This window comes from Athalia rosae, chromosome 6 (genome assembly GCF_917208135.1).
Source record: "Athalia rosae chromosome 6, iyAthRosa1.1, whole genome shotgun sequence".
Lineage (NCBI taxonomy): Eukaryota > Metazoa > Arthropoda > Insecta > Hymenoptera > Athaliidae > Athalia > Athalia rosae.
In genome coordinates, this window is record NC_064031.1 from 5,646,059 (window position 1) to 5,711,459 (window position 65,401).

General features: G+C 40.3%; 7 protein-coding genes across 10 annotated transcripts; 5 read left to right on the plus strand and 2 right to left on the minus strand.

Moving 5' to 3' along the window:
- Positions 1-4,191: 4,191 nt before the first annotated feature.
- On the plus strand, positions 4,192-4,809 carry LOC125501284. Its single transcript, XM_048656402.1, has 2 exons — positions 4,192-4,348; positions 4,434-4,809. Exons 1-2 carry the CDS (start codon positions 4,297-4,299, stop codon positions 4,754-4,756), a joined length of 375 nt encoding a protein of 124 aa, XP_048512359.1. The 5' UTR covers positions 4,192-4,296; the 3' UTR covers positions 4,757-4,809.
- Positions 4,810-8,437: 3,628 nt separating this feature from the next.
- On the plus strand, positions 8,438-39,555 carry LOC105692468 (rootletin). Of its 4 annotated transcripts, none has more exons than XM_048657609.1 (27): positions 8,438-9,056; positions 29,118-29,210; positions 29,300-29,533; positions 29,628-29,830; positions 29,919-30,303; positions 30,388-30,534; positions 30,601-30,903; positions 30,979-31,215; positions 31,288-31,424; positions 31,511-31,671; positions 31,739-31,869; positions 31,938-32,300; positions 32,387-32,746; positions 32,842-33,034; positions 34,314-34,673; positions 34,753-34,938; positions 35,016-35,260; positions 35,337-35,552; positions 35,641-35,842; positions 35,915-36,033; positions 36,145-36,321; positions 36,392-36,499; positions 36,573-36,752; positions 36,836-37,048; positions 37,116-37,421; positions 37,492-37,887; positions 37,962-39,555. In XM_048657609.1, exons 3-27 carry the CDS (start codon positions 29,327-29,329, stop codon positions 38,244-38,246), a joined length of 5,820 nt encoding a protein of 1,939 aa, XP_048513566.1. In that variant the 5' UTR covers positions 8,438-9,056; positions 29,118-29,210; positions 29,300-29,326; the 3' UTR covers positions 38,247-39,555. The 4 variants fall into 4 exon arrangements, with proteins under 4 accessions (XP_048513566.1, XP_025603054.2, XP_020711924.2 ...); XM_025747269.2 differs by lacking the exon at positions 8,438-9,056 and adding an exon at positions 20,671-20,848 and having other exon boundaries at positions 35,918-36,033; XM_020856265.3 differs by lacking the exon at positions 8,438-9,056 and adding an exon at positions 20,672-20,848.
- LOC105693066 lies at positions 9,916-13,923 on the plus strand. The gene has a single exon (XM_012412742.3). The coding sequence runs from the start codon at positions 10,818-10,820 to the stop codon at positions 12,558-12,560; it is 1,743 nt and encodes a 580-aa protein (XP_012268165.2). The 5' UTR covers positions 9,916-10,817; the 3' UTR covers positions 12,561-13,923.
- On the minus strand, positions 33,054-36,928 carry LOC125501479. The gene is made up of 3 exons (XM_048657610.1): positions 36,818-36,928; positions 36,634-36,725; positions 33,054-33,570 (listed from the first exon to the last, which is right to left on the minus strand). The coding sequence occupies exon 3, from the start codon at positions 33,549-33,551 to the stop codon at positions 33,087-33,089; it is 465 nt and encodes a 154-aa protein (XP_048513567.1). The 5' UTR covers positions 33,552-33,570; positions 36,634-36,725; positions 36,818-36,928; the 3' UTR covers positions 33,054-33,086.
- Positions 39,556-40,233: 678 nt separating the features above from the next.
- LOC105693048 (splicing factor 1-like) lies at positions 40,234-46,086 on the plus strand. The gene is made up of 9 exons (XM_012412704.3): positions 40,234-40,531; positions 40,784-40,936; positions 41,547-41,622; positions 43,392-43,544; positions 43,641-43,747; positions 43,843-44,009; positions 44,100-44,258; positions 44,341-44,609; positions 44,694-46,086. The coding sequence occupies exons 1-9, from the start codon at positions 40,348-40,350 to the stop codon at positions 45,247-45,249; spliced, it is 1,824 nt and encodes a 607-aa protein (XP_012268127.1). The 5' UTR covers positions 40,234-40,347; the 3' UTR covers positions 45,250-46,086.
- Positions 46,087-46,173: 87 nt separating this feature from the next.
- Positions 46,174-49,104, plus strand: LOC105692652 (sorting nexin-4-like). Its single transcript, XM_012411981.3, has 10 exons — positions 46,174-46,420; positions 46,905-47,011; positions 47,094-47,310; positions 47,460-47,565; positions 47,641-47,750; positions 47,822-47,959; positions 48,047-48,257; positions 48,348-48,480; positions 48,552-48,666; positions 48,738-49,104. The coding sequence occupies exons 1-10, from the start codon at positions 46,340-46,342 to the stop codon at positions 48,786-48,788; spliced, it is 1,269 nt and encodes a 422-aa protein (XP_012267404.1). The 5' UTR covers positions 46,174-46,339; the 3' UTR covers positions 48,789-49,104.
- Positions 49,105-51,976: 2,872 nt separating this feature from the next.
- On the minus strand, positions 51,977-55,693 carry LOC125501358. Its single transcript, XM_048656850.1, has 12 exons — positions 55,550-55,693; positions 55,261-55,462; positions 55,097-55,164; positions 54,816-55,020; positions 54,611-54,726; positions 54,329-54,524; positions 53,955-54,260; positions 53,623-53,864; positions 53,417-53,504; positions 52,731-53,242; positions 52,377-52,636; positions 51,977-52,259 (listed from the first exon to the last, which is right to left on the minus strand). Exons 1-12 carry the CDS (start codon positions 55,691-55,693, stop codon positions 52,208-52,210), a joined length of 2,391 nt encoding a protein of 796 aa, XP_048512807.1. The 3' UTR covers positions 51,977-52,207.
- Between the last annotated feature and the right edge of the window lie 9,708 nt (positions 55,694-65,401).

Below are 65,401 nucleotides of genomic sequence, written 5' to 3' on the forward strand. Positions count from 1 at the left end.
GCTCCGTTCGACCGATCACACCGGCGAACTTCGACACCGTGTATAACCGATACACGTCGTCGCGCACGGAAGGGAAAAAACAACCCTTAGCGGTACAGCGTCGTATCGCTAAAATCGCGATACCGGCGTTCGATCCGTATCGCGCGATAACTCGGCACCGTCGGCGACTGTAATTTTCGATTTCTAGGGCCAAGATAACGACGAGGATTTCACAGGTAAGTTTACTCGTTGAGCGCAGATGCAATGGATCGAGTTGCACCTGCGGCCCGCGCCTCGTCGTACTGTCGAGATACGTGAGGAACGAGTCACGAACAGCTCGGTTATTTCTCGCGTACTATGTCGAGTCTCGAGCTTACACCGTCCCGACGGCCGTCGGATATGTGATCGCACCCGCTAATGTTTACACTTGCAATTAACACTCGTTCCTCGGCAAACAAGAGGAATTCCTCAAAACCCACGAGTTCGCGGCTCAACTCCGTCGTCTATGTGTGTACAAGCTTCAATGTCCACGGAGCTTGTTACATTCTCGCTGCATCCCAACGCCTCGCTTCGCGGAGGCTACTTTGACGCTGTACATGGATATATATATATATATATATATATTCAACGACGAGTCAAATAAAACTATCGAACGTTTTCTAATATTTCAAGTAATTTATTTTTCATTTTTCAGTTGTTTTTTTTTTTTCTCTTCTTTCAAGGACTTTTAAAAAGGTAACCGCGCGTCCGACGACCGAAAGGCGACGACGAGTAGGTGTGTAGAATCCCCGTAGATGTTTCAAGGGAAATTTCACAGAGTTCAGTGTACTTTTGCGCGTATATTTTCTATTTTTTTCTTTTTTTTTTCTTTCTTTCTTTCATTTTCGTCGGGTTCGATAGAAAAAGATACATTTGTGGTCGTATGGATATATATGTATACGCGGTGTACACAGAACAAGATTTCTATTTGACCAAGTATTATATATACATATATATATCTAGGAAAATTCAATACGAGTTTATTCGAGATTGAAACGATCGTCACGAAATTGATTTCGAGTTCACCGAATTCTTTTATTATTCTTTGTAAACTTGTGCTGTATTTTTTGATATCGCGCATTCGTAAAACGGAAATTCCATTTCGAGATATACGGTCTACGAAATTTTTTAAATCCATATAATTCATCGGCGAATTATATTTTTTCGCGTGCGACCAGATTTAAATGTGGTATTGTAGGTGTAACATATCCACCATCATATATATATAGTGCCGGTGATCAAAATTCTGGACACATCAATCCATCACTTCTATTGCAAAACTATAATACATATGTATAGGTAAAATAGTGGTTTACCATTAATTCAAATTAGGTAATGTAATGGCATGCCACATAGTTGGTTAATCCGAGAAATATGATATCGCTATTAACAGATGTAATCCTATACGACACTTATTCAATTGGTAATTTTACTGTTCTTCAACATTTTGTACAGAACAGTTTGCGGAGACTAGCTGTAATGGTCGCCTCATAATACGTACCCGTTAGTCGCCATGGAACTCCTAATCTGATTTTTGACTACCTTCTAAGATTTTTTCTTTTTTTTTTTTCTTTCAAACATAAATTTGTAGCCATGCGATCACTACCGGGGTTCGAGGTATAAGCTGCACGGGTTTTTCGTAAAGAAAATTCTCACAATCGGTGAGTGTTGCAACATGATTTTTTTCTATTCGACTCGACTCCGTGGGACCCCCTTCTGAAAACATCAAAAATTATTTCCGAGGGTTGAAAAAAATGAGATTTCACATCCCTCAAAAATTTTTGTTCCCGGCAGAATGCACCCGATTGCCGATTCGACGTTACGTACCATGCTGCAGAAGCTCAAGCTTTTAGTTTGTTCACCACCGCCATCTGTACCAAAAAGTAGTAACATTGGTAGGTGAATAACAACCGTCGATAATCTTTTGGAGAAAATTTCAGGAAAGAAAATTTAGCTTCTCCTCAGTCTCTTTTTTCCCAGAGCGAAGATGACGAGGGATCTGGTCCAGCCCGGTATCTTTGAAGATTACTCGATATGATTTCAGGATTAAAAAAAAAAAAAATTTTCAGGCGCCTCAAGATGTACAAGTTTCATATCCGGAACAAACTTCGGCAGAAGGAAGTACAGGCATCTTAAATATCGGTGGAACAGAGGCAACGAAAGAAAAACAGAGGCGCAATTCGAGGGTTGACGAAAGGGATGGAAAATGGTAGGGGTGTGTTTTAATGCAAGCGCACGCAGGTATATCTGTGTGTATATGGTAGATCTGGTGAATAGCAACCCCTGTACACACATGAAACGCGCAGTTCACCCACATACTTATACATATGTATATAGGAATACTCCACATGGGTGTATGTGCAGGAGAAATTTTAGAGTCTTCCGAGCTCTGCAGTTCCGTGCCCCGCGTTATTACCGGTCATAAAGTTTTACGAACCGAAAATATCTGACATTACCCGCGGTGCGAGTTGCTCTCTATAAGCCATCTCCGTTCTCGGATCTCGGTATTCCTCTGCGGAATAAGTATACGAAAGATATCACAAGATATCATGTGCAACGAGGATGGCTGGATGCTGTTTTCAGCAAAGTTTGCTGCAAAGTTACAAAATAAAAAAGAAACGAACTCGTAAAAATCGTACCAGCTTTGAAGTTGGAAAACTTCTCGGATGGTTTGTTTGAATCGTTTGATTTTTCGATGCCCCAACTGCGCTCGTACGGTGCTGCACTCCCTTGCAAAGCGCCAGAAGCTTTTTCCCCGTCGGCGCCAACATCGATTTTACGAAACCAACGTCAATTCGCTCTCGAATATCCTCGCAACTGACGAATGGTTTTACATCGAAACGGCATCAGCTATGAAACAAATTGGCACGTTCGAATCTGATTTTACAATTCAATTTGTATTTTTATTCATTCGTATCTCGTTGAACGTCACTTTGTAGATTATTTGCTGATCGGGTGCGATTTTTCTCCTCAGCAGATACGCGGTTTGCAAAAAAGGGGATCGATTTATCTCGCGGCGAGACTCGAGTGAACATCGATTTTTCGATAGAGGATCCTGCAATTGACCAATGGAAGCGATTTAAAATCTTCTCGGAATAATACTATCGTTACCAATCTGAATATATCGATATCCTCGATTATCCGTTGATTGATTGTTTTTTTTTGTTTTTTTTTTTGTAATTTCAGACCGTTTAACGTAGTTCATTATTTTTAAAACGCGTCAACATCCGGTTTACTTGATTGTGAATTATATCACATACTTTCTGATTCTTAACACGTGTTCAGGCACTTACGCACAAAAAATGGTTCAACTTATCGCAGATACTTTTCAATTCTTTTTACCCTAGAGATCTACGATTCGAATTTGAGTATTTTGATTATTTATAAACTAGATCTGAACGAATTTATTTTCACCTGAAACTATAATTTTGTAATTCGTCCATCTTCCCAGGTTTGACTTTCTCATTTTAACTAAAAACAAGGCGTAGGTACCTCTTCTTTCGGAGAGTCGAAAAATGGAGTAATAAAATTCCGAAACTCCTATCAAACATATCCGAAGATTGGAGGTATAACTTTTCCGACAAGTCAAACACCGAATCATCTGACCCATCATCTCGGAATTTCACGGGATGTAAAATAAACTGATATATCTTGACGAAGAAACTTCAAAGTTTCTCGACGATTGGGCCAATCGAATCGTCGAACTGTTCGCTATACAGAAAGTCTCCACGATCCTTTTAGCGAGTACGACACGAATCGTTGCAAAAATTTACACCGGGTGAGGCAAGAATCGGACAGCGAAGACCGACGTGAAAAAGAAAAAAGAAATGACCGGGTTAAAGTCGAAACTTGAGAATTCTAATCAAACTACGCACGTGGACTGTATATTCAAATGAACATCTCCTGAAATACTTCATTCTCTAATTTAGTGTATCAGCGTTGAGACCCTAGATAGTCGCAATCTCTTTCCACGAGGTTTGAGGACTGTTTTTTGGCAGCGATTAATATTAAAACAAGTTTCACATACCTTCCTCCAATCTAATCAGAACTATTTATTTTTCTATTCCATGTACCAGCACACGACTTTGCGCAAACTTATCAAATAAATATTACCATACAATTAGTTATGTATCAGTATTCTTAAAAATTTGCGTGAATAATTCGCTCGTTTCAATTCTCTCGGCCGTTGAGGCGAAAACGTATATAAAAGACATTTTTCGGATTACTCGGCAGCTACAGAAAACTCGAAATTCTCGCCGTAAAGATCAAATAGAAAAAATGGTCTCTCTTTTTCTAACCCGCCTAATAATCACCGCCTGTTGCATCGGAGGTGAGTATTCAAGCATATTTCGTTTGTTCGAAGAAAAGCATCCCAAAAAAACCAAAAAAAAATAATAATCCCAATCTCATCGCAGCCATCACATCGGCTCCCGTCAACGTTCTACCCGGCGGCGATTCGAAACCCGGTGAAAAATCCTCAGCGAATGAAAATACAGACGAAAATTCGCGCGGCGGTATCCCGTTCCTATCTTCCGACTCGGACACGAAAGCCTTGTTCGTAACCGCAATGATAGTTCCGGTTTCCATATCGGATGTCGCCGGAATGGCGTCGATGATGGGCGGTCTGGGGGGTCTACCCGGAGGCGCGGGTTCACCTGCGGGGGCTCTGACAAGCTTGGCGGGACCCGTGGCCAATATGATTCCCAGCGCTAAAAGTGCGGCACCTACACGCAATTGATACATAATTCCGAAAATTTATCGCCGTACTTCAGTAAATAAATATACGTACACCCTGTTACTTCTCGCGTCTGACGAACGCCGAATTTTTCCATCACCCTTTCGTTGAATATTATTCCGTTATTTTCAAACGCAGGGTGCGGATGATCCGAAGGCACAAGTCGAACTTAGAATTATAGGTACCTATATTCTGACCAACGACGGATGACTCCGATCTGGACGCGAGCTACTTTGCCGCAGTTAGGCAGTAAAAAATTTCGGTCCAGGCGAGCCCACCGAAGTGACAGTATATATATAAGAATGGATTATTTATGGGAACAGTCTACGCGGTTGTATAAGCTGCGAGGAGTACAATTCCCCGAAATTTCGACGACGTGAAACCGAACGCACAACAACCCGACTCCACGGATATTCCTACACGACCTCCACCCCCGGTGCTTCCGCCGAAGTTATATGGTTATATTGCTCTTTTTAACTCTTTGTGGCCGAAGCATTTCGTGCGTTTCCATTGTACTTTGAATTCTACGGTCCAGCCGCAGCATCCGTAACCCGCGGCTGCCGTTTGGAATTCTGCGGGGTCCGGACCACGTCCTATTGCGCCCGTTTCATTGCGGTGTGAAGAAAATTTTGGACGCTTCGACTCGTCAGTCTGGTGCCGGTCGGTGACTCAACCCGATACAATCGACTTCCGATTCGTTGCGCTGTTTGTTTTGTTTTGATTTTGTTTTATTTTATTTTTTTTCTTTTGCGAATAGTTCGTTCCTAGCGGTCTTCGAGGAAATGCGGGTACCGCGTTGCCGCGAGTTCCGCCGTTGTAACGCATCGCGCGAACTTTATAACGTCGGCTGTTACAAAATAAAAAATGATACAATAACGCGCGCAATGTCGTAAAACCTGCGGAACAATTCGGGGCAACAACGACGGTGTTTTGGAATTTTCGTCCGACCAGTCGGTGGCGGTAAATCGAAACGAAGTGAACCCGCATCTCGTGCGGAAGTATATGTTTATAGAATATAAGGTGATGTCCGCGCTGCAGGCATATCGTAATGTGGTAACGTTAAATTAATATACCGAGGCCATAAAAATCTTAACGAAGATAATTAGGAAACGACTACACGGGATACCCACGGGATGCGGTCGGGACTTAAAAAACAGAGGGAAAAAGCAAAAAAAAAAAAAAAAAAACGTTGCTTTCTGGATGTCACAATATCAGGTGTGTACCATTACTTACTTACTTACGGTAACGCGCGATGTCCGTCACGCCGCGAGTTCCGACGTCGATTCGAAAAGTGCGATTTAACGTGTATTGTACTTTGTCTTCGAGTGGATGGATTCAGAGATAGAAAAAAAAAAAAGGTGAATAATTGTCGTATTATGTAAAAGAGAAAAAATAAAAAGAAAAGAATCGTTCGCGTTGCACGTCTGCGATCGGATGAAGATAGCGCTGTGAAATTTGTGATTTGCGGATATTTGCTAACGGCCATCGGACATCGGACCTCAGAGCATATAGGATACGGGGGATTGGATTTCGGGGCATAACCCCAGAAACCACCCCACGCCCATAGTCAACATGGCAGCGAGCCTGTTTCCATGCCAACGGAGAACTTGGCGAGAGAGCGAATCTCACCCCTCGCCGATATTTATCAAGGAAAATTTTATTCCGCTACAGGGGTCGCGGGACGGGCCATATAATGGCGTCCGGTTCTCCGGGTTCTGATTCGCGTCACTCGACGAGGTCTTTGGTATTCTTGATATTAACCACTTGCAGCTGACGCACTCGAGGTACCGATTTTTAATAACCACCGGTATATACGTGATGAGAATATTTTCAAACCATTTTCAAATGCTTTATTGCGGATGCGAATGGGGATGAAGTTTCGACTAACGACGTGGGAAATTCTAAGGATGGTCATTTATTCCGGGTTCAAACTTTAATCAATAAGAAATTCGAGGGTATAACCGTGTTTTGTACCTGTAGCTGTTTTTTCTGAGGTAAAAATTGTTTTTTTTCGGCTCACGCATATTGCAACTGATGTGTTAGGAGTTTGTTGGCAACTCCATTTTTTTAACTCTATAATTATTTTCGATTATAACTTTTTCGAAAAAATGAATTTTCAAATCTGACCCTATCGTATAGCACAAAATGCACCGATCCTCGTACTTTCGAGGTACTATAATTGCTCGAGTACTTACGACCCAAGCAGATTTTAGTATAGGAGGTCGTAAACGACTAAATTCAAAACACGGGGTGTTAACTGGACTCGGGCACGGCGCGGGGTAGGGGGTTGTAAATATCATAACGTTTCATCGTTATAAGATAACCCGGTAGCGAAGATGGGAAAAAAGGGTTTTCGCGTACCGAGAGTAGGCCGTTATAATATGCCGAAGAAGGTTATCTTATTACGTCAGCTAAACCTGACGATCTATTTTACGAGATTAATTTAGGGGGAGTTAATATTTGATGGAAGTCGTAGGTGGGTCGTATATCCTCCTTCGGAATGTTCGCCATTACCCGTTCAAAGTTGGCTTGACGACCGCCTCCGAAAGATCCAGGGCGAGGATCGCGCGACCCGTGGCAGACCGGGGACCCTCTTCCCCTCCCATTGGTCCAAACTCCCCCTTTTACGATCGTCGGGGTAAGCACCCTCGCCACGGTAGCACCCCGTGCGAAACGCGAGTTTATTGGGCCACCGGCCGTTACCTCTTCGTTCCCATCTACGTCCTCTAATAAGATCCTTTTATAAGTCCCCTCTGCCAATATCATTCGGTCAGGGGATGGATATGCGAGATAGGTAGGTATACACGCACCCAACCCAACCCCCCTTTGGGTATACCACCGCCGCGCTACGTATTCGACTCACGCGGTTTTTTACGTCCCACGTATCGTCGGCAATATACGTTCAAATGTGTGTACGTCTGATACAGGCGCGTAGATGTGAGGGATGGTCGGGGCCGAGGGTGACGTTAAGCTCCGAGCTGGAGCGCCCTTTTCTCGGCCGTGGCGGCCCAACAATACATTTTATATCGCTGGGGTTTTACTGGAAAAGAAATGGACGCGGGGTGTTCCTACGGCGCGAATCCTGCGGCGGTGTCGTCTTCTTCCTTCTTCGTCCGCGTCGATCCTGCGACGAAGAAAACGCGCGCTGCAGATCGTTTTTTTCCCCGCAATAGGGTCCCGCGGGTTTCCGGTGTAATATATGACCTCGCGCACACCTACCTGTGTATGTGTACTGCTCGCTACTCACCCTTTTTTCGCCACCATCATCCGCGCGAAAGGATCTCCGCACCTCTTCCCCGCACTTTCAGATACGGCGAACGTCCTGCTTTTTTTTTTTTTTATAACCCCGCAGAGTTTACAACGGCCATCTGCGATCCGAAAACCTTTCGAGGAGAAATGCGTGCACCGAGGTACTGCAGATGTGTTGTTTCCCTATTTTCGACTTCAGCTGGACCTCTTTTTGGAAAAAAATAAACTTCCGAACATGCGTCGAGAGAGAAAGAATAAAAGAAGAGAAAAAAAAAAAAACAAAAGAATCACGCAGGATCCGGATCCTTGGAAGAAAGCACTCGAAAATCACGTTATCGGAAAAAGTTTTTCACGTCAATCGGAATTGGCACCGGTATTACCGTACTAAACGGAATCGTTTCCCGAGGAAATCAAGTGCCCAATAAAGATTTTAATTTATACGGTATATTTTCGCCGGAAGTCGATCGCCGCGATATGTCGCATACGCGCGGTACCATGTACATACATACATACGTATACATAAGAAATCTGAATGCCTCTCGTATAATTCGAAACGTGGACGCAATCAAATGTATTACACGTGGTGTAATCGCGGTATACCGTACCGGTCCATAAAAATCCACCTCTTCGGTACTCGGCGGGTTCTGCTCGGGTGGTGATTTCAACAGAGGACTACTTTATCGTTGCGAGTCGTATATCGAACCGGTAAACGACCGCCGTGTTATGTACCTTAAAAAGAGAATTTTGATCAATGCGTAAGCCAGCTGTATAAAATACTACGTTGTTGACCGCCCTCTCAGCTCTCATTGCCGACTTGCAACAAAGAAGAGACTTGATGCGTCCCGTATTTCGGCGCTGCTGAGTATACGTATGTATATAAAAATATATTCTAACAGTAAATGATAAAATGGCTGATATCTACGCCAGCGTCGCGTCGTTTCTCGGCAGAAAGAGTAGTACGAATCGAAAGACCGTCTCTTGTTTATTTTCCATTTTCAAACACGGGCGGGACACGATTTCCGAGTGATTCGATACCCGGAGAATTATACATACGGTGAGTAAAACTGATTCACTACGTTTGTAATCTGAACAAATTTCACAAGCTATCGTCGTTGAAATGCAATTTCAAATATTCACATCTTTTATACAAAGAGGCAGGCATTAGGTCTATTCGACGTACTTAACGGGATCACACCAACTTTTAAAGTACAACTGACACGGTGAGCCTCTATTGAATGTTGGTATCGCCGTAAAAAAAGCTTTTTTTTTTTTCCAAAATAATTACATCGAGTACCGCTATCTGTTACGAAACAATTGCTCGATTCAAATGGCGAGTGAAAAGTGCTGTACGCACAATTAAATGGCGATAAACAAGAAATCGGTATACTCTCGGACTCGAACACGATTGCCGTTCTTATCGATGGCCGGACATGCAACGAAATATCTCAGCGCGGCTCCGCAGTCGGTTTATGAATTTTCGAATCGCTCGAACAGGCGGCAGTTTCCAGCTTTAACGCCCACGCTGATTTCAGCAATAATTAACGACGAAAAAAAAAAAAAGCAGAAAATTAATGTGACAAAAAAATCGTGTTCGCGCATCTCAAGTGCGGTGCACATTTTCTACGGAACGTCGGCTGCGACGCGTGATAAATGCCTTTTCAAACGGATCGTGTGGGAAAGAAACAAAAATTCCGGGAATGTTTCGTGGTATACGAAGAAAAAAAAAAAGAAGAAAAAAAAAACATGAATCAATGTCCGGGAGTAGGTTATACGCTAATAGCGATAGATAAATCTATTCGAAAAATGTTTGAAAAGTTAAAAATAGTTTCATTACAGAGGGTGATGTACTTTGCGATTGGGATGTAGATGTATATATATATATATATATGAGAGGAGATCTTCTTACGACGACGTTACGATATGTTTACAATTTTTGGGGTTTAGCGTAAGGCGTACCCCGTATCTCCTAGTCCGAATGTATACCGTATATATACTATACGGTCGAGAAAGAATTGAATGTTAAACTGTATCGACTGACGACGTACGGTCGTGTGGTCAGCCGTACATCGTTCTTTATGCGACCGTGGTGTCTGCGAGAAACGATTAGATAAGGTTCTTACGGTTCATAGTGCGGCGAAGATGCAGAGCTCATAAGAGCGGAGAATCGACGGCTTCGTCCTCAGTTCACCCGGTGTGTGCATTACAGAGGAGGCAATCATCGCTTATTTGTTACATGTATATACCATATTATTCTCGGTCGATTTTATCGCTCCATAATTCGCGCCGCATATAATTGATATATATATATACGTATATATAAATATATATGTGGGTCCGCGAGTGTTGCAGTGGTGGTTACAATCGGTAAATCTCGAAGTATCGTTCGCCGAGTTGCTCGGAAAAATTCCAATTCTCACTTCCTGTTTCCTCCTGTACTTATTTATTTATCGTTATTATTATTCGTCAATTTTATTTTCGTTCGACGAGAAACGAAAGGGGGAGATCTCTGAGACGGTATCCCTCTTTATTTACCCGCATGGACGAAGCGCGGGGCGGCCGATTATTCCCCTTGAACAATAACATTTGTATACGATTATCTGAAAAGTGCGACCTCTGATATTGCTTAAAAATAGACTGTTTGCCGTCTCCGTTACGAGATAAAACGAATAAACAAAATACAAGTAAAATTCAGGTATGACGGGTGAACTTCGTTCGAACTATTCGACGACACCTTGAAACTAACCACCCTGCGAATTAATACTCGGGACGGGAAATTCAAATCGCTAAAATTATCCAACCGAAATCCACGAACAAAATGCCTTCCTGCGGCAGCGACAATGTCTCAAGATTTTGGGCTTCGAGTCCGCCGATTTCTCGACGAAACAGCACCGCGTCTCCACCGTCGCCAGGATCACCGTTGTCTACCTCGCCCCCGGACACATCCTCTATGCTGGGTCTGAAACGTTCGACCTCCTCGGTTTCCAACGTATCGAGCGTGTCGGCGTCATCCGGTCTCTCGGGCATCTCCAATACTCAAACAACGATATTTACCGCGAAACGTCCTTCCCATGGAAACGAGGCGAAACCGGACAACGACGAGCGGAGATCATCCGCCCAAGAGACGAGTCGCCCCCAAAATCGTCCTCCCCTTCCGATCAGGATCGTCGGCTGGTACTTCGGATTGTTAACCGGAGGAATCTACGCCGTATGCAACCTGATCGGTTACATAATCTGGGCTCCGGCGCTGTGGGCATCGACGTCGCTCTGCTTGTTATGGGTGATCCTCCAGCTGCCCTTGATAACGATCAAGTGGTTCATAACCGTGCTGCACACACCGGTCTCCGAACGTGTCCGACAAAAACGTTGCGTACTGATCAGCGGCGGTAGTACCGTTCAGGCGGTTCATCTGGCCAGGAACTTCTACAAGGCCGGTGCTCGCGTGGTGGTCTGTGAAATCGACGGCCTCTTCGGATTGGCGAGATTTTCGACGGCCTGTTCGCGTTTCTACACCCTGCCGAGACCCGGTCCGGACAGCGCCGTCCAATACGTAAAAGCCCTGCGAGATATCGTGCAAAAGGAGAAACCCTCCTACTACATACCGGTGAGTGCGTCGACCACCGCCTACTACGACACCTTGGCGAAACCGCATCTCGAAGCGATGGGGTGCGAGTGTTTCGTACCGGGTGCTGCCGAGGTCACGACCTTGGACGACCCCTTGGAATTATTGAGGAGATGCCGAGCCGTAGGTCTACCGACGCCGTCTCACGTCGTCCTCAGATCGGTATCGGACGTTTCGAATCTCTACGAGAGAGGAACTCTGAGAAACGGAAGGAACGTCATGCTGGCCGCCGGTCCGGCCGGAATGAGGGACAGAGCCAAGGTCGTACTGCCGCCAACGGTAAGGGACTTTATCAGCGAAAACGCGAAGCACGAGATCAGCGACAAACGTCCCTGGGTGGTGATACGCGAGTCCGGCGGCACGCACTATCTGACTTGCACGACCGTCAAGGACTCGAAGGTGGTGGCCAACGTCACCTGCCGCGTCGACGAACACCGCGGATTGATACCCGAGGACAACGCGGAGGTATCGCGGTGGCTCGATCGTTTCTTCACCAGGTCGCCAGGCGGCCACAAGATATCCGGTCATCTCAGCTTCCGGCTCAACAAGTCCGAATCCGATAACGATCTGGTAGCGATCGGATGTCGCGTCGGTGTTTCCCTGCCCTACATTTGTCACAATGGCGTCCACGCCAGACTGGTTTGGCGACCGTGCAGACATTTCTCGAGGCAAAATTCCGAACAATTCGTGAACGGTGGGGACAGACAGAATATTCACCTGCAGAAGACCGTCGCGAACGCCCTGAAAAGGCCGTCCCCCGATATTTCCGCCCATTTACTGGGAACGGTACTCGACAAAAGGGAAGCCCTTTTCGTTTACTGGGACCCTCTGCCTTACTGCGCCTATTATCATTTCCAACTACCCTTCAGGCGCATCGCTGGTATTATAAGGGCGCAACCCACGGGGCAACACGCGCAACCTTTGGCATTGGTGCATTGAGGAGAGGGAGAGAGAATTGAGAAAGACTCGCTATATCGAGACGCGTTCAGAGCGGATCGATGTGAGTTGAAAAACTTTTATTAGTAAAAATTGTTGAATTCGGAGTACCGTTGCAATTTTTTCCCGTATAAAAAAAAAAAAAAAACCTGAGGCTGTACAGGTGTCGTTTCTTTGTATTAATTGATTTTATCATTTGTAAATATTAATTTACGCATACATACCTATAATATATATATACATACATAATACATATAGACGTTAATCAGTATATATATTGTAAGAAAATATACGATACGGATTATAGAGATGATACTGAGGTAATTATTGTATCAATTTCGCAAAAGGTTGTACAAAAGGTTGTATGCCAGTGATCTGTGTGTTTGTGTGTAAATCGTAATATGAGATAACATGTAATCGATTTTTATTAATTTTTTGTTTTGTTTTTTTTTTTTTTTCTTTTTGTTTTTTTGTTTTTTTTCATCGGCGTATAATATTAATAATGTATTTGAAAAAAAAAAATACGTGCATGTACATACACACGATCTCGGTATATTGGAGAAATAACAAACAACGAAAAGAAACAAGCAAAAGAGAAAAAATATCTCCCTCAAGTTTGGACTTTCGATTACATTATCGGAGTATATATATATACTGGAAATTATTGCAGGGTGTTATGCAACGTTTCGAAGATAATCTTTGGAAAAAAAGGAAAGTATTCTGCAATATACATGGATCTGTATATGGAAATGATGTGTACGTGCATACCTATATATTTTTTCTCTTTATTACGAGAAAAAATATATACATATCACGCGAAAATTTCTATATAATCAATCTAAATGCAAAGTTCCCCGATTGTATGAATGGCATAACGCAAATAATAATCTTATATTGCGACTAAAATAACTTTTATAAATTTTATAAACACGTACACATATATATATATATATATATATACGTTTATATATTACTATATTTTAAAATTAAAACAGCGACCGATGCATGCACAAATAATTGTAAGAATAATCCCCCCCCCTCCCCCCCCCCTCCAACCAATGCGCGTCGCAAACTATATACAAGACATAATAATTTTATAGTTTACAACAATCATCTTCGCTCAGCAAATGAATAATTCTTTATGTGTAATAAATATTCTATCATAGTTGAGATAAATAACCATTTCTTTATTTATAATAGACTTACACTTTTTATAATGTATTTATACAATGTCGTGTGCTCGTGTGTGTGTGTGTGTGTGTGTGTGTGTGTAAAATTATAAGTTGAGATTGAGATTGTTTTAAAATTAGCGTGTTTGACCAAAGGCAACTAGATGTTTTCATAATAAACGAAGAAATTCTAATAACATGAACCTCGTTCTTTTTTTTTCTTTACAACTAATTCTAATTTCCTTATATACATTCTGCCCAAAACTTAGCGAAACAAAAAGAAAAATTATGAAACCACAAAAAAAATTACGTTTTCACAAACTGATGCTCTCGTCGACTTTTACGTACATACGTATAATTAAGTATATAAACAATTACGTCCAATTAATATTTTGTTTTACTATGGACAAATGAATACTAATTCCAAAGTACAACGCGAGATATATACGATGACATTTTGTTATTCGTTATCAATTACCTTTAATCATTGTTATTCGATCATAAAGTGGCTGTAGAATAATTTCCAACCGATAATATCGATCTTTACTTAGGATATGCGATTTTTTAGAGAAAAAATTAGCAAACTCGTTGTATTAGCTGGAATAGATATTTTATAGTCAATTCGCCGCAACGTGCTTTCAATACCATTGACTAATCGAGTAATTAAAATCATATTCTTATCCAATCGGCCGCACTACGCACGCTGCGGAATCGCGAATTCCCTGCCAATGATCGATTAAGAGTTTATCGGCGTATTGATTAATGAGCATTCGCAATATAACGTACGCCCAAAATTTGGAAATCGAGCGATATCCGACGCCCAAGAAACGCGTACACTCGTCCGTCGACGATCAAAATGAGGAAAACAAAGATTCAACGGTGAGTTTATTTTCGGAAATTAATTTTCGAAAATTCATTCGTTTGTACAAATGCAACGATTGTATCGAAGCAGCGAGTACACGAGTGTTACGGTGATAGAGATTTCTGGTTTGTTTTTTTTTTCCCCCTTTTTTTTTTTCAGTGAAACGAGTTCTGAGCAGAACTTGACGCCGTTCGTTCGAGATCGCAAAAATCAGACGAATCGACTGTGCTTCGTTTGGCTGAAAAGGGTGTAGCGTGCGTATAAACTGAAAATTTCGTGAGTGCAAACGATCGCTGGGCAACAAGTCTCCGAGGAAACGTTCCTTCTGTTCAAACGAACCGCTTCCTCTTCATTATCTCGATATACGCCCTCGGACTCTCAGCAACGATTCCAGCTTTTCCACCGCACTTCTATTACGTTATACATACATTGAGAAACGTGTATAGTATACGTTACAACGATCGTATACGTATAGCACACAGAGAGAGAGACGCGAGCATATATTTATTGTCTCATGATCGTGCAGCACACATAGGAATAATAAAATAAATCGATCGTTGGGAGCATAAGTTTCCTCGAGGCATCGAGGCGGGATGTCAAATTCAGGGCGCTGCTGTTCAGTCGTCCGCGGCGGCGTCTCGACGATCGGACTTTGGCAGGCTGGGGTCGTCCCGTGATGCCCGCGCCGTTATACTATCGTCCCCCCCCCCCCCCCTCTCTTCCACCGCTCCTCTCGTCGAACGCCGACGTCTCGATATCATATACATATTGCTTTATAGCTATTCCGTATTCTTGATTGATTAAAAATATGCGCTTCACATAATCGCTGCACATGTCGCTCCGACATCCTCCTCCTCCCCCCAACCCTCCCCCCGCCTTCCCGTCGTCTTCCTCCCCCCACTGTAACTATGTTATAACTTCTTCGTAATCCCTTCTCTGTAAACGATCGATCTGCTCCGTTCGTTCGCAGATTATCAGACCGATTTTCTTTTTTCATTTTCTATCTAAGAAATGCATGTTTTGGTTTTGAGTGCAAGTCGGGACGCGGACGATGTTTGTTTGATTTTGATTTCTTCTTTATTTTTCTCTCCGTCACAGACTCGGTTGTATCTGTAAATTTGATATATTATACAGGAACTTGACGAGCTTTAGTCCACTGCATTCGCGGGTACAATTTGTCAAATATTTCGTTCGCGATGGCGACGGGGAGGTCTTCGCTGTGTACGCGGAACGTGCACGCAAACTTTGTTTGAATAGAAATCACGGATGAATAATTGTGTATACTCGATATTCGATAGCCTCGTTAAATATCAACCAATTATCATTTATTAATGTAAAATATATTTTACAATATCAGATATACGCGCATGTATATATATACCGATTGACAAATCGAAACGATATATTTTATATACCTATATCGTATCCCCGCTGTATAAACGTAATATACGGTGCGTAAAACTTGTGTAACGGAATCTTATCATGCAATATACTATTGAAAATGCAGTTTCTCTCGACGACAAGATTTACCAGTTATACGTGAAAATGGAAGAATAAAACAAAAAAAGAAAAAATGAACGTCGATTATTTTCTCCTTACTTCGAGTGAAACACGCGAGCTCAAAGATTCAGGAATTTTAATCGGTGGCCTGAAATTTAGTACGTGTATGAGAGAAAAAAAAAAAAAAGAAATTTATATATATCGATAATAATGATCAAATGAAACTTGGCGAATGTTTGTCCCAGTTTATAACTTGGGAGAGAAGAAAAAAATGTCAGTTTCTGTATTATACGAAGTATATACATATATATATTATATACATTATACAGAGCATGCATAGGTACGCGTAATCGCGATGGTGTAGGTGGTAGGGAAAAGATGGAGGTTTGATTTGGTGAGGATCTGGGAATGGGTGTGCATAGGCCTATACCATGATACCGGCAAAATCGCGAAAACCATTCCTTGGGCATCGTGTACCACGAGGATCCAGGCACGGCAATGTGGGAACCAATTCACCTGACTCCCTGGAGTCACATACCAATACTGTACATATATATGTATATATATACATATACCTAGGTGGATATACCGATCTCAACCAGCATTTTACGTAGACATTGTACACCACAATTAAAATAATCATGTCCGTTTCCGAGTTTTGCAAAATCCCCGCACGACGTGTTTCACATTTAATTCACACAAATTACGTAATTTTGCAATTATTCCACCGAGGGCTGGCTGGCATTGAAGGAGATATTTTTTAAATCGAATACTTCTTTTCGGATTTCGTTAATCGGAGTCGAAATGAAGAAAAAAATTGATGAGAAAAAAAAAAATAAAATAAAATAAAGTAATTCAAACGAACGTAAAATACGCGAATATTTACTGCTGATATCGAATTATCAATTATCAGCAGTGTTGCTGTATGCAAATCATCCAATAATTTTGTGTAAGTTGAGAGTGAAATTAATTTTTCATTCCGAATACTCGTATACATATGTATATATATATATTTAAGTGAATTTACTCATCAAATTTAGCATCACAGGTCCGAAACCTTGACCCCGCGGCGTCGAACGTGCAGCACGCAAAAATTTACTCGGTCATTCCCGGGTTATACGGCGATGAGGAAAAAAACCGAATTACGCATGCGAGTGCAAACCGTGGAAAGAGGAAATGACGAAAAATTTGGAAAAAATTATTACGCAACCGATGTTCACGATATTACAAACGGTAACGAGGACGAACCCGAGACGATGAAAAATCGGAAAACTTTCAACTACCGATCGCGAATCGCGACGCCAATTCGAATGAAATATTTGGAGTGATTTATTCAATTATCGCGTGTGATATCGGTTCACCGTATTGTGCGTACACCACTCAACGCATATTGTATAGTATACGTGAATATTCGATTAATTCGTGCGTTCGAATAAACGTTCAACGGACGTATATACCGATAAAATTATTTTTCATCACGTTTGTACTCCGATTGTATACGAGTTGATGATTGTGCGGACGATATTTTTTTTTTTCTCAATAATTATATTTCACAAGTTTTCAGCGGAGCCATAAGCTCTTTTTACCCCGTACATAGTCGTCGCGAAGTGCATCTGCCGTAGAGTCGTACTCTCTATTTCTCTCTCTCTCTCTCTTTCCTCTCTTTCTATCCCTCTGGATTTTCGTCGCGGTATAAATGCATGAATAAATTTCCTACCGCACTTAAGTGCGACGTTACCGCAGCTGCATTCATCCTCGCCGCACCGCCACCGCATATTATAATTTTTCTTCGATCTCGTTGAAATGCGGCGTTCGTCTTACGCACTCGTCTCCTTGTTTTTTTTTTTCGTCTATTCCGACATCCCGACGGTCGGAGCTAATCAATTGTACGGGAATTGTTCGACTTCTCAAAGAGGAAGATTGATATGGGAATACGTCGTACGCAGGACTCCGAATTCGATGGCATTTCAGGTAATTGCAACCGAATAATCAATCCATTTCATCTGTATAGAGATTTTTCGAATTATCGAAAGTTTCGCGATACTGCGGATTCAGAAAAATGTTGCAAACGTGAACGTGTGTGCGTTCAGAGCAGATGTGTGTGTGTTTCAATTTCAACATATATATATATGTATCTTATATCGACGGATGGATATGTCATAATCTCATGCTCGCAATTGCATATATATATATATATATATACGTTATTGATTTGATCAAGACTGCGGACGCTCAGTACGGACCGACGAGAGTGACCATCAGCTGCATCGACGTAAATTCGATCCATTCGATCGGTCGCGAAAGCGGAGTCGCCATGATCACTTCCGGTGGCGTTGGGGCGGACCACGTGAAATTTAATTTCGTCACCACCAGAGGAAACCCGATACACGTCAAGGTTCTCGTCTACGGTCACCGTATCTGATCATCATTGCCGCAATATTGAATAATAATCGCGACATTTCATCGCTCACCGACGGTTCTCCGCTTCTTTACATTTCCGATGCAAAAGTGCGAGATACCGAGTATAAGGTGGAGTTCGGGGTCATTTCAGAGTTCAAACCTGACGCTACGATGCTAATTAATCTTCAGATAATTATGAATCTAGCTGAGCTCGTTAAGCTCGTCATATATCTATGCTATAACCGAACATGTTCTATATACTTGTATATAATTTAATTGAGAATGTTATTCCGATTCACCACAGATATTGTAAATTGTATGCACTTTCGTTTCATACGTCAATTATTTTTATTCTTACCGTAGCATTTGAATGAAAAAAAAAAAAAAAAAACAAATGTTTACTTCGACAAATAAAATGTGTAAAATATTTTTCCTAATCAATATCCTTGTATATATTTGTAACGGATGAAATGATTCCACATATGTATACATAGGTAGGTATGTATGGTATGAAAATTTTCTCAGTGGGTATCCTTTTTCCTTACACACGAACCTTTTCATTATCTTTGTAACGGTGTACAACGTACGTTATTTTACGAACGACAACGTGTGTATGTAACGTCAACCCTTGTGAAACGTCGTTTTCGACGTTGACTAATGTTTGGGCGCTGAGGATCATATTGTTGTACGGAGAAATCGATCGATCGGACGTTTGTGACCGTTCTTTAAAAAAACTTTTCTATGACACTTTTATTACGGGAATTAATAAGAATTTCCGACAGCAGGAAAGGGGCTTTTTAGTCTGTCGTCGGTGCTTCGTTGAGACGGATGCGCTCCGCGATTACACTTACGATATTTACGATTGAACAGTGCGGCGTGATTACAAATATGTATAAACGAATCGAACAACGGTCGAAAAGAAAAAAATGAAAAATCGTCGCTCGTTTTACGGTTCGATTTCACCGTCTGATTCTGGAAGATCGTTTTCGACGGATGCGGAAAGGAATCTAGATCCTTCCCCAGCCTCGGTTTAACGATTAGCGATATTCGTAGTAAATTTATTGCGATACGGATAGAATTCGAAGACGGATAAATATGTACCGCTGGTTATACTGTATACTCGATGCTATTTTTGTTGAGTGGTTGGTTCTTCAACCCCAACGGAAGGCCGATGCTCAGCTTGCGTGCGGAGTTTGTATCTCACGATTCTCGATTCAACCCCGAGAACCCGTTCTCGACTATAAAATATTATCCAATAGACTCTCGTTTTTGTATATATCTATATAAATATACATACACACCGGAATTCTGATGTATACCTCTCCCCATAAATAAAATTCTTCCACCCTAGTTATCTATATTCACGCACCACATCCGAGGGCCTCGCCGAATTTTTTTTTTTTTTTTTTTTCTCTACCTGTACACGCAAAAGCTGCGCACACACGTACACCCGTACACCTCAATCGAGTCGCGTGGTTTTGGTCGCGGTAAGCAAAAATTTTGACGAATTTGAATCTGTGATCAGAAAAAATAAATCGAGCTAATCGTGCTGCGATTGTACAACGTTGATATCCGGGGAAATAGTGAAGAGGGAAAAGTAGAATATAGAAGAAAAAAAAAAGGACGATTTTTTTCGTTTTTGCTGGAAGAAATCGTTCGCGTGCAGACGGGAGACCGCGGTAATGGTGGATCTGCAGGCCCGATGTAGGGCTCCGTTGTGCTGGCCCTCCTCCTCCGATTTAACGCTACTCCTTCCGAAGTGAGTTTTGGGTAACTTATATTTCCGTACAGAGGTTCGAATCTTTTAAGTTTAACACTCGATCGCCTAATTCCGGCATTTTCGAGCGAACGCCAATATCCGCAGAGCGACGAGTACCTATCTCCGCCGCGGGGTAATTTTAAAATCGTTGGCGAGAAAACCTTGCGGTTCTACGAACCCGCCCGGCGTTCCCATACAGTCGCACGTAGCAAAGATATATCCGAAGTAAACCGGCGATTGTATAAATTTGTTGGAAACTTTCTCTTACGCCAGCCTTCCCCAAGTAACGGGGGATATCCCCCCGTATCAACCACCCCCGTATCAACCAGCCCCGAAGGCCCGACGGCGCACCGAAACGCAGATAGGCGCCGTGACACGCGATCACCGTTGCCAGGATGGAAGCGGTCGGAACATCACCGACGACGCTGACTTTAGTGAAAGCTCACCGTCCGTTCGGAGCGCACCGAAACTTGCAATCTACACCAGGGATCCATCTCACCGTCCGGTATCTCTGTCGCCGCCACCCCAGTTCAGGGATATCTCCTGCGAACTTCGAATATCCAACGACTCCGAAACGCCCCTCGCTGACACCATGCCAAGGGTGAGTGTGCGCCGGACTCGCTCATCGAGAAAAAAAAAAAAGTCCTCCGAAATATTGAAATATTTTTATGACTTCATTTCGGATTTTCGTTCGCTTTCTTTCGCTCTTTCATCGGCAGACGGAATCGTCTAGTTTTAGAATATCCGGAAACTTCCTCAAGATATACGCGGATAATTTTCACTACGTGTAATTGATGGTCGAAGTTTAGGTTTCGATGGACGTTACGATAAGTGGTCGGTTCGCTTCGGTATTTATACGAAGGAAAGCGTTATCTCGTTAACAAGTTTCCGCACAGCGAAGATTGATTGACTCGTCCTATCGGAGGCTAGAGTTACGGGCCGTGCAAAGTTAAATTTTCGGTACCTCTCCGCCGTGTACGTATATACCTATACCGAGACCACGTGCGATTCGCGTTCCCTTCGAGCGTAGGATATGCGTGCGCGGTTGATTGATTTCCACGAAGGGTTCTCCTCCGTATCTCGCTCACTAGTCGCCGTAATCATCTTCGCTCGGAGATAATTCGAACGGCTGATTAAAAGCGTCCACGTTGCGGCACGGTTTAACGTTAATCGGTCTACCGTGAAACCGAATACGGACTCGAGTACGGATCCGAGGTTCTAGGAAGACGCATAGCGTCTGCTGGAAAAGAAAGCGAGACTCCAAACATGGCCGCGATCTTTGAGCACCCCCCTATTCGTTTTCATACGATATATCCGAGATCTTGAAATTTTACTCCATTAGACAGAGAATATATATGCGCGTTATACACACGAGGTTTTCATATACTTTTCACCGAGTTCACCAAACGCGATGTGTATATATTCAAATCGATGCGTATACAGAGTTAGGGTTCCGTGGAGTTCGCACGACGATAATACCACCGTGCACACTTTTGTAAGTGTGAATAATGGTATACCGTGCGTTGTATACCTATTTATATATGAGGATCGATAAGTACGACATGTGGTCAGTGTAACAAGATAACAATACCTACACCCTGCAACGTAGGACTCGCGACGTACAAGTTTACGGTATATACGTGTTCGAGGCTGCGGTGCATATTAAAAATGTTCGGAATAACGCGTGTTCTCTGAACCCTTTGATATCGACGGAGTGGCCACATTCGAACTTCCCTCGCTGCATGAATTCATCATTTTTCAAAATAACATGAAATTTGTAAGAATAAGAATTAGAAGGATAAGTTTTTGAGGGGGCGCAACGGTACGACATAGGACGACATAGGTAGAATGACCACGGGTCACCCTCCCACGAAACCATCGGAGGGTGACGCATCGCATGTCCATAAAATGTGTTCATTAAAACTTAATACACGCGTCGGGGGTATAGTCGAACACGAACTGCGCGATATGCATACAGGGAACGACGACCAGTCGTTCGTATCAAGGGTGATCCGAAAGACACTCGCTTTATTAATAGAAAGAAAAAAGAAAAAAAAATCCTCTCTCTTTTAAATCTTTCAAAGTTTTTCCAAGGAATATAATTAGATTTGCACGAAGTTTTGCACAGTTAATTGTAGAGGTTTCAGATCGTGCGGATAGTAGCTGGAATAATCGGGCCATTGCAGTAAGAGATGTTTATATGGCTGTAAAAATCGTTACGTAATAAAACGGTACATATGTATAATTCTATGTAAAATTATCGAAGATTTAGGATTTCCTTTTTTTTTCTCACGGTTCGTTTATCTATTCGACAATTTTTATACCTATAATGGCACGTGTACGTTATTCTCGTTACTTAATATCTGGAATCGCTTTGGAGATATTCGTTGAAAATATTCCTACAGACAATTTGCCACGATTTTGTTTTGTGGTTTCTTTTAATTTAAACTAATGAAGGATTACGAGAAAATACAATTATATTGTTTATTGTTGATATCATTTTCTTAGTAATTAATTGTCAGATAAATTCGTTTGGTATGTAATAACATAACGTACCGAGTAATAAACGCTCGGAATTTCTGCAGCGAACATGTGCTCCGAGAGTGACCGAATAACCGGGATTCGAGGTGGCGGTCATATAATTCGCCGGAAATATGTATATATACACGCTTTTTTCTCTTTTTCGTCTGAATTTCAGAAATCACCGCCATCTTAGTAATTTAATTCAATGTTTTGATTTATTCAATCCCGAGAGCGATAAATGTATATACATATTATATACGTTGTAATAATAAATCCCAATGTCATTTCCTGACAAAGTCAAAATTTATTTCGAACTCGTGCACATCGGTTTCGATTTAATTATACCAAAAGTTATCTACAGGTCCGGTGTGATTCGACTTGTATACTAATTACGCTTTCGATATTTTTCATAATTATGTATTTTAATGAAATTTATCAATTATTTCCGAATTAGCTCGTTCGATTCCTTCACAATTATCCCATTACTCCGAATACCGGGCAATTTATTCCGTGATTTATTTATTTTTCACACATTTTAGCTATTCGTGTTGTGAGAATAACATTACGCATATTATGCGTACGTTGGACTTCAACCAATTGGTAATTAGCGTAAATTAATGAAGTTCAGAAGTTACAAAGCCTCGGCCTTGCTTCGTCGGACGGAATTTGGCAATCTTGTTAAAAAGGTTCAATAAATATATGTATAACGAGTAGTGTATAAGTTGCTAAAAATTTTTGTCACGCCTGTATAGTTGCCATTTTATCTCCTAATTTCATGGATGAAATTGTCGTCAGCCCAACTACCCAAAATCAAAGAGCACGTGATCACCATCCTATTTATTAAGCTCATTTTTTATCAGACTAATTAACACAACCGTTAGTCAAAACTTTCGGTCGAAAATAAAAGTATAATATTTTCATTCATTTTTTTTGTCGTTTAGAATAAGTCGTATAAATATTTTAGACATCAATTAACGAGTGAGCTATACACATCATCGCTCCGATGTGATGCAAGAATTGTGCAGGTTTCAACCATGCGAGCATTTCAAATAATTATATAATTCGTATTCGAAATTTATATCTGTGAATTCAAAAAAAAAAACATAAAAAAACAAAAAAAGTGTCGAATAAAAACTATCTATACCGGGGCACTTTTTGGACTTTTGAAATTGCCAGATAAGCTTTCAATAAAAGAGTAAACGGATATACGATGATGTACGGTTTTAGTGGACGTTGACCGCGGCGTTTTCCGCAGAGGCGAACCCCCGAGATGAACTTTGAGCCAGACGGCGGTACGTCGCAGCCTCCGCCTCTCGGCTTTCCTATCTCTTATCGCCACCTTATTTATCTCATACAGTCGGCCCCTGAAGCCCTTCGTACAAAATCGAAATCGCCACGATTCGTTGCACGAAACCTTATTTTTTTTCACTCCCTCACGTCCGTTTCACGGGATTGGAAAAACCGATCCGAAGAGTTGAGAGGGAAAATCTCTTGAAAAATTATGCGAAATTTTTTTTTTTTTTTAATTTCTCTTCGTTCGCATAATTCTGGCAACTCGTCCCCCCACGCGTTCTCTATAATTATACGCACATTTTCACCGCCCGTCAGGGGAGTCTGTAATGTCGTATCATTATCTACAGCGTTTTCGCTCTCGCGTTTTGATTTCCGGAAAATCACCGCGCCCCACAACGCTATACCACGTGCGTGCTCGTCAACCCGTGCGTGACACGCAACACGCCTTTTACCGTATTTGTAAAACTATATATCCATGACGCGACGAGGAGTTGCGCTCTTAACGCTGGAGAATTTTTATTCGCTATCGAAAGTGAAGAGAAACGATTGAAAAAAGAATTGAAAAACTCAACGCGCTAAAAATTGAACTCGTAAGCAGAGTCAACGACAGTAGGTGATATTCCGATGACGCCTGGTCTGAATTTTCGTCATCTAGTCGCGCACGTTGACGAAATGCATTCGGAAAACGCGGTGAGAAAATTCTCGCAATTCGAAGGTCTGGGGCGTTTTGGAAACGAAAGCAACACTCGAAAACTATGCGGCCGCGAAGCTCGCCCAAAAGTCCAGCCTTATAAAGCCGACAGAAATTCCTTCACGCCACTCTCCGTGATGCAACGTTTGCGATCGTCTACCGGACCGACCCGATGCCAATGTCCTTCAAATTTTAACGACGCGATGATTCGGAAAATTGAAGGCATTTTTTTTTTTTTTTTTTTTTTGTCACTTTTATCCAATCGAACCGATCGAAAAATCATCACACTGACGCAAAGCGAACAACTGCCGCGGCACGGGCGATGCACGGTACACATATAAAGTGACCCATAGAGCCCTAAGTCTGCAGAAAAGTTTTCATTATATTTATGTTAACGTCTCGTCGCAGTTCTTATTTTATACAATGGGACGGTTCGATCCAGTTCATTGGATGTTCGAGCTGGTATTACAGACTCGAAAGTCTGATGTATGCAACGCTAGTGGCAATTGTGGCTCAAGTTCCAATCGTTAACCGCTTATATTATTGGTGTAAACAAATAACGGTATTATAATTTGTCGATATTCTTGTTTCAAAATCGTGTACAAACGAACTAATTTATACTCAGTTCCAAAGGTCGGTCTTTGACTAAAGTCTAATTCCAAGAGACATAGAGAGACTATCTCGAACCAGCCTCTGTAGTTTGTAATTCTTGTTGAGGTTACACTTATAGATTAAATATTCACTACAAAATATGGCGCAGATTCATCTATTGGTATAGGTGCAGGAAATATGCGCTGGTGTTTATATTGTATAGATACATTTATTTATTCGTATCACCAAATTATAGCGAGCGCGTACAGCCAGACAGCGTTGTTTCATGTAGTTCGAGTTATTTTTGTGTTTTCAAATATTCTCAAATATCTTCCAGACTAGATGAAAACATTATAACGCAATAATTGTTATTTATACGGATATGCTATAACAAAGTGGTAATAGGTGCGTTAATATTACAGATTCAGTAATTGATTTAAATTAATCGTTGGCGGAATATCTCCACTTTTCTCTTCGTCGCTTCTTCGATGGAACAACCCTTTCGATTTTCAACGCTGATGTCCGCAGTCATTTTTTTCGTTTCGTCCGACGGAATGAATTGGGTTTTGACGTTTTTTCAGGTGGCCAAAACCCCTTATGATAATTAAGTGATTTAGGAAATGTGCTTGCGTTCGATTCATCTTACGAAGCAGGTGCGAGGTTCTCATGTAATTTGTAGTGTTTGAGACCGGCGTTCCGATTTCTTCATAATTGCATGCGAAGTAGTGATGGGTTGATTAATCGTTGATCACGATTCGCAGGTTAGTCGAGGTAGAGAAGGTTTATTCCTGAAATTCGATACGCGAGACTTAATTGATCACCAGATTTTGTATCGCCAGTTGAATTTCCGCGGTTTTATCGGAACGTTCTAATTGGATTTAACTATCCGAAAACCCCTTAAAACGTGTAAATCACTTTGATTAAATTCAAGAAAGTTTTAATTGGGTGTATTAGCTTTTATCTGAATTAACTATCGCGATTTAGTTCTCGTCCACGTATACAATATTATTATCCAGTCGTTCGCAAAACTACCGACAGGAATTATCACGATCTTACGATTTCTCGAAAACAATGTTTGATCAACGTCTTTGGCAGTTGAACGCAATACATTTACGGTATATCAATTTCGGATCTCAAATACAATACGCTGTACACCCACCGATGAATCCACGACTTTGTCATACAATCAGCTAAAATTATCGCGAATCGCGTTAAATCGAGAGGGAAAGTCTGCGATTCCGACCTCGCTATTCTAAATCACAACGATCAAATAACTCCAGTTTCGAATGCGATCGATAAGCAATCGCGCGAAGAAGTCAAATCTGATCGTCGCAGCGTAAGATAACAACGCGGATATTCCTCTCCCGAAGATAACTCGATTTTTTTTTTTTTTCAAACAAAATTCAACGCCTCGCTTCTGAAAAATAGAATCTCATAACCCCCTCCGAATTTCGCGGACTCGGCGTTTGGCATGTCGGTAATTCCCGTTGAAGAAGGGAGAAAATAAATAAAAAAAAACAAAAAATCAAACCATGGAAATAAGACGTTTTCTCGAGAATACGTGCACAGTATCGTTTTACTCCGAGGTATACAGGTGATGTATACGGGATGATATAGAGGAGAAGCCGTAGGCATAAAACCCGGAATAGTATTCGGGGGCGCATATCGATTGGTGCCATTCAGTGCCAGGTGGTGGCCAAAGCCACCCCCTCTTCGGGCACTCGGCTGGCTAGCTCGACACCTGAATCCGACGGACTGTCCCGTCCCGATTACGAGGGCCACCGCCACGAGGTTGGTGCGCTCGCCGCAGGCAAGAAGAAATCGTCGAAAAAAAACCACATATTCGAATACGCACGGTCGAGTATTTTTGCTCATTTAAAAATTTACAAATCGTACATCGAGCGAAGCCGTTAGAAGTTGAGAAAAACGACTAATTTCGCGATCGAAATCACGCGGACGCCCCCCCGTCCCCATGGAACCTGCGGAGGGTATTTCAAATCGTGAGTAGAAATTGTTAATCTACAATGTGAATACGATTGTTCCGGTCCGCGAAACTGGTTACGGAAATATCGATTGTTACGACTCTTCGGGGTAATGATCGCTCAACGGTCGATTGATCAATTTGTCTGTAGTGTTGGAAAAAAATTAAGGCAAACGCGCTAATGAGCGTCAGACTTCTGTCCTCATTTTTACTGATATTATAGCGAAGGAGGCGTCTATATAGCTATAGCTGTATTTTAATTAACATGCAATTAAATTCAGATTAATTGACGGCTCGGCTAACCCCTTGGACTTTGCCGTCTGTGAACACTACAGTTATAAGTATAATACACCACATCGAACATTTCACGCATTCGTGTGTGTTTCTTCTTAAACCTATAATGTCAGCTGCTGTCTCTGTAATACCCGTATGATTGCACTCGTATTCAACGGTAGGCACGATATATCGTGCGATAGAGAATTTCTGTGGAACGGACGAGGTCGCATTTTTAAAAATACCTGAAACATTTCTCCCTGTGAGCGAATTGCACTGGACGTGCGATGCGCTTCGTTTTTTATTTTATTTTTTTTTTTGGCGACGTAGACCTTGTGCGTGGATTGTTTGCCTCCGATCCAACGAAAACACTTAAGTAGAGCAATAAAAATGGGACACCCCGATATTGTGCAGATGTTGGGTAAAATTCCGTGATACCAGTCACGTAGCGTAGCGTACTTCGGTGCAGGGTTAATGAAACCCATCGTGGAGCGCGGTACAAGGAGAAACGGCACAATACGAGTAAACAGTTGCTCGATCCACTCGAGTCCAATGTTCGGTACACGGTATTTTCCGTCTCGTTGATTATTTTTTTCTTGCCTTCGGAATCATTGAGCCTCGATTACGTTTCGTCGAAACGATTCCGCCTTTCGAAAACTTCAACCCTTTCGCGAATAGAATTTGAACCGCTTTGCCGATGATCTGCTTCCGATCAGGTGTAATCGATCCTGAAGTGAAATTATACGACAACGGTCGTAATTTGTCGAAAGGTACCGCATATCGGGCTACGTGAAATCTTCGCAAACGTCGAAGCGAGGCCAAGCTTTGCATTTAACGTATACGTATACGTATAAACGTGGCACGCATTTTTTTTCCTCACGCAAGACACCGCCAGTCACCGTCTTGCCTATCCTGTACACCTCATCCCACGATTTACTTCCTTCCTATACCTTCGTTCTTGTCTTTCTCGCGTGTCTTCCACTTGCAACCCAGGGGGACTATAACTGCCTTGTTTTGTCAATACCATATACCGGAACTTTGGAGTCGTCAAACTGTCAATGAACGTCTTGGAAAAATGGAGTCCATTACCCCATTTGCATGTGCGTAATTTTCGGTGACGGAATACACAATTACTCCGATCGTTTATCGAGATTCGCAAAAAAAAAAAAAAAAATTGCGTAAATTTTATCCTTCCGGCACGATTTCTCTGGAGATAAGTTGGCGGGTCGCTTTATCAGAGACTCAGTTTTTTACTGACCTACCGTGATGATTAAAATATTTTTTCAAACATCTCATCGAGGATAATCGTCGATCAAAGAATAATATCGTTCATTTTACGTAACAGATTGCAAGCTAACAATAAACTGTACAAATATGAACCGAGTAACATGAGCAAAAGTTGAAGAACGAATTCAGTGTGGATTCCCTCGGATTTCCCCACTTGGTCAATTTCAATTAATTTCGATTTCATTAATTGATCTTGTCGTCAGTGAAGTTATTATTTCTAATTACTTCCAGGTGCCTCCGAAGAGCGCCTCTCATCTGACGCCCCGAGGGCAGACGGAGAGGCGTCGACCACCATTTCTGAGAGGAACTGTGAGAAGTAGAGAGGTAACGATGATTTTCACGAGCTAGCGAAGTTGAAGAACCGAAGTTGCGGTTGTTTTCGTTTTCTCCGTCTTATACTCCCGATATCTTAGTCAGGGGGTACCGGAAGTGCGGGCAGAATGGAATCAGGACGAAGCGGGGTCTTGGGAAGTGGCGGTGGGGATGGAGGCAGTGACGATGATTTGGCGCCTGATGCTTTGGTCCGACAAAATTTCGAACTCCGTCATCGTCTGGAGGAAGAGGCAGCCGGTTACAAACGGCGACTAGACACCTACCGACAGGCCCAGCAGCATCAGGCTGCCCTCGTATCCCGTTTGCAGGCTAAGGTACGTACATACGTATGTTGCATGAAATTTCGCCTACGTCGATTTCGGAGGAATTCGATATTATTTTTCACCCGTTCGTACATCGCTGTACCAGGTGCTGCAGTACAAGCAGAGATGTTCGGATTTGGAAAACCAGATGATGGAAGCGGTGCCAATGGACATCGGCAGAGGGGCGTCCAACTCTGCGCCGAGTGGTTCGGCGCTCGACGCTGCACATCAGACTCTTCGAGAATTGCGCGAAGAGCAAATTCACGATCTGGACACGGCGCTGAAAAAACTTGCGGATGAACGCCGGAGGCAAGATAGCCGGAAACGGGGCCGTGAGATACGGCCAATCGCCGAGGGAGCGAATCCGAAAATGTTAATACTATTTTTCGATCCGCAGGTGCGAGAAGATTCTACAAGTTAACGCGTCCTTGAAAGATCAACTGGAGGAAGCTCATCAAACGAACGAAGCTTTGACAACGGATCTCCAGAAACTTAGCAACGACTGGGACGCTCTCAGAGAGGAAATGACCATCAAGGAAGACGAGTGGAAAGAAGAGGAGCAGGCTTTCAACGAATATTACACTTCCGAGCACAATCGGTTGCTAAATCTCTGGCGGGACGTCGTCTCCGTGAAAAGATTATTCTCGGAAATGAAGTCCGCAACGACGAGAGACCTATCGAAAATACAAAATGAAATATCCATGACCTCCAGAGAAATGGCGTCCGCATGCAGCAGCGCTAATTTCGCGATGAAGATGCAAGCGACCACCGCTCAATCATCGGTCAGTCCACCGAGTGTCCCTTAATTAGGAATCGGAATAAAATATTCCGTTCGGTCGTATTTTAATCGCAAATACCGTGCGCAGGTATCGCAGCAATTCCAGCAGGCTCAAGCCGCCTGCGATATGAAATCCGAGAACGTCGCTCTGAAGCAACAATTCGACAATGCCCAAAATGAAATTCGCGCTAAAGAAGATCGCATAAATCAACTGATTCGCGAGGTCCACACTCTGGTGAGTTGTTTTTAAAAATTTTCATTTCCAGAGCCTCCGTCTACGCCACGTTCGATTCCATTGCAGGAGGAAAGATGCGCTGAAGCGGAATCTGGAATGGGTCAGGTAGTACGGATGCAGGAAGACGTAGAACTTCTTCAGTCCGCGTTACGCGATATCGCCCACGCCGTTATTCAGGACGCGGAGTCACGGGATGTTGAAAATACGCAGGCACCGCCGCACGTTCATCTTTCCCCAACCGGAGCCGTTCCGCAACGATCACCCAAGAGAGGTACTCGAAGCAACGCAACGCCAGCGTTTGCCGAAAGTACGATCAGTGCGGTGCAGGCAGCCCTGCATAAATACCAGCTCATGATCCACGAGCTCCAGGTACAGAGATCGTCAAATCAGCTTTCCGCTTTCCGATTCTCGCCAACGTTCGATCATATTATTTTCCGATTACAGGTGAAACTGCAAACGAATAAAGAGCAGTTGACGATGGCTCGAAAGCAGTGCGACGCCGCCGACGAATCGAATCAAGCACTCGAAGAGAAAGTTTCCGAATTAACTTCGCAATTGGATGCTTCCAGATCTCATTGTACTCAACTTACGCAAGAAAAAGATTTGATACAGAAGAATCTCGATGCTATAAGATCGGAGAAGAATGCTCTTGACAAAAACCGGATTGAAATTAACTCTATGGTGAGTGCGGATCGTGGTCGGAAAAAATGAAAAAAAAAAAAAAAAACTTCACACTCTTCATCGCATTCGCAGGTCGAAGCCCTCAATACCGACTATGAGAAACTTCAGAAGAGCAATAACAAGCTTCAAAAGTTGGTCGACAATCTTGAGGACGAAAAACTCTACCTGCAGACCGAACTCGATCGGTTGAATAAGGATTCCGAACTTAGGTGATATATAAAAAAAAAAAATTTTCTCCGGGCAAAAGTTTTTCCACCTTTTTTGAATTCAACATGTTTCTTTTTTCTGAATGCAGGGAGATAAGCCTTCGAGCGGAGGAGGATCGGTGCAGCAGGATGCGGGAAGAACTGCTCACTTTGAGGGAAGAATTGAACAAAACCTACCTGTCGAAGGATATGTTGGAACAACAAAAAATGGAATCTGATGGCCTGATATCACAAATCGAAAAAAGCAAAGGTACGAATTTCGCGATAAGGACATCACTTGGCTCGTAACGAGTTGCAAAGTTTTGTTCCTCTTCTAGGTGACCTCGAACTGGAGTTGGAACGAATTTTACTGGAAAAATCCGACCTTCAAGAAGCTTCGGCCAAGCTGGAAGCCATGTTTGCTAACGGTGAACAGGACAAAAAACGTTTGCAGGATGAATTGAAAAAGGTAGATAACAACAGCGTTGCAATAATAATAACTATTTTCTAATCATAACGTGAAAATTTGAATTTCAGATGCAAGATGAGAAAAGTAAACTCGGAAGTCAATGTACCGATCAGCAGGGTGACTTGGGATCCCTACGGAAGGAATTACTGCAAGCTGAACAAGCTCGCCTTGATTTAGAGTCCGATAAAGTGACGCTCAATGAAAAAGTCAAGTTCCTGGAGATCGAAAAAGAGAAGGTCGAAATAGAACTTGGACAGGTTTCACGAGAGCGCGGTGATCTTAGCAATCAGCTTTCCGTTCTCGCTCGGAAAAAAGAAGTACTCAACGAGGAACTCATGCGACTGAGACAACGGCTGGAACAGGCGAACGAAATGAATTCGCGAATCAACAGAAATTTGGAAGACCTTGTCAAGGACAACGAAGAAAAACAGGTAAGCGAGCGAATATTCTGTTTTCAAATATACCGGGGATTTCGGAAACATATAATCTGAATGAAAACGACTAATTTGATTTTTAGGTCTTGCTGGAAACTACCGACAAAGAGCTGCAGCGTCTTCAAGAGCAGCTAGCGTCGGTGCGTAGTGAGAAAGAGGCGTTGGAGGGGGTATTATTCGATACGCAGACAAATCTTGAGGCGACGCATATCAAGAAAACTCAATTGGAAAAGGAACAGCAGGAACTTTTGGTGAAACAAGAAAGTCTGAAAGGCCAAGTAATTCGGCTTACAAAAGATTTGGAGAACAGCGAGAAGCGAGCTCACGATATCAAACAGACTTTAACTCAGCAAAGCGGAAACCAAGAGGCTGAATTCCATCAGATCATTGCAAATATGAAGAAACAGAACGACGACAACGTTAGAAAACTTGGCGAGGAGAAGGTGATCAATCCATTCTACTCTTCGGCAGTTCGTTCATATTGTTGTCAAACTTCTGATCGTTTAGTTGATAAGAAAAAAAAATTATATCTCTTCAGGAACAAATAAGAATCTCTTTGGAAAAACGACTTCAGCAAACAGTCTCCCAACTTGGAGGTGAAAAAGATGACGAAATAGCGCAGCTTCAACAGAGGATTGAAGACCTTCAACAACACATTGAAAACTTGTGTCAACAACATGAGGAGGTTCTTCTGAGAGCAGAAAACGACAAACAACAATCCCTGCTTATAGGTAAATAAAATTATCCTCGTAAAGTTATTTTTATTTATCAAGTTCAGGTGTATTAAAAAAACAATAATCTTGCACGATACAGTAATCGTTGCAGAAAATGACACGCGGTCAGATTCTGACACCCTATGGAACCGCTGCTTTCTGAACTTGATTTGATTTCGGGTGGAATTCGATCTTCGGTAACGTCTGGTTCGGAACGTCTATTATGAGATTTTGAATCAGGAGTAAGATTTTGTCGTGGTCTATAATAATCGGAGTCACTGTCCCGACTTTTCACAGAGTGCGATTTGAAGCAGCAGAATCCGGCTCGGTCGGAATTACGCGGTCTGATTTTTCGCTCATTGAATTGAACAGCTTTCTCATGTGTCAAATTTTGTGGCTGAGCGGATTCGTCGTCACTTTTTTCGTCCTCATCCTTGCTAGACTTGACGAGAGTGTCCACTACGTTTGAAAGCGTTTCGACAACGGTGGATAATTTCGATCTCATTTCCTGCATCTCATCCTGAATAGCTCTCATCGCGTTGAATTCCCTGAAACTTTTCGAATTGTAACGATCGATTTCATCGAAATTATAATTCGCTCCGCTTGGCATTTTTCTGCAATATTTATTTTTGTAACGGGGACTTTTGTATCTGAAATAATTGTCCCCTTCGCACGTTACGTAGCCATTAATCGGCGTCGGATAAAAAACGCTGCATAAATTATTATGATACGGTTCTCTGATAGGATTTGCGAAGTCCTTCTGCCTCCTAGAGTCGATGTTTTCGGTCTTGGATTTCCTTCGGGGTTTCCTAGAACGGGCGCTACGAATTGCCGAAGTTTTTTCTCTCGTTGAATTATTGTCGATCACGCAATCCATAATTGCTTTTCCAACTCTTTCAAATGATTTGGGTACTCGAAGAGATCGCTCGCTTCGTTTTCAGCAACCATATCGGCCTTCTTAACGAAATAAAATCATCTTACAATTAGCATTTGGATAACTTTAATTTTTAATGTTATCACATAACCGAACTAAACGTATTCGATATACGCACCATGCTTCTTATTAATAGTGTAATTTTGACTAAAGGCTATTGAAATAATAATCGTCATTTCATTGCTACGTACAATTATTTCGATTTATCGAAGTTGCGTTTCATTACAATCATCGAATTTATACCGTGGCGTAAATTAAACTTTCCCGAATTTTTTTAGCCGCGACGATACATCGGTTGCATCGTAGTTGGTTTTTCGGGATGTTCGATGAGCAATATTTTTTTCTTACACTTTTTCCATCCAGCCCACCACGACCAGCAAGCTCTGATGGAAAAATTGGAAGGGGTCTACCGAGAACTGGAAGAAGAACGTGGAAATCTGGAACGTTTACGTAGAGAGGCGGGAACGCGTGCGGATCAAGATCGTAATACGATCAATCAACTTCGTGACGAAATGACTCGTCTCCGGGCTCGTTACGACGAAACTAAGCTCAAAGCGGAAGAGGAGAAATTGAGACTCGATCTCAAAGTTGAGGAAGTATGGAAGGAGAAAGAGAACGCCCAACGAGAAACCGAGGAGCTTCAGGTGCAACTGCACATGGCAGAGGACAAGGTTGATAGCCTGACCAATCAGTTACAGGAAACAACCAGAAGACTGAAAGAAGGTATGGATCAGGCTCATATGATTAAGTCCTCGTCGAATTCCAGAAATTCATTTGAATGAGGATTTTCCGATATTTCCAGCCGAAAACTCCATCGAAATGTTGCGCAAAGAGCTGGTCGACATCCGTCGTCAATTAACGGACACAAATTACGAGAAAGAAAAATACAACAGCAGTAACAAAGAATTACGGGAATACGTGAAACGTGTTGAAGGTGAAAAACGGGAACAGGGCAGGGGACTTGAGGAAGCCTATCAAAAAATTGCTGGTAAATTGTGATTTCAAAATAAATTTTCTGCAGAAATGAAATATCATGATCCTCATCTTCTGTTTTGTACGATACAGGACTGGAAGACCTCAAGACAACTATTGACAACGAAAGGTCGCGCCTTCAAGTGCAGCTTCGGGACATGGAACGCGATGCGATGCAGTCGCAACAACAGCTTCGAGCTACTCAGGATGAGCTGCAAAAATCCCAAGCTGCGAATTCGCAAGCCCAAAATGAAGAACGAGAACTGCAAGCGAGATTGGCCAATGAAACTGAGGAAAGAGAACGTCTGCAACTGCAACTACATCAATTGAAAAAACAGGTAAAGATTGCCCTGCGCGTAATGACTTTCATTAATCATATAGAGCTGAGAATGATCCAAGAGTGTCGCTTTCCAGATCATTGATTTAGATAACAGTTTGGAAGTGACGCGACAAGAGCTTGGAAGAATGCGGTCTCGCGGAGACGAAGAAGACGAAAGGTGGAGGAGCAGAGAACAAGAATTACTAGTTCGACTAGAAGACAGTCGGTGCCGTGAAAGAAAACTGGAAGATCAAAAGCATAACTTAGAAGTTTGTTTAGCCGATGCTTCTCAACAACTTCAGGAGCTCAAGGTACCTTTGCTGACAATGAGTATATTTCTGAATCGGATAGCGTTTCAATTTGAATCATGAACAAACAAGAAAAAATATTCATACACAGGCTCGACTTGGTGGCTCTGAAGGAAGAGTCCGAGCTCTAGATGCCCAATTATCTCAACTTGAAACAGCTAAGAAAGAAGTTGAACAAAAATTAAGCAGCGTAGGATCAACTCTTCGACGTATTGCTGGTATTCAACTCGACGGCAGCGTCAATATGCCTTTCAAATTAATGAGCCCTTCGCGAAGATGGAGTCCCGCACGTGGTACGTTATTTCTGTGTTTCGAAAATAATTAAGAACATACCCCTGGAATGAAAACGAAAAATTATTTTCTAGCAGGCCATACCGATCACGGAGATGGCGGCCGAGACGTCATTCTCGATGTTGATCCAGAAGCCGTTAGAAAAGGGGTTCGATCTCTCATGCAGCAAGTGGCTCAAATTGAACGAGAGCGAGTGAGTGCTGCGATGATTTTTTTTTTTTGATCAAACGAATCTCTTTTTAATTAACAAAAGTAAAAGCGACTTCATCAGCTTGATGTTGCAATAATGTATTTCGTCATATAGGATGATTACAGAATTGAAATCAGCAGCGTTAAGAAACAGTTGACCGAAGCGCAAGAAAACCAAAATAAAGGAGACTCAAAGGTCAATAATTTGATCAGTAATTTGCGAACTCTTCAAGATGAGAAGAGCACGTTAGAAGCGAAACTTTCGCAAAAACAAGCCGCCTTCCAAGCTCAGGTACAATATAGACGTTTATCGCATAATCTTTCCTCAAATCGCCTCAAATGATTGACAATTTTTATTTTAGGCGGAAGCGTTGAAGCAGAAAACCCAAGAATCCGAACAAATGCGGGAAAAAATGACAACTCTTGAATTAACGATCAGTAGCGAATCCGAAGGGAAAAGTCAATACGAGGTGAGTCCTAATTTTCTGCTCGAGTGCTGAAAAATGTTCAACGAACTCCAAACTAAAACGAATATTTCCATAGGACAAACTTGAAAAAATGCGACAAGCTCTAGCTAAGTTGGAGAACGATAAGCGTAGCTTACAGGATGAATTAGGTCGTAATGAAGCACGTTCCACCAAGTTGGAATTACAACGTATGTCTTTAGAAGGAGATTTGCAGCGTCTGCAGATGATTCTGCAAGAAAAAGAGGGAAATATCCAGGTATTAAATTCTGCGGTGATCTTCATCATTATTTCGTTATCACGTGGAATTAAAATATTACTCACGTCGTATAATTATTTCAGAAATTACATGACAGATCTGAAGCCCAGAGCCGCACGGCAGCTAGTTTAGAAGAAAGATGCGCCTCGTTAAAGACGACCATCGAACAACTGAACTTGGCCTTAGAAAGAGCTTCTACCGGCGAAAGTGATCTGAGAAATGAGATAAGCGTATTGCAACGTAATCTTATGGAAGTTAACGCGTCGTCGCAGAGCAACATCGAAAAACTGAAACAGGTTCGAATCAGTAACAAGCACATATTGTGTGTGACAATCTTCTGAATTTTTTTGTCTTTTAATTCAGATGCAGAAGCAGTTATCTAATAGTGAAAACGAACGTCGAGTACTCTCCGAGAGACTAGACTCGACACAGCAAGCAATGGCCGAATTGAGACGCACAAATCAAACTTTAGCCGATCAGACAACCAGACTTCAAAATGAATTAGCCAATAATGAAGTACAAAGATCTGGTCTCGAGGCGCAATTAAGACTGGCGAGTTGGCCACCAGAAAATTCGTCGAATAAGGACGAAGAACTGGTGAGACAGTTGCAGAACGCGCAGCGAGAAAGAAGCGAAATGAGAGGAAAAGTGGAAGCTCTCAACGAGAAGGTGAGTTATAGTTATATTAATTATATAAATAGTTCGAAAAATTTTTATTTTCGCTATTTCTTTCCGGAAGGTAAAATCACTGGAAGCAGAAAAGCGCAACATGGAGCGCCAGTTATCGTCGTCGAGGGCTAGTAATATTCGTAGCAAGAGTTACGAGCGTCCAGAAAAAGCGCAGATCGAGTTAATGGGTTCTAATATTAGCACGGATAATTTGGAGCAAGAAAATAGGGAGCTACGAATGAGACTTCGTAGAGTGGAGACACAATTAGCTGAAAAAGAAGCGGAATTAATTCGATTGAGAACATCACACGCTCATTCCCATTCTCACTCCCACTCGACGTTGGATTTGAACAGAGAGAGATCCGGCGAAATGGAGAGATTGAGAGCTGCGCAGCTACAGGCGGAAAAATTACTCGAAGCAAGAGAACAGAGCCATCGTCAACAAGTGTTGCGTCTCGAAAATCAGGTTCGACATTATTGTTGTATATTCAAATTTCAGTCATTGATAATCTTTGTGACGATTCGAATATTATTTTGCAGATACAATTGCTGCGGGAGCAACTGAACCAAGAAATCAAGCGTCGTCAACTCTATGTATTGCGCAGTTCTCGTGCTGGTAGAGAAATGCAACAGCTCCGTCAAGCGCTGGGAGATTCTCTGAGGACTGTATCGCAGGATCCGTCGTTGGATGCTGTACTTTTGGAGCATGAAGCTAGGAAATTAGATTCTACTCTTTCGAGCACGACTAGTTTACCACCCTCTTTAGCTTTACCTCCGCCATCTTCATACGAAAGAAGATCTCCGACGCCAACGCGCCTGAAATAAATGAACTCGTATCATCGTCGAGGGAGGAATATTTGTTTAATCGAGTATACATATAATGAAAGATGAGGCAGCCGTGCTGAAATGCGTTGATCGAGAGAGCATTGCACAATATTTATTATATTGTATAGCGGTACGTGTATTCTTCGTTTGGGAAGTGCTATGAGGCATTCTAGGATAGTTGAGGATACATTTAGAGTTTGTTCTCTCTCGATGCTCGGTAGGCATCGCAGCCGAATAATTAGTCAATCTGTTTTGAATAACAGAAGTAGATGACCGTAGATATCATTTAAGTTTTGTTGTTATTATTGTGATTATTATCATTATTACGAAGATATAAGTATTAATTATTATAAATGGTCACGCAAGTGTTAGATTCCATATTGTTTGATATTTGTTTATTTTCTATCTACATTATATTCATTACGACCGAATAGTATATCAAATTTTTATCAACTGGTACACTACGTTTAATCTAAAGTCAATTAGAATCAAAATTGACATTCAATTTCATAACTTACAGTCAATGATTTTATTCCACTGCAGGCTTTTTGCATTTACAGTATAAAATAATCTACGAGACTATAGATTTTGTTACGCTGTATGATAATAGAAAAAAAAAAAATGAACGGAAAAATTTTTACATGAAAAAGATATTGAAAACTTACACTGCTGTCGTTGAACAAAAAACGTCGTATTTGGGAATGCCCGACAAAATCGTTACGTCAGAATCATTTTTATACTTATTTTACTCCACGTCCAATTTAAGAATAATTATATTTGTACAAATTTGTGGATTCGGTTGAAATCCTGCGTATTATTTTTCGGAAGAAAATTACGCCTTCAGTTTATCGTTTGACACAATGTTTATGAATTTGAAAACATCTTGGTTGTCATGATATCGATACAGTGGAAAGCTTTTGCCAAACAGAATGTACATTATACAGTGAGCAAATGCTATGTTTAGTCTTGTCCTGAGACCAAACTTTATCATCTGAGAAGAGCATTATAGACGTACTTATACACATCGTAGATTTCTATTCGCAATTTTCATTGCGTCGGTAAATTTAACTCTAATGGATTGAATTGTTTACGTCAATGGTAGATTACAGTCAATAAAAATTGTAAGCCATAATTATATAGGTGAAAGATGTAGATGGCAGAGAATGGATTGTGTCAGTTCTTTAATATTGAGAATATTGACATCCAGTCCAACCATGTATCATCTACTCAAATTTAACTATTCTATTCGACTGTATCGGCACATGAAAAATTCGTATGAAACCAAATAAACTCAAGTTCTCTTTCTTTTTAAGAATCTGCTTTCTAAAAAGTCTTATCCCGCATTAAACATGTATTTCGTATTTGTTACTCGATCCTGTGATTTATTTGGCCTAATAAGTTTAGCCTATCAACTATCATGTAAAGTTTGTTTATTCATTTATTTTACTTTTTCAAACCGTATCCTGAAGCCGCTATATCATTTTTATGCAGTCGTTGGTGAACTGCAAGAACAGTTCTCTCGAGTCGTATTTTCTTTGGGTGATGACCTCACGCTTGTTAAAACTAGAATGTAAAAGTATAGAGACATGCAAGAAATATTAAAGAATTCAATATAATTGAATCAATGATCCATTTATTGAATCGATTGGTGACTTCGACGTTAATACATAATTTATTTCCCAATTCGAATATTATCTCTGGAACATCTTGATATTCGATTTAAACAGTAATCCATCTTCATATCAGGAGAAAGCAGGGTGGAGCTTTTGAGAATTCTATCAGATTTTATAGAAAAGTATAATTTTTATTGCGTAGAAAGAATAAATTGGACGCTGCCCATTCAAATATCCGAGGATATCGAATTTATCAACCATCGATGCTAACAACGAGTAGTTCCAACTCGAGTTTTAATTCATCGTTTACCAAAAGGTAGCGCTCCTCCTCGTCAAGATCAAGACGCAAGCGTCGCAAGCCACACAGTGCTGCCCAGTGCTGCCTTTCATTTAAGTCGCCATCTTTGAAGTATATCGAGCTTTTTTCTGTCTTGTGCGTAGCGAAGTTCATAATTGAGAGTAAAATTGGAGCCCACTAATTACCGAGAATGAATCAATCTCGAAATTTTACCTCGCTTTTAAACCCAAGCTATTTACAAAATGCTCAAAACGCCGCAGCGGCAAATGCTGCGGCAGCAGCAGCCGCTGCTGCAGCTGCGGTATCAGCGGCTATCGCCAACGGAACACAAATCAGCCCGAACAATTCCCAAAACAGAAAACGTGAAGTTGAAAGTAAGTTTACATTTTATTTACCCACCTATTCGTAATTTTTAATGTTGCCGAATGAATTCAAGTCGCGTACTGAATCATCTCTCGTTTCCGCAGGGAATTCTACAAATAGGTTATCTTTTATTCTGTGATCAACCCACAAAATAAATCAAAATTACACAAGTAACTTTGGCGTAAATTTATCAAACTGACGAGTCACACAATACTCAATACTTTTATTTCATCAGCCTACTAATGAATTTATATTAATTTCAGGTGATGTAAAATCAGAGAAAGAATCACGTGAGGAACGAAGGAAGCGTAGGAAGACTCGATGGGGAGGCAGCGAACATGACAAGACATTCATTCCCGGCATGCCAACAGTTCTGCCCACTAACTTGACCCCAGAACAGGAGCAGGCTTATTTGTGTAAGTTGTATTTCATTGTATTTTTTGCGATAGGGACTTGATGTATATCAGATGATTTAGTTCGTACTGATCAGAAATAATTTTCATAAATCGTTAGTCTTATGTAGAATTTTTTAGATCAAACAATCCCTCAAAAGTAAATAATAATGTTACAATGTGTCTAAGTAAGTATAAATTTACTAAGTATGAAAATTCCTGAGTGGTGATGGCACGAATTATCTTCAATTAGATAATGGATAATTAGTAAATAAAATAATTATTTAACGTTTGAGCTGATCAAAACTTTGATGTTGAATATTCAAGCGTTCATTAATATTAGTCTTCATTTGCAAGCCAGACTTTTTACCACCCTAATGATATTTGAGTATTATTGATCGACAATGAGAGAATATGACAACCTTGGTTTCTACTACAGTGTGGCATTACAATATAAATGTCATCGATTTACTTGATTTTTTAACCAAAATCCTCTCAAGGTTTTGATTCTCAGGCAGATATCCTACAATATTGAAAGCTATATAGGTATACATTTATAAATGTATACAATTGTGGCAAATTGACATTGTCTAACTGTTGGGGTTTCCGCCCCCTCTAACCCGTTGGTTTACAGTTCAGCTGCAGATTGAGGAAATCAGCCGGAAACTCCGCACTGGTGACCTCGGGATACCGCTAAACCCTGAAGAAAGGTTTGAACGAATCTTACGTACCAAAAATGACCATTACATACCTACAGAACTCACTGACCACTGAGTAACCATAACTCAGGGTTCTAAAGTTTTTAAATGGATCTACTGCGCATAAATTAGTGGATCTGCAAACGACAACCCATTCTCAAATCCTGGGGCTTGGAAGTTTAGCCCTGATCTTCACTGAAGATGAATTATGATAATATTGGTTTGCTCTAATCAATTTATCTTACTATTTCATTTTTATTAAATACTGCTATAACATTTCATTCACTTGACTCCTCAAAAATGCTCATTAACTTCTACCCGAGTCAATTCTAGTTAATAACAAAGTCGGGTGAAAAAATCGAATTAATGCTTTCTGGAAAATTGAATGGCAGTGTTTAATATCCAGAGGGCACTCTCGGCACCTTATCTATACAATTATTACCTAACCACTAGGGTGCGAGGTTACAGTCGAGGAACGAGTCTTGGTTGGGTTCATGCACATTAAGTTTGAACATGAGTTTTTAGGTTTCATAGAAAATTAATATTGCAACAGAAATTCAGAAGTAGAAATAAAGACAGTTAAGACTACAACGACTAAATTCATCCTAATTGTTGCTTGTCACTAAAACGTGACTGATCGAATTTCAGATGCTAAATACTGTTGGTAGAATATTTTGAGAACGTTACTTCATTAGGAAGGTGTATTATTTAATTTTTATTTTTGTTGGAAACGGCATTGGTTACAAACAACATCTCGTGGGGTGTCTAGAATACCGTGATTTGCACGGTACCTGAGTAAACCACTAATTAATAATAATCACGACTTCAATTTACCGATAGCATACCGCAGCACATCTTTACTACTAATGAAACAAATTTAATGGTCAGATTACAGGAAAAAAATGAACGCGTAAATGTTAATCTAATCAATTTACTTGATCCATCGATCTAACGTTACTTTCAGGAACAACTTGAATTAATCTCCAGTAATCTCTTAATCTCTTGATTTATTCCAATAGGTTCTCACTAATTCACTTTTAGCTGGACGCATTCTTGTATATTGTTGTATTATCGTTTGTATATGTATAAAGCGAACGTACATATATGACTAATGAAACAAAATTATTATTTCCTAATAATCACAGGATTTACCATAGCAGCTGACATCGTATCCATAGCTGCCGTGCGCAAATTATGCCGCAGCCTTCCAGCAGTTGCCTACATAAATAGTATAATAAATATATTGCCACGCTATACGAGTCTATGATCAACTAAATTATTATTTCAATCTATTGGCAGGGTTGGAAAGATCTAAGGGGCTAACTCACAATAGTTCCCCTAGTATCTATGTTCTTTGATTTGCGGGTACACTCGCTAATAATAATAACGTCGGTCATGCTGCTACGTTCTAATACTGATATATGAATGATGTCCATTTTATACGAATAGTGATAAAATTTTCAAATAATTTTGTTATCACTTTAGCTGCATATCCATAAACTTGACAAGTTGGTCATAATTTTCTGAATGCGACACATGAGTTATCCATTGGAGTAAACAACACTTAAGTCAATTGATTGTATAGTTCAGTTATAGAAGATTCAAATATTTCTAGACTAAATGAGATTACGAAATTGCCCTTCTGATCGATTCTTCATTTTTACAAATCACAGACGAAAGTCACGCTTGAGGTACTGAAAGATTAGAAGTTCAGGTTGCTTGTACGCTAGTACCATCTCCCTCTGAGTGAGGTGTGATACTTTTTCATTTTTTTTTTTCAGATCTCCATCTCCTGAGCCAATATACAGTAGCGATGGTAAGCGCTTGAACACCCGAGAATATCGCACGAGAAGGAAGTTGGAAGAAGAAAGGCACAATCTGATTCAAAAAATAATGAAAATCAATCCTGAATTCAAACCGCCACCAGATTACAAGTAAGGTTTAAAGTCTCAATTGATGATTATTGAAATGATACTATCCGTAAAACAGTCATAGGAACGGATTTTAATGAGTGATTTCGACCATTTCAGGCCACCCATAATACGTGTACATGATAAAGTGATGATTCCGCAAGAGGAGCACCCTGACATAAACTTTGTTGGTTTGCTAATCGGACCACGTGGTAATACTTTGAAATGTATGTAGTATCTTTCACACTTTGATGTTTGACGATCATGAAACATTTGCATTATTATCATAGTCGTTCTGTGTTTTTTGTGCTTATTTTTCCAGCAATGGAGAAAGAAACCGGTGCCAAGATAATAATTCGAGGCAAAGGTTCAGTGAAGGAAGGTAAGGTTGGAAGAAAAGATGGTCAGCCGTTACCAGGTGAAGATGAACCACTGCATGCATATATTACTGCAAATAATCTTGATGCGGTCAAAAAAGCAGTTGAAAGGGTATGGCTGTCCATAATTTTTATTGATCAGATAATGATGAAATTTATCGAATATTTACATTATTAATGAACCAATTTTATCCATATCCAGATTCACGAGATAATTAGACAAGGGGTTGAAGTACCCGAGGGTCAAAACGACTTACGCCGTAATCAATTACGTGAACTAGCGTTGCTCAATGGAACTCTTCGTGAAAATGACGGACCTCGATGTACTAATTGCGGCGCAAGTGACCATAAGTCTTGGTTGGTGAGTATTATGTCTTGCTATTGCTTAGATCATCTTTAATTCAGTATTTGTGGCTTCTATACTTGCAATACTGTATTTATAGTGTCCGGATAAACCAAATGTGACGAACAACATCGTTTGCTCGAGTTGTGGAGGTGCGGGACATATTGCAAGAGATTGTCGTTCAAAACGACCTGGTCAAGGTGGACCAGCAGCTGCAGGAATGGGAGGAATGACACCAGGAGGTGACAAAGCTAAGATTGATGAAGAATACATGTCTCTTATGGCTGAGCTGGGAGAGGGTCCACCACCCGACAGATCTAAGGGTCATCAGAGAACTCAGAGCACAAATTATCCAGGTCTCTTCGACAGGTAAGGCTCTTCTTACTTTTTCTGAAACGTATAGTATGCCCGTGACAACTCGTCTTTCATGAAACAACTTGTGACGAATTTTAGACAACAAGCGCCCAGAGCTTTGATGGCTGCCCCGGCTCATCCACCGCCACAGATGATGCAAGGTGGTCCGATGATGCCTCCACCTGGTATGGCGCCTCCGCCATGGACCCAGAATGATGTAAACAGCATGAATGGCATGAATATGCAATGGCAGCCACCTGTCAGTATGCCTCCACCGCCTGGAGTAATGCAGCCTCCACCTCCTCCTCCCGGTTCTACCACGCAGCCTAATATCCCTCCATTGATGCCGTGGATGGCAGGAAACAATCAGCCTCCACCTCCTGGGCAGATGCCTCCTGGGCAAATGCCACCTGGAATGGGAGGTATGCCACCTTGGCAACAGGGGCAACAGAGCCCGATGCGTCCTCCGCCTCCAGGAACCGCACCACCTCCTGGATTCCCAGGATGGCAGCAGCAATCACTGAGTGGATGGCCTCCAGCTGCGCCTGTACCACCCCCACCTCAACAACCAGCACCTGCACCTCCGGGTATTGATTTGAATAGCCTACCTACTTTGTTGGCACAACCACCGCCACCACCTCCGCCGACTAGTTAGTGCGAATCACTTTCACTTTACACGATTTAATTTAGAATTACCTTCTTTGATAACCTTACTATGAGAGGATAAGCTTAGTTATTAATCATAAACTTTATTGGTACAAGAAATCAAGGTCGCAGTATCTTCTATTCGCTGTTTAGGCTGAGATCCATTCAATATGTTACTCCCTTCTTTATATTGCACAGAACAAATTCAGCGATAGAGTAAAAATGTTTTAGCAACTGAGCAGCAAAATTACATGTTTTTTTGTTGGGTCGGACCATAGCTATGTACTACTTTGAGCTTTGACTAGAAGACAATAAACTTGTAGCATGGAATGAGATTGATGATTTTAATCTTGTTAGGTTGAAAAGCATATATCTTGATTTCTTGGGTAATAATCGTCTCTTAAAAATAGAGTTTTGAATTTCTCTTTCATGAATGTCCTAAATAAAAATTCAGAATTTGGCAAGAATTTTAAAGCAAGCTATTTAGCTTTCCTACCTTTTCAATTGCAAGGTAAAAGATCAATCGTTTTATGACGACAAATTCCGGTAGTAGGTAATTCTTGGTTTGTAATGAGATTTTTTTGTTGAGGAATTCATAGTCTTATTCTTAAAATAAGTTACCTAATATACCTTTATATGTCTACAATCACAAGGCGTGAAATTTGCAAGTTAATGTGTAATTATTAACACATCTATTTTCTACGGTTCAAGCCTTTCCAGTTTCTTTATGTCGTAGTTTTCAAATCCTAACGAAGTCCTCTGCGTAAATTGAAGGTAACACGGGATAATTATCACTGTATGTATTTACCATGTAACATATTATGCAACAATAAAAATACAAAAGCAATTTTCGTCTTGCTATTTAATGTCCCAATCGTACGTACTTCTCCTTGGTACTACACACGCATTTGACGCAACGGTAGATGGCGGGCATCTGGTTATCCAAGTGGCGTTAGCTGTCCACAATATTTTCACAGTTGGCTTTTACGTTTAGCAGAAGCTCATGGACATGTGATGTGATCCGAGTATTTGAGGTGGTCGTGAGTGTTGATAGATAGAGAAATTGTAGATCTCTTTATAGTCAATAGCGCGTTAGAGCAATGGAAGATATTTTTCAAAACGGAAATTACGATATATTAGGAAATACTAATATGACTACGTCGGAGGAAATACGCAAGGAGGTAAAAACCGCAAAAACTTCGCTTCCACGCATATCTCAGCTTCTGTCAGAGGGACGTCTGTCACAGAGGCGATTCTGGGGTGATAGCCCTAGAATGGGGACAACGAATCACTGAAATTATTTTTTAACGTTACTTTTTATGATTAATCACTTTTGATCATTTAACAGCTGTATCCCTGAAAAGACTTTGGTAATAGGTGAATTACAAAAATTAAAACTTGTCATAACAAATCGAATTAACTGTTGCTTGAAGAAAAAAATTTCATCCTACGTTGAAGGCAGTAAACCCGAACATTTCTATAACAACAATACCAAATCGGCTATATTAATTATAAGTCATAACCAGAACGATTTTAGTTATCTTTAGCAGTCTGATGCTCATCAAGGGTATTGCTACATCAGTCAGTCCATCGCTGTACTAATGTTTTACCAGGGAAATGAATTCTTCAGTTACTTGGATTATTTATTTATTTATATCTCTGCAGGATTCACTCTTGGATCATATGGAAATTGTGATAGTAGAAGCTGAAAAACGAGCTAATAGTGCATTGAATCTCAGAGAGTTTTACACAGTTTATCTTGTTGAAACAAAGTCAGTATGCTATACACCACGATCAATCTGATATTATATGATGTACGTCAGATTTTTAAATAGTTGAGCATTTTATTTTCAGAGTAATTGACCCAGATTTTAGGGGTGCTCTGACACGGCTAAGTTCTTTGTGGAGAAGATACACTGAATTTGAACTGTTGAGAGCTTATTTGGAAGTATCTTATCCTTACATAGTCCTACCACCGTTACCAGAAAAAAAGGTCCTCTATGGCTGGCAGAAGGTGGCCACTGATACATTCGATCCAGACTTTGTTGATCGGCGTAGAGCTGGGCTTGAGGTTTGTGATCCAAGCCTTACAATTGCTCGAATTATAGTATCTTGATTCAAACTATGATCCCTATAGGATACAATTTCTCACAGTGGACGCCGATTTGACTGATGGATGCTGTGTTGACCTGCACCTTCTAATTGATAATTTGTTTATAGAATTTTTTGCTTCGAGTGGCATCACACCCAGTATTATCACATGACGAACACTTCATGGGTTTCCTCCAGCAAGAAGATGAATGGCGAGAGAGCATTAAAGAAACTGGTAAGTCTAGAGTAAAAGAGTTCAACTGGCATGGATTTATTCGCTATTAATGATGAATTATTCTCACATCTCTAGGCTATTTACAAATAGCAGAATCTAAGCTCAAAGCTCTTAGCGTGGCTGTGAGACTAAAAAAACCTGATAGACGTTTTGAAACAATCAAAAATTACGGAATCGAGTTACAGGTATGACGTCAAAATTCAAAGATTATATCATTCCTTCTTCAGAAAATCAATAATTGTCTTCGTTGTTTCAGAATAATTTGTGCAATCTTCTTAGAGTTAGAGCACGTTTAGTTGAAAAGCAATATGGACTGTACAAATTACATGCTAATTACGGACGTGTGTTTAGCGAATGGAGTGCCATAGAGAAAGAAATGGGAGATGGCTTGCAGGTACATATTTAATCCACCTTCACTTCTACTATCCGGGTTTCAATCCATTTTACATTCACGTCGAAAACACATTTCGTTTTCCTGTAGAAATCAGGTCATTACCTGGATTCTATAGCCGCGAGTATCGACACTGCATTAGAAGAGGAGGAACTGATAGCAGATCAATTAAAGGAGTGGCTGTTTGGAGCATCCGCACTTCAAGGAGTAGTTAGACGAAGAGAGGCTCTGCAGCTGGTTAGAGATGAGGCTCACGATGCTCTTGTTGCTACTCGCGAACATAAAGATAAAGTGCAGCAGGGTAAAAGCCATTAATCGTCCATTTTTTTTTCGAATTAGATACTGACAAACAACGTTGACTGACTCACATATTGTATCCTGTTGGTTTTAGGTAAGACTGGTCTCATGTCTCGTCTCTTTGGATCTGTCGATACTGAAGAAGTACGTGAATTGAAAGTACACCAGCTGGAGCAGAGGATTAATCAAAGTGAAATAGCTGTGAAACAGGCGGATGAAGATTTAGAGTTAGTATCATTTATCTTGTTCAAATGATTTCAGTTTACCAGACTGTTGATTACTATAATTTTGTATACAGATCTTTTTCCATCAAAGCAATGGTAGATATTGAAAGATTTCAACATCAAAAAGTCATTGACTTGAAGGAAACTCTGGCTGCATACTGTGTGCTACAATTCAAACTTGCTAGAAAGGTAATAAAATTCCAAATTCCATTATGATTTCGATAAAGACAATGTTGTATTTTTTGAATCATTATTTCCAGGGCCTCCAGACTTGGCAACATATCAAAGATTGTCTAGAAAGTATGCCGTAAGTTACCTATTTAACGAATTTAACTTCTGAGTACAATCTGTTTTTCTTAATACCATCACAGAATCTCAATCGTTCCATGTCACCAATGTACATCTACATTCCTGCATTCATAAGCTTGATTACAATTGATGTAAGAATAAGACTAATTGTAAGATTAGTCGATACTCTCATTCAGTAAATATTAGATAGGTATTATAGTATTCACGTTGTATATGGATATCTGAAAAAAGCACTGTTTAGTATTTATATGTATTTCATTAATATATATATTCTGTTGTTCCACAAAGTTTAAATAAAAGAAAACTTATCCTACCGAACTTGTAGTATCTATATCAACAATCCCCAGTGTAGTATCAAAATTTCAAAATGTGTTCAAAAAGTGATAGTGATTTCGGCTAGACGTTACCTGCAGTATTCTCATTCTAACTTTTAAAATTAGAAAGTCAAAGGCTTCGCTTGGGAAACTCTCGCCACAGTAGCTGGATTGGTAATCTAGAAGTTTAATCCGGTTGAACGAGATGAGATTTCAGAGGTGTTCAAGCCGTTCGATTGGAATATTGTTGTTGTTTTTTTTTCTAGATGAGCTTTTTTTATTTTATCAGCTCAAAGGAAATCCATTCCATTATTGGAACATTTTCATATCACATAATACAAATTTCGCTCACGTTTCCTCTGTTTCACTAGACTCGTTTCTGATAGCAAAGATTTCAATGAAACAACAAAATATAATTATCCTTTACGCGAGAAATTTGCCAGTGTAGAGCCTTGCCATAGTTCCACATTCTAAATTTACAAAAAAAAAACTACAAAAAACATGAGGAATCCGACGCTCAGGCGTCGTATGTTGAACATATCTATGGTTGAAATATATCTATGGTTGAACCGTCTAATATAATCGTATTGCACGTATGTACGTATCATATTTGCGATCATTTAAAAGAAAACAAAGCATTTGCATACAGATTCACTAATGGTTCAAATATCAATATACCATATCCAATTTACTGCAAAAAAATCTATTTATTGACAACTAAATTGCGATAAAAATGATATTAAGCTGTAGTATTTTGCGCATTTAGAAACGTTTGAACGTTTGCATGGATTTCAGCCGCACTTAAATCTGACGCTTGTTTTAGTGCACATTGCGGTGAAATACTAGCTAGTCAGAAGACCGCATACGTGACCGCAAATCATGGGCGCATTGTATGTACTCGAAACTAACGGGGCCTAGTAACCAAGGGTTCCTCCTAGACACATGTAATCTACGACGATGACTTATGCTATGCAGCAAACTACTGTATTTATCTACTTCGATCGGCCGATTATTCTGCTCGGCTGCCTATTGTACCACCGGAATAGATTAATTAATTGCATCGCTGCCGGCTTTCCATAAAGGAATGTGTACGTACGCCCGGTTAGGCACATATGGATATAGGTATCTATGAAGTTTGGACCAACGTACGCTGAAACGGAAATTGAGAATATTTTTATGATAATATATTCGAATATGATTATAAATCTGGTATTATTTCACCGAATCGTGGACTGAATCTGTCAACGACCGAATGATTAGGACCGATAATAGAACGCTGTGGAATTAATCGTGGTAGTTATTATACGGTCACCATTCTCTCTTTTTGAACAGAATGGATTGAACCGAGTTCTGTTTTTGGGAGTTTCGGTAGAATAATGTCATTGCATTGGTTCAGTTTATTTGGGTAATTGTGCGGGTGCCTTGCTTCGCTTCGCCACTATAATCGCGCAAATGCGGTGCCAACTGGCCCTGCTGCAGTTTGTATAAATCTGGAAAGTATATATGTATGTATACATATACATTGTATATTTATTCTCGTCAAGCAGTTCGTGAATTCACATTAGCACACGAGTATAATAGTGCAGTGATTTAGCAATCTCATTAAATGCTTAATCACCGCTATTAATTACGCACGTGCTTGTGTACGTGGATTCTGAAGCATTTTCAAAAATATTACCACAGTGTTTTACCAACCCACGTGAATTTCGTGATGGGGTCTATAAAAAATATGTTTCTGGCAAAGTTATCATTGAAGTCAGGGTCAAACAAGATATGTCTATACGGATATTTTTCTGGAACTTTTGATTTTGCTTATGGTGCATAGTTCCGTATAAGTATACATATGGCGACGAATGTAATATTTGCTGCGCATTTTTCAAAAACAATGTATCATTTTCGAGGGTAACCGTAGTGCTTCAACCGATTCAAACCATTGCCCGTCCGATGTAATCCTGAAACCACCTGAAAGCCAGAAAATTCAATGTGATGATTTACAATTATTTTCTAATATTGCGTTTCTGTTACCTATTTTCTTTGAAAGCTGAATTTTTCTTTTTTTTTAATGATCTTACATATGCTAAGAGAATCAATGTCTTGTTTTTTTATATTTCTCCCTCCCCCACGTAACCGAGCTTGGTAAGACCGGTTGAAAGAGTGTGCGACGATTTTTGTTTGTTTCGAAATGTAAAAAATGAAAAGTTCTAGAGATATGCCCGTATGCGTTAACCGAACTTCCAGTCGATATTAAAATGTTCACATTCATTCGTTTATCTGTTCTTGTAGGAAACGTCCATGAGACACGTTCATAATTCACATACTGTAACCCGGATAAAAATGCATAATAAATTTTATAAACAAATAAACTTCAAAAATATATGTTATAATATAAGGATTATACAGACTAGGGATTATCGTATCGATTAACATATAATGAACTGAAACGGCTGCTGGAGTTTACGATGGATGTAGAAATAATTAGATCCAACGAATTACTTCAGTCTTCAATAGACTGACTCATTGTCAGATATATTATAAGAAATACGAGAGAAAAGAGCCCGGATCGTGAATAGAAAGAATAAAGAGATTGAAAAAAAATTCAAATACGTAAAACTAGACTCCGCAAGGTACAATGATTGCTGGACTCGCGTTGGAATTATCGTTCCTCAACCAGATTTTCCCCATGACGTATACTTTTACAGTCAGTTATAAGCATTCGTATGTATGTGCGTCGTATACATATAGCCATTGTTGGTACAGTATTTTTCCAGTTTTTATCCTTCGTTAGAAGAAATTGAATAAGCTTATCCCATCTTGAAAAGGAGGAGAACCGAATTCGTGGTATCTGGCCAAATTTTTGCTACTTTTACCTTTATTTTATTTGTAAATATATATTTTTTCTTCGTAATGTATTTTACAAGAAAATCAGATACATTTCGAGGGCGTTGTTCGATGATTTCGTGAAGTTTTCGTCGAGTTTGCTCCTCACCTTTTTTATTTATTTATTCATACTCGTTACATTTTGCTTTTCTCTATAGGGTATCGTTAGGAGGTGACGACTTCACTTTTGAATCACGTGATGCCGAGATATCCGTAGTCAATATCGTCTTTTACAGCATATTAGCGTAAATAGGGTCGCGTATTATGGTAATTCGGCTTCTTCTATAAAATAATAGTCCAGTTTTAGAAAAATTAATCCAATTTCGGGTGAACACATGGTTGAACGTTCGAAGGATATTAACATTGGATGATACTGCAGTGTCCGAGAGATCGGCTTACCTGCTCCAGATGTAAAAAAGTATCGCGATGCCGATTACCAATATTGGTAAGATAATCAACCAGATGAGATTAGATCCTGCTTCAGATTCCTCGCCATCGATCAGATGGATTTTTCGCGATTTATTGTAGTAAACGGATTCATCTATAATTTTAACTACGATCGTGTAGGACTCGCCGTAGTGTAAATCACACTTCGAACCCACGTTTTCAATGGTTTTGCTCCCACCAATTGTCAGCTGTTTATCGGTGATATTTCCGGCCTAAAAGAAAACCAGGATGAGTTTTCACCAGGCTAATTAAATAGACGAAACCACGTAGAAGAAAAGAAAAAATCAGAAGAAACGTCTGACTTACACTATAACTGGCGGCGATTAAGTTCATTACACTCGTCTGGTTGCCATTCGAATTTTTTGGCGAATGAGCGTCGCACGTTATTGGGCCGTTGACCATCACCTCAAGCTTTGTACTTTTAGTTATGTTCACTATTTCTGGAATCTCAACATTAATCAGTGTTCCATTGTGGCTGACTTGTAATTCTTTTCCATCTGCAAAAGCAATGGCTGTTCGTGTCCAAAACGATTTTTCAACCTCCTCGCTTCGAACGTTTTGATCAGTGGAGAACAGGGAAATCTTGTATTCACTAGATGGCAAAAGGTGTAGTTCGTACTTTCGGTCCTGTCTCTTTAATAATTTTGCTCCAAATATATCATTTGAACTTGGAAGTTTCAAAAGCTTTGTTCCGCTTAATTGATAAATAATTTCAAATCCTTTGATCTTTTTTATACTAATCTTTGGAAGCTCCCACTGCAAGTTTACGATTCCAGAAATCGAAGGTGTAACTAGAATATCTTCCGGTTGAGCAGGTTCTAAAAACATGAAAAGTTCAACGATAATTCGATAATATTTGCCATTGAATCGTCAAACTATTTTTCTCTTACAAAATCAACGATACTAGACGATCCCGATAATCAAAATCTACTTTGTCACTTCACTCAAAATCATTTTACAAATATTGCTCATGATAGACGTTATTCACCTACTTGCATTCCGAAAGTTAATCGTTTTCAGCGAGATGGGCTGTGTACATCCTAATTTTTCCACATCCTCATTTTTTGCGCAAACCTTGAACTGAAATACGAAAAAAATAGAAAAACTAATAAAATAGATAACTTTCATCATTCCATGCGAAAAGTTATTATCGGTATATACATGTGCAAATTAACTTTCTCAACAGCAATATCCGTACCAGGGAATTATTGAAGAGAATTTTTATGTCTTCGGCGCACACGAAATTTTCCCTCAGTTGACACATGATACTTTTGTCCGAAACGGATCCATTCCACACCGCCATACTCTGTGAGTTCAGATATTTTACCTGATATAATTCAATTTTGCCATTCGTGGGCATAGGTGGTAACCACCTCAGGGAAATGGTAAATGATTCCGGATCAACATCGAAAATTGTCACATCTGTCACCGGCGGTGGAGCTGAAATGACACATGATATCGAAAATCTGAGCACTTTTGAAAAAAATTTCTAGTCATTGTTGAAGCTTTGTTACATTTTTCTCCCATTACCTGTTGCCGGTGTCATCCAAGTTAGACTTTGATACATACGTGGATTCCGTGCAGAAGTCGGACTCCTCAAAGCATAAAGACGAACAGTGTGATTCGTGAAAGCAGTCAGATTTATAGCTTGCAAATTCAACGTGGAATGTTCTGTTTGGATAGCGTACACTCGTTTCATGGAATCGCTGCTGTAAAAAAACAGGACAGCAGCCCTTAACGGTCCTGATATTGTCGTGCAATCCTCAGGTGGACTCCAGGTCAATTTGGTAAAATTAATCATGAAACGGAAATTGCTAAATTTTGCAGTTGGAATATCTGGAAATGATAGAGTAGGGGTATAGATTCCTCGTTCTAGGAACCTTTTTCCATGTAGAGATACCGACCCGTCGGATGTGTCTCAAATTCATCCAAGTAAGGTTCGCCAGGTTTCGATGTATACGTAATTACGGTAACGTTATATCTCACGTAAGGATGCAACTTCTCGAACGTTACACTCGATTTTTGAACCGATTTGCGAATCACTACGTCTTTCAAAGGCGTGTCTTTTTTCACTTCTTCACAAGCCAGCAGAGTGACCATCTAAACACGTGGCAATGATATCAGACGATGCATTTTTTACTTCATAAGTTAAGAGTTTCGTTAGCAGCTCGTATCACTTGCAATACCTTTATCGAAACTTCGTAGCCTCTCAGTATTCCGTTCATCTTTATCGGAGGTTCCCATTCAAGTTTTACCGTCGTATCGGTTGGCGTGAATCTGAATCGTGTAATGCTATCAGGAGCTGTAACGAGATGAAGGAATAAAATGAACTAACATTGTATACATAGCCAGGTAGTCACATTAATTTGATATTCTGCTTTCAATTCTCACCTGCTTCGAGCGTGCAGACTATGACTTCGAACAACTTGTTCCCCAGATCTTGGATGTCTGCTATCGAAACCTTGTACTTCGAGAATGGATCTAACCGTGGGTGAGTTAAGTTTACTGGGAAATTACCTAAAACCAATTGATGCCCCAAGTTTGTTCCTACTTTACTTATGCTTATTTCATATAGAGCGTCAATTCGATCATTACACTGAAAAATATAAATCATCAATTACAACCATAAAACTGGTTAGGTACTTCAAAGATTAATGATTTAATTATCTCACTTCGGTAATTCGGCGTTTGTAAACGGTTAAATATGTGTCACCGGGCTCTATTTTGAAAAGATGGGTTCCTGAATATGACAAAGATAAATAAACTTTGACGTACAACTGACCACACATAAATTTTTCTCAATGTTCAACAGTTTTCACGACTCTTTGTATCTCACCTCTACAGGTTGTCCAGAAAGGAATCGTGTTGGTAAAAATTCTTATTTGATTATTATTTTGCGATGCGTAACAGATTCCATTGACCCAGATCCTGTGTTTTTTGTTCGGATATAAATGCGGAATGAATGCAGTATAATAATTTGAGGAATTGTTCGTCAGGGGACCGTGTTCCTCGATATTCTGGCGAGTGCTTTCTGGTCCCTAGAAATTAAAATATATTTATCGATCTATTCATCAAATTCATTCATCCGGTAAAGCGATTCATTGATTGATCTCGAATGAGATTACCACAGAGTAGCACAAATGCGGTAATAGATTTATCGGAGAATATGATGTTTGCCATGAGTTAGGATCATCTTTTGACTGTAGCTGCAAATGGACATTTATCCGGCAGTTCCGGTATAATTCAAGATTCGCATATTGAAACACCATGACTGCAGTATCATTTACGTACGTGACCTCCGGTGTTTCGAAAAAAGCTGATCCTGAAATAGACAACAATAATCCAGGTTATCCAAGTTATAATTTGAACTGTCAAACGAGAATTTTCAATGTATTCAATATCAAACCACCTGATGAATTCAGGAATACCGGCACCCCCCGTTCTTTTCGTACATCACAGGATCCAGTTATCCTGTCGCAGGATTTTTCATTACAAACTCCGCATGTACTCGCGTAATTGTGCCCATGGAATCCGATGTCATATTCTGTACATAAAATTTTCAACCACGCCGATCGCATAATTAGGTAAATTTGAACGATATATTCACTTACCGTCGTTACAATTTATTCCTGTGAATCCGCGATCGCACGTGCAACCGGTGGGATTACACAGCCACCAGCCCTTGCCGAGAAACGGACACGAGGACCCGCACAATTCTTTTTGTTCCTTCAAATATTCTGGCAATCCTGAGGAACATGAAAATTATTTTATTCGTTCATACCCAAGGCACAGATAATGTGAATCGAGATTGCTATCGATTGCAGATCTGGAATCTCACAATTAGCTGGAATTATTCGAACTTACTGCTAGTGTCCTGATAGATTGACTCGTAGTTCGTACGAACTACCGTGTGTCTGAATAAATTTTGACAAGATAACTTATTCCAGTTCAGCGCGGCGTCCCCCTTTTCCACTTGCTTGATCGTCAGAGTCGATGATCTTGTGGTAATTGGTTCTGTGAACGAAAATCGCGCTTGCTGTTGCGGGTCGATTATCTTCAGCCGATTTTCAACGATGTTACAACTCACCATCTGATTTACACAATCTCAATCTATCGATTGCCCACTGGCCTTTGTCGGCTTTGTCACCATCCAGTTCTGTGACAAGTTCTAATTTCACACGATTCACATCTATATTTCCCAATGTTACATCCAGTCTTTCTGTTCGCCAATCTAGTAGTCCATCAGAAGTAGAATTTTCGTCACCATGAATCCTCCCCACGTGATGTGATTTTTTCGAATCAGTATTCACCAATCTGACAATCAGACCACAGTGAACGCAAAGACCGACGAACAATTTAACGCAAAATTTATTACTCCTGTGAACAAATTTTTTGGTTGATATCAACGCGTTGTTTTCCGTTGTACGGATGTAGTCATCTGCAAAATGGAGTGAAAAAAATATCAATCTTCTTCTTAATTTATTTCAACTAATTTCTCGATTTCCGTATCTGCACTTACAGAAATGAAAACGAATTCGCGAGCCGAGCGTACTTCTGAACGATACGTGATTAACGTAATACCATTCGGGAACAATTACTCGTAGAAATGGTTCGTTGTTGTCAGTACTTTTGAAAATTTCTATCCTTTTTTCAGTAGCGTTCCAATTAATTCTGAAGGTCCGCCATTCGTCTGGACTGACGATATCGCGGGAATCCTGTACGGACAAATTGACGATCAATTCAATGGAAAGATGATCAATTCGAATAGGGTTCTCGCGATTATGTAATACCTTGTCGCCAGACTTTATATCTTTACAATTTCCACGTGAGACAGGTCGGTGCCACGGATTTGCTCCTTTCGGACAACTTCGAATAGCAGACTTCAAGTTTTTCCAACCACCGATTATCGTCCAAAAACAAGGACCTTTCTCAGGGTCCACATTTTCGCAGATAAATACATGTATATCCTCAAGCGCACGCACAGAGAACGCGATCTCGCCAAAGGATCCCTTCACTTCGCCCGACGAGATGTATTGTTGAGCATCTATGGTATTATTGATGACGAATTCGTAGAAACCTAAAAGAGATCGCAGTCATCGCAGTAACGCCTATCGACTTAAAGAATGATTGCCTATGTTACCTACTTTCCCATCTATAATCGAGAACAGGCAGCATTGGGTGTTCTTTGGAATTAACAGTTTTCCAATGTGGCGTTTCTTTCCATTTCAAAGAACAGTCAACCGAGTTTTGAATTTCACACACGGAGTGATGATTAAATTTCGTCGAGATGAAATCTGTAGAAGCATATTCATAAAAATATATATACATATGTTCAACAATTATTTGACCATGTTTTTTTAAATAATCCAAATGTCGGATTATTTGTAATTATTCGCTCAATTTCCTTCAAAACATTTTATCACACATAAACCTCCATCATATCATTTACAGTAATTTACAGTAATTACCGGTAGTTTGTGATACGTTGAATTTTTTTCCCACTTCATGATTCCAAACGAGTGCAGCGTCGAGATCGTCGGATATGCAAGTGATTTTTCTTTCCACCGGATATTCGGTATTCTCCTCGTTTGTCAAACGACGAATTACGATCAGCTCTCCGTCACTTTTTTTCGCGAGAAAAAAACATATAACCGCTACGGCCGTGAACCGGCAAGAATTATTATACGATTTCATGTTTATCCGATTTATCTTCAACATCTTTATGCCATTGTTTTTCAACTTATCGGCAATTTCACGATTTTCTTGTCTCAGGAGTAACGGTCTCGACTGACAAGGACAAAGTTAACTAATTAATATCCAGAACAAATTTCGTCGATTGTTACGACGTGACTAAATACTGAAGAACAAAGCTCGCGATTTTATAATGTCCCAACGGTACGATATCTCGATATAACCACTCCCATGGGATTTATAAAAAGACATCGGTTTTTTGCTTTCCTTTCAGAGTTCTCATACATCCTACCACCAGAATCCTGTGAGTCACTGCTGGACAGGACACCGCAAATTTGGCGAAAATTGATAAGGAAGTATCGCGTTATTTTTCCTTAAGAAAATTGTGTATTTTATAATATAATTGAATATACATTTTTGTACGCATATTCAATTTCTTAATATTAAATATTCAAATATACCGTTATCAATGCTTATTACTAATATAAATAATAATTAATCAAATTCTCCTAATTTTAGTACTAAATTGCATGCGTACACAGTTCAATATATCTACGGTACAATAGTTACGTCGTTAGAATAGAGATTCAATGTAACATGTGAACTTTGATACATTTTTTTGGTATCGTCTTTTTCGTGTTTTTTTTTTTTATTAAATAATCGACAGTTCAGTTTTACACTTAATTCAAGAAATTCGGTAACGGATTATTCTCATCGCCAGCGATTTTCTGACCCGATTGTGAGATAAAAAAAAAAAAAGTGGATATAGGTATTCGGTGTTTCGTATTCCCTATCAGCGACACCCGCGTTTTTATATATTCACCAATAAAAAGCCGGAACCACGGTCGAGGTGAGAAAGTGGAGATATTTTACGGGTAATCGATTGGGGGATCGCTGCAGATATTCTATATACATGAAATAAATTCACGGGGAAATTTTTATAACTGTCTATATATTTTGCGCACACTCACATGCCCCCACCAGTATAGAGCGTATACGGCCCCGCTACTGTACGGAAAAAAGTAGTCTGCAGAAAAAAAAATTTCCGCACCGAAGTGAATTCTCTAAACCGGTCAAAACCAGAACAGTGTATCACTTTTCGAGCTTGATTTTCTCGTTAAAGAGTGAACCGAAGTTGACTTTTAGAGTGAAACAAATCACAGTAACTTATAGCTTCAATAGATACGAGGACCTCAAATTTGGGAGAGGACTTTTTTTTAATTTCTTGGGAGGCGAGTTTTCAATAGAGAGCGTGACCGAGTTTCGGCAACCCAAGACCGAAATATGACGATCACAAATCGAACGAAAGTTTGGAAACTGGTCCATGTAACCGCCTAAACCAGCAGCTGCCCACCCGAATTTTCACGGAACCCGATCAACGATGTATCGCGATATCGTAGTAATATCCACTTTGGGGAAATGAAAATATATCGAAACGTAGGAATATAAAAGGAACGGTGGGGTGACGAAGGCTTTGGACGCAGCGATAGCGTAAGCCGATCCTTACTTATACGTTATCCTTTCGTATAACGTCATATCGATTTCAAGTGGCGAAAGTATAAGCGTCAGAGACACTTCTCGATTTCGCCATATGTGTTCCGATCATAAATAATTGTCTCTCGACGATCTCGCGTTATTATTGTGCTAATTGGTCGCGGCCTAATTAGTTGTCGATATATCGTAAACGTAAGTGAATTTTGAATAGGATTTCCCGTTTCGTGAGAATTACGCAGTCACATCGATGACGTATTTACACCAGAGTTGATAAATAGGGATTATGATACACGCAGTAGATACGAACGAGGAATTTAATCTGGACGCTCGAACGGACCACAGGGGTTCATTATCGTTCGGACAACGATCGGGATGACATCGTAACTGTGGATTCGTTACAATTTGAAGAAAGATCAGCAGCCCGCCGAGGTTAAAAATTCCAAAAACCGTGAAATCGATTTTCCAAAAGGTACCAAATAAAATCCCACTAATGCATGGTGGGTAAACATGAGAACCCCTGCATCCTGATAACACAGCTCTCCATTAAACGCTATTTATTTTTTTCAACAGGTGTTACAATCGGTTCCCATTTTTCCTATCCACTACGACTATGGTAATTTCACCAATTGTGAACGGTCCAATTCCAATTGCAGCTGAAGGTGAGAGTACGCGATGAAACAAAATCTTCAAAAATTTCCCGTAGTACTCGGCGGGGGTCTGTCTATTAGAAAAAAAATTATCAAGTTTTTCGCGAACGATGCGGCAAATCCAGAAAATACTTCGTGTAAACGAGTTTTTGGTTTCGAAGATCATCCTGTCACGCCGTTATGGGTGAAATTTTTCCACATAAAACTGATGCAGATTCATTCGCGAAGAGAATTAGTGAAATTTTTCGAATCCTTCCGACGGTAAGTGTGCTTCGATTTGGTGGCGATTCAAAAGGCGCCATAAGTTCCAAGGACTCGGTGTAAGCGGGCGGGTTCGTTCGGACGGCAAGGGGTAGTTTGTATGCAGGGTCGCATGAGGCCTAGCTGATTACAACAGCTTCCCCGTGAATTTCACAAGTTTGGGGTTGTCTCCGACCAACCTAGGTTTCTTAAAGCGAGCGTTTCGCCACATATACATATTATTACAGAGGGAAATTTAGCAGAATCGATTCCACGGCTTCTCGCACTCGTCATGATTCTCACTTCTCGTTGAGAATTTCGTAACACATTTAGTAGTAAAAACGAACCGAAAGTTCACCCTGAAAATATTTCAGTATAGATCCACTGATCGAAGACTTTAATATGTGTTTGAAAAGAAAAAAATTTGCTCTTCAGATCACATGCGAAAGGGGAAAGTACGTCTACTTTAAATTCCCTGATTTATTTTTTCATCGATCGACATCTTTTAGATGATATAAGTGTTATTCAAATTCCTAACGTCGGATTACCGTTACTCATTGTTTGGACAAGCAATGAGGAATTTGTAAGCTCCTTTTCTTCTCTTCGCATAATTTTTCAAACTTCTTCAGCGCGACGTCGCAATAAGATCACGGAAGTTTTCCCCGTCGCGTCTGTCCGACTCGCTTGTAGAATCCAGCTGGAATAATAATTATCTCGCAAACCCTCGCTCACGGTTCAAACCTCCTACGAATTTTGTAAGGTTATTTTTAAAAAGTGGGCCATACCCTCCGCGGACGTTGGTTAATTACTCTCAATGCAAATTGACTTTGGTTTAACGGTGCTTGACTAAAGGTACTTTATACACAATCGTTATACAGCCTCAGCTGTTGCTTCTGTACACAAAGTTTACAAACATTCCTAATTTATTTGATAAATAACAACAACGGCAATAATCTTCTACTTATTACAGAATTCGATTGCTCGCTTTTTTTTTTTTTTTTATAACGATTGAAAAATTCAACGAGATCAATTTACCTATTCTACAATGATTCGAGCGATAATTTAAAGATCGATATATAACCGGTAATAATAATTATTTTTATAGCAGTAATAACATTCACAAATAATTATAATTAGACTTTTCTCTTCAGCATAAAACAATGACATAATTATATTATTTGGGTCGCGTCTTTTCCACTAATCTTTTGCAAATATTTCTCTAAGTCGTGGGTAGTTATTCGTCAAAGACACTTCACCCGTGCCGAGGATTTAATGCTTAGGTTAATTTGTTCGAAGGTTCAAAAATTGAAATTCAGTCCCAAGTGTAAACCAGAGGTTTATGAATTAATTTCGAATGTGTACTCGCGGAATACCGCGGATTAAATACGAGGAGAGTTGGTCAGCTCGAAAGCTTTGCGGATATGATAATACAACGTATAGATCGCAATTCTGTTTTGAATGAAATGTCGCTCGACCCTTATCAAAAGCACCTCCAACTAATTTCGTCGAGAAGATGATTTTTCAAAATTTTGGAAAAAAAGTAGAAAAAAAAGTTATCGGCATCGCTTGAAAATCTGCACAGGGTAAATTCAGCCTCACAAGTCTCTAATTTTCGTTGAGGAAGTCCTTTATAATTTTTTGATACGTTCGTTTACTATATCCGCTCCCCCAACGTACGGTAGACAGTTCGGGTTTGCGTTATCGGTCATAAGACTCGTAAGACACATTAAAAAAGAAATCAGTCTAGCGAAACTGAATTTGTCGAGGAAGGTGGGAAAGAAAATTGCGAACCACGTTGGCGGACGCGAAAACGCTGGCGGGCGGTCCAAAGATTATGTAAATATAATGAAGACCCTGGGCGCCATAGCCTTTCTGATTTAATATAGGTAATATCTTCTAGCACTCGGAGCTTCAGGAAGTTGTCGGTATATTACGAGCTACTCGATTAACTTGTTCGTTTTGATGGAGATTAAAGCGCGTCCAAATCTGCGGACAGTTGCTATTAGGATATTATGCTATTATTAAACGCCTCTTGCCGCTAATGTAATGGATTCAATTTCACTTCTGATATACCCAATCGTAAGTAAAAATAAAAAAGAACAACTACTTGATTCTCATCAATAATTTTTTAGAACTGTAGGTAAAATATTAAAGAACTATTTTTCAAACGATTTCAAAATCGTGAAAATCACATTTCGTTTCTGTCAGTTGAATTATTCTCTCGAATTCAACTTGGCGAGATGATATTTTTATTTTTTTTTAGGATGGATCAATTGCTACTAGTGTGAATTTCCCTCGGCACGGCCGCTTGGGCAGTAGGAGACGAATATCAAAAAATTCTTCTGACTTACGGTGAGAAAATAAAACTCCGAGTGTCGATATCAGGTCATAACATATGCAATGAATATTTTCGGAACCGCTAAAATAACCTACACAAATTGAGGAGATAAATTTAAAGCTGTAGTTACTATTACTGGTTTTCCGTAATTTTAATTAAATGAAAACATTTCCCCTTTATTCAAAATATGTACGTACGTAAACATGCCCGAAAATAACCCGAACAAACGTACTCTGAATCTATCCTGATGGTCTCGCTAAACTTTCGACAATTGTCGCGTTTATAAGCTAACTCGATTTTTGTCTAGCCTAGCCACAGTGATTTTTCACTTGGCAATAAATGTTACGACTGTTAATTGTTATAATTTAGAAAAAAAAAAGGTAGGCCAGGTACGCCGCAAAAAGAACAAAAAGAAAATTAAAGATACTAGCTGATATATAAATTAGGATAACGTTACTGTATATCCATACACCTATACCAATTTACAAAAAAAAAAAAAAAAAGAAGAAAAGTCGAGACGTCGAATCAATATTTATTTTACGTGCTGCCGGGACAATGGGTCAATTGATGTGGACACAATCGGGAGCGGTAAATGAAACTATGGCTGAAAAAAACGAAATTAGCCGACCGACCCTCGTACAGGTAGAACACGAACATGTAATCGATGTTCGTATAAAGTCTGGTTTCGATTTCTTCTGTAATTGTTTGTTGGTTTTTTTTTTTTACATCTATAAAAAACTTTAGACAAACTGTCCCAGTCCTTGTAGATATAATACGTGTAAGATCTGCATATGAATATTTAAAGTGATCTTATGAATATTTGGATACCTTCAATTTTCACCACGATCAATTCGAGGGATAGAATGAGAGCGGAGAGGGTGTTTTTTAAAATTTTCGAGAAGAATTCCAAAATGGCGGTCACAATTAGTTCTAATTGGTTGGGTATATATGTTCAAGGTACACCCTAAATATTTCGGTTCGCAGGGGTAGGAAAAAGGTTAAACATTGTCGAAGAGCTTGAGCAGCGGAAGCCGCCCGTTACGCTTAGCTGAGATAAAAAATAAAAGGAAAAAGAGAGAGAGAGAGAGAGAGAGAGAGAGAGAGAGAGAGAGAGAGAGAGAGAGAGAGAGAAAAAGAAAAATGCGAATCCCCGCGAAGATATAATGAATTTGCCCAATTTTCTCCGGAACCCCCAATTGACCTAATAATTCTGCCTTGTACGAACTATCGCGCCTCGCTGTTGTAGTACGAATAAAATTTGGTCGTTTTCTCAGCCAATTTTAGCTGGATATACTGTTATATGCCCAAATTCACCATGTAATCATGGTAACTATACGAGATATTAACAGGCGTACCAGAAATATCGTTTCCGCGTCGCGATCAAAATGTCTCGTATAATTTTTTCACCACCGAGCGAGAATATCCTCGCGAGGTTTTTTTTTTTTTTTTTTTTCTCTACTTTTTCTTCCATGGGTCGGGGAATTTTTGCCATACAAACGAATCTACATACATGTATGCATATACGTAATTACGATTACTTGGAATCTGAGATTTAGAAACGTCAAGTTTTGTATGATAAAAGCAATTGGATTAGGGGTGGTTCACAGTATGCTGCACACAGAAAAATTTGCATAATTGCATTTGCTAGCCAACAAACGTAGGGTTACGCCGTTATACCTATACGGGGTAAAATCGACCGTTATATGCGAACGGACCCGACCAAAACTCTCTTCTCTTGGTTAAAACTCACCGAGCCTTTTAAAAACTTGTTTACATAAAAGTAAAAAGGACTTTTCGCAAGGAACTCGGCGAGCGCGATCTAAGGCTTTATTCGTCCCTCGTTCGTTCTTCGTATTAACCTACAGAGTCCACACCGGCTCGTTTCACCTGAGCAAAGTACCTCGCGAATGTACGACGCGTTCGTGATTTACTTTTTACAATTATACTTATATACGCACACCTGACGACCGGGCTATCGGTTGCTGATTTATAAGAACGAAATTCTTATCTTCATGACTTTGAGAAAAAAGCTCTCTTGCAGCTGCACGGACATAGCTTAACTCCGCATTCACCTCATTAGCCGCAAACCCACCCCCCTGGTGGCTTGCAAATTTTTTAGCCATATACGACGTTTGGACATTTACTTCAACTTTAACTCAATCGTGAATCTTATCATAGTTTTCGATGTTGTAATTTTTTTTTTTTAACTTCCTTTAAAATATCGATCATTTTCATAAATGTTGTTTTTTAGATGATGAAAAAAAGAAAAAAATACTTTGAAAAACGAAGATACGCTACAGACACGATTCACATGCAAAGTTCAACGCTAGCAGTAAATAGGGTTTAATACGTAAACTCCGAGGTGTTTTCTGGGAAAATTATGTATCCTGAAATTAATTCATTGCATGTATACATATGGTAGACCATTATATGCCCCATTTAGAGGGTTGTTGAAGCGACTCGAAGAAAAAAAGAATATATCCTCAAGGCTTATAACACAGCAAGGAAGTTGAGCTTTAAGGTTTATTTACTCAAGTAAGCTCCAGGATCCCAGAGCTAATAAGAAT

What these genes read in the sequence shown, in the direction of transcription:
- LOC125501284 (XM_048656402.1), top strand. Translation starts at nt 4,297, where the DNA reads ATGGTCTCTCTTTTTCTAACCCGCCTAATAATCACCGCCTGTTGCATC. An exon ending in CACCGCCTGTTGCATCGGAG is followed by an intron (nt 4,349 to 4,433) that starts GTGAGTATTCAA and finishes ATCTCATCGCAG; the next exon opens with CCATCACATCGGCTCCCGTC.
- LOC105693066 (XM_012412742.3), top strand. Translation starts at nt 10,818, where the DNA reads ATGCCTTCCTGCGGCAGCGACAATGTCTCAAGATTTTGGGCTTCGAGT.
- LOC105692468 (XM_020856265.3), top strand. An exon ending in TATCCCGTTTGCAGGCTAAG is followed by an intron (nt 29,534 to 29,627) that starts GTACGTACATAC and finishes TCGCTGTACCAG; the next exon opens with GTGCTGCAGTACAAGCAGAG. An exon ending in CTCAAATTGAACGAGAGCGA is followed by an intron (nt 36,034 to 36,144) that starts GTGAGTGCTGCG and finishes TTCGTCATATAG; the next exon opens with GATGATTACAGAATTGAAAT.
- LOC125501479 (XM_048657610.1), bottom strand. Translation starts at nt 33,551, where the DNA reads ATGAGAGCTATTCAGGATGAGATGCAGGAAATGAGATCGAAATTATCC.
- LOC105693048 (XM_012412704.3), top strand. Translation starts at nt 40,348, where the DNA reads ATGAATCAATCTCGAAATTTTACCTCGCTTTTAAACCCAAGCTATTTA. An exon ending in ACGTGGTAATACTTTGAAAT is followed by an intron (nt 43,748 to 43,842) that starts GTATGTAGTATC and finishes TTATTTTTCCAG; the next exon opens with CAATGGAGAAAGAAACCGGT. An exon ending in TCAAAAAAGCAGTTGAAAGG is followed by an intron (nt 44,010 to 44,099) that starts GTATGGCTGTCC and finishes ATCCATATCCAG; the next exon opens with ATTCACGAGATAATTAGACA.
- LOC105692652 (XM_012411981.3), top strand. Translation starts at nt 46,340, where the DNA reads ATGGAAGATATTTTTCAAAACGGAAATTACGATATATTAGGAAATACT. An exon ending in CGGAGGAAATACGCAAGGAG is followed by an intron (nt 46,421 to 46,904) that starts GTAAAAACCGCA and finishes ATATCTCTGCAG; the next exon opens with GATTCACTCTTGGATCATAT. An exon ending in GTTTATCTTGTTGAAACAAA is followed by an intron (nt 47,012 to 47,093) that starts GTCAGTATGCTA and finishes TTTTATTTTCAG; the next exon opens with AGTAATTGACCCAGATTTTA.
- LOC125501358 (XM_048656850.1), bottom strand. Translation starts at nt 55,693, where the DNA reads ATGGTGTTTCAATATGCGAATCTTGAATTATACCGGAACTGCCGGATA. An exon ending in GCTACGAAGTTTCGATAAAG is followed by an intron (nt 54,525 to 54,610) that starts GTATTGCAAGTG and finishes CCACGTGTTTAG; the next exon opens with ATGGTCACTCTGCTGGCTTG. An exon ending in ATTTGAGACACATCCGACGG is followed by an intron (nt 54,261 to 54,328) that starts GTCGGTATCTCT and finishes TATCATTTCCAG; the next exon opens with ATATTCCAACTGCAAAATTT.